Here is a 72,089-nt window from a genome sequence, read left to right as displayed (position 1 = left end):
AAAAAAGAAGTGTGAATTTGGCCCTTTTTCTCTCCCTCTCTGAGACCTAAAACGGACATCTATTCCCAGTGGACGCTGAATCAGATAAGCCATTTCCCACTGGCTCAATTTTCTCATGCCCTGGCCTTATCCGACCAAACTCACACAGCATTTCTTTACTGGAGAGGATGAGAAGCATGCTTCCACTCCAATCATTAAACTCACAAGAGAGCTACAGAATTTATCAGACTCATTTGTTTTTCACCAAGGACCCCTGAGACCAGCCAAACAGTAGCTTAACTTGAAGAATTAGGAGCTCAGTCCTGAAAGTAATAACTGGACTATAAATCAGGTCATAAAATATAGGTTCAAGATAAGACCTATATGGTTTTACACAGCAAAACAGATTGTTTTGATGGAAAAAAAATACATTCAGCACTTACCTGTGTGTGATGAAGAAAAGCCCAGAGATGTGCTTCACAAGAATAAAAGTGCATAATAAATGCTTTTGCTGTATGTCGTAAAAAGTGCATAATAAATGCTTTTGCTGTACGTCATATTCTAAGTCCCATTCTCAGACTAGAGTCAAAACGTACCTTAAATGTTTCAGAAGCCTTTTTTAGTAAAGACTTTTTAAAATTTATCACAGATGCAACTTGTTTTCCCCCCAAAAAACTATCTTACATTTTATGGAACTAGAATTTTATGAAGCATTTTGAGAAACGTTGCTGTAGATAATTAGAAGTGGAATGTAAGGCCATGCTTGAACTAGTTGAAAATCTCTATGAGAGCTTAAAATTTTCAGTTCCATACTGAATACGTTTCCCTTTTTCCAGATGTTCAGGACACGCTGAGAAATTTGGAGTTCAGGTATCTAGATACATTAATGCTGCTTTTTAAAACTCCACTGACATAATTCCCAAGTGCAGCTCTATTTTGTAGTTAAGACGTTTCCAAGATGAGAGACTGAATAGGTTTACAATTTTATTTATCTGCCAGAATTTCCTAAATGACTAAAATCATGTGCTATGTTTAAGGACCAATTTGGTTATTAAAGATTTTACATTTTTTTATTTTGCCAAGGATTCCCAGGAAAGTCAATAACCTCTATTTCAAGTATTCAGGAAACTGAAGATGAATTTATAATCACAATTGTAAATATAATCAAAATTGTAAAATTGCTGAGGGGAGATGTAGCTGGAAAAAAAAATGGATCACTAAGTCAAAAGAACCAAACAAACAGGATGTTAGGTCTATACTCTGGCGGGAGCTGCATAAGGGTACAGGGTTTTTCACTCAGGGCAATACATAACTAACATAGGTTGCATGTTTACATATATATGATATTTATGTCCATGCTTAGTATATCAAAATGATGGCAAGAAAACAAGCCCTGCAATTATTTCTGATATAAAACTAACCCTAACCTGGTCTTCCAATGGAATTTTTTATATCAACTAGGAATTAAACATCTGGTCTGCTCTCTTCTTTAACAAACAACAACAAACTTTTTAATCAAAATGTCTGTTCTTCTGTACCATTGAAGAAAAGGCTCTAGAGAAGCTATCCAGCTTTTATCCATGCACACTGAGTTTTCAAGTTATCAAAGTGGGTCCAGGATTGTGGTAAAGATGGGAGAATTAAAGCATATTGCATCATAACAAGGCAGACCTATTTGGTGCTGTAATAGCACTTATTTTAACTGGCAGTGCACTGTTGCAGATTTAATCAGAGATGAGGACATATATTCTTGAGCTCACACTCTATATATCTAACAAACAAGACTATAAACATGGAAATAAAGAGATAGAGCTTTGCAGAAATGAAGAATAAAGAACAAACTGTGAAAAATTCAGTTTATTGGAAAGAGGCTCATTGAGGGTAAGGCTTTGACCGGCAAGGTGTTGGGAGACATGTTTCTATGATATTTTCTTAGCATCTTTGCTTCTATTTTCTATGCTGAAAACTCCATCTCATCTTGCCTTACTTTACCCCATCTTCCTGCTTGAAAAACAGTCGCATTGGTGGTAAATGACTTAAGCTTGAGAACAAAGACCTAAAGGCATAAGTTATTCATAGCGTCAGCTGAATGAGGACATAATGCGTTGGTCTAGGCACACCGGACCTGTGCAGATAGGCACGCCATTTGCACAAGCATGATATGTCCTCTAAAGAATAAGAGGAGGATGAGCCTCATGGCCCCAAGGGGTTTATGAGAGGTTGTTAGCATGATATGCATTAGCAAGGAGAACCGAGGTGCAAACCTAGGCATGCTGGGTTGCTACAGGTAGGCATGCCATCTGCAGAAGCACAATGGTGATTCTCTAGATGCTAAGCATAGACAGCTGATGCCAGGCTTCCTCAATGCTAATGATTATTACATATCTAAAGGTCAGAATAAAAGCTTAACCGTCTACCAGCTCTGTGACTTTTAAAAAAAAGAACTTATAAAATACTAATAAAAAAAAAAACTATATCCCTCACCTATAGCCCTCTCCTCACTTCACATAATCCTAAAGAGCACAATAAAAGCAGTGTGGTTTCTTGAGGTGGTGCTCTTGCTCCCTGAGACCTTGAGTCCCTGGGTTCCCACCTTTAATTAAGATAAATGTCTCTGCGTCTTGTTTTATGTTAACTTTTTCCTTAAGTTTCACAGCACCCGTTCTTCAGCCCTCACCTGCTGAGCTGGTCTCAGCAGCAAGGTATTGTTTAAATCAACCCACTTCACCCTGAGCTGTGGTGTAGGCCGCAGACACAGCTCGGATCCTGCATTGCTGTGGCTCTGGCATAGGCTGGTGGCTACAGCTCCGATTTGACCCCGAGCCTGGGAACCTCCATATGCTGTAGGAAGCGGCCCTAGAAAAGGCAAAAAAGACAAAATAAATAAATAAACAAACCCACTTCATTCTCTGTACATTTTCTTAGTATTTTCTGTCTAATGTTTTTATTAACTTTATTGCTTATGATTTGATATGCTGTTGCTTCTTGGAAAAATTTCAAAAAGACTCTATGCTTTTGCTATATGTTTGAAAATCTCAAAAGGTAGATGTATTAGAGTCCCTAACACACCACAAATAAACAAACAAGCAAATACACAAACAAACTGACAATATTGGAGAGGATTTCCACCTTAAACTATATTTATTTTGATGGCATCAAATTTATTTTATTTTATCAGGTATGCTAGATTTCTCTTTAAAGAAATACCAATGTCAGAGTAGAACATTAAAATATAGGGGGGAAAAGCCATACATTGAAAGAGTAGCATTTGCATACATTATTTTCAGGATATCAAAAATAGATTTGACTTTGAGGTAAGCTGTGCACACATAGTTCACATAAAAAAAAAAAAAATCTCTCGTAGTGTTTATTTTCCCCCAAAACGTATTAAGCCATTTTTCTTAGAATACTAATTAGGAATCAGAGTTTTCTAAAGAATGTATTTGGTGATGAATTCTTATTACTGCATACTACCTGTTCAATGTACTGAACTGGTGATCACAATCATAAATTTTATGAGGTTACTATGATGTAATAGGAAAGAGCGCAGTCTCCAAAAATTATACCTGCCAGGGCATCTTTCTCACTAAGCATGTCTCTGCCAGAGATGTAACTTCCTTTCTGTCAGAAATGGGGCTGAATGGACCATGCCGTAAGAGTGATTTCTTTTTATTTAACCTAAAAAGTGATTTCTTTTTATTTAACCTAAAGTCTGTATTCTTCTCCCCACTAATGTAGCCTCGTTATATGAAAGGTTAGTAAACATCTCTGTGATATTCCCTTGGCTTTTTGTTTCACCATGTTTAAGTGTAACTTCTGATAATCAGAAAATGTCTTTCTCTCTGGTTAAGGGGACATCAGGCAGGAAGAGTTTGTGGAAGGTAAAGTGAAAGAGGAAGACAAATTTAATAGTTGACTCATTTTCATGGTATTAGGTTGTGATGACCTACAGTTGACCTACCTAAGTTTTCAAGGTGGTTTCTAATCCAGCCCAGCCAATGTAATGACTTTGTTAGATGGACTTCATTTGCCATCTAAGTGGTATGACTTACCAGGTCACAGTTTGCATCTCTCTTGTGACTTTCCTTAGACACATGAGGTTTTGCACCAGAGGATCCTTCCGTCTTTGGTAGCCCATCTCCTTTCTTTGGTCTTCCTTGTGTTCTCCTCTCCTTTACCAGACCTGCTCAGCATTGCACACATGTGCTGGTGTGACACTTCAGGCAATCCAGTTGACAAACAAGAAAAACAGCACAAAGCGAGAAGGAATTGAAATACATGCTTTGAGTTTGTAAAAAATTCAGATTATAATCAAATCAAAAGTTTTTCAAATCAAGTATTTCAAAACAAGGCTGATGCTCTCCCTGGTAGAATGTATATATCTGTGACTCATGATGCAGCTTGTGTTGATGCCTCAAAAGGGCAGAAGAATAAGAGCTATGTCACATCAGAGTTCCCAGCCCCCTCTGTGGAAATGGGTCCTCATAGCTACCTTACCCACCAATTTCTGAACTTGCTGACACTGAGCACCTGAAATGTGAATTCCTCCTGAGTCTCAGTTGGTCTCTTGTTCATGATGGGCAACGAGACACACTACAGTGGGATGCTAAAGTAGACACACAGGTGCTGTAGCTGAGGGCACTGCAGTGGAACAGGGAGTGTCTGATATTTCTCTCTCTGCTTGTGGATTGTGCAAACCACAGAGACTCTATCAGTTGTTGGTCTTCTCAGGCCAAGGACTCCTGGATAATGCAGCTCACAACAGGATCTGAACAAGCTCTAGAATCACCTCTGAGTTGAGAGGATGCAGTTGGGCAAGTATAAGATAAGCCTGATTTTTCCATTTTCATACTTTTCTTATCTATGAAGTTTAAAAAACTTAACAGAATGAGTTGCCAAATGTTTCAGTTATCTATTGCTGCATCCATGCAGATAAATAAACAAAAATCCCAAAGTTTTCTTGCTTAAAATAACAACAAAAAGAGGATTCCCACTTCTTGGAAGATAATGTAGATATAATTTTCCCTGTTCTTCCCACAAAATAAAACAAACATAAGCTTTTGGAAGGTTATAGAGAAAAAGGTAGAAAAATTAAGAATTTGGTGTCCAAATGAGAGACCCGGTGGCGAGTTTCTGAGGTTTCTGTTTTTACTTTTGGTTTTTTTTTTGGGGGGGGGGGGGCGCTGTGCTTGGGGTAGGCATGTGGAAGTTCCCCAGGCCAGGGATTGAACCTGCACCATAGCAGCAACCCAAGCCACAGCAGTGACAATGCCAGATCCTTAACCTGCTGTGCCATGTCCATAAATTTTTTGCTTTTCACTTCATATATCTGAGGCAGGGGCTGGCTGAAGAAGCTAGCAACATGGAAACAACCAATAAGCACAGACAAAAATGCCCCCAACAAAATCCTGCTTTCTGAAGCTAGAGGATCAGGAAAGGGGGAGCAAACCTCTAGCAGGACTGCCATAGAAAAGAGAGAAGAAAAAAAAAATTAACTAATATCAGGAATGAAAGAGAAAATACCACTTTAGACCTGTAGACATCAAAAGGATAGTAAGGGAATTCTACAAACAACTATTACACATATTTTACACGTTAAACAAAATGGATAATTTCCTTGAAAGTGCAAATTAACACACTCTCTTAACATGAAACTTTGAATAGTTTATTGAGGAAATTTTATTTACAATTTTAAAACCATTCCTCCTGAAAGAACTCTTCAGGGTCAAGTGATTCTGGAAGAAAATTATACCCACACATGTGAAAAATTAGCACCAAATCTACAAGCTTCACATTGATAAATCTCTTTTAAATGCCTGAAAATTGCTCAGACATTTTATCTCATTTATCTGGTTGCTTTTCAGTCACTATCTCAATTCTCTTTTCCAGCTTTATTCTTTTTTGTCTCTGTCCAAACTGAAGTTTATCTTGGTCCTGTCCTATTTTTTACTTACATGACTAAAATTTTAATTTCCAAATTTTCTTTTTCATTATTTTTATATCTACTCGTACTTATTCAAATTCTGCTTGCTATTTTCTTCTCTTTTATTTATTTATTTTTTTAAATTTCTGGCACGCGGTGGTTAAGAGGCCACTTTCTGAAGCCAGATAGCCTGGGTTTGAATTTGAGCTTCACCACTTACAAGCTAGTCGGGGCAAGTCACTTAAACTTCCCTCTCTTAGTTTATTCATTTGCAAAATGGAAATTATTCTCTTTAAGTTTTTTGGAAAAAAAATGTTGAGTCGTTAAATGTAAAGTTTTTCAAAAGATGCCTGGGGAGTAATGGTCTCCACCTGAATGTTGGCAATATTATCTTTTTGTGTTGTTAATTAATGTCACTTTTTTTTTTTTTTTTTTTTTTTTTTTAATGGTTGTGCCTAAGGCATGTGGAAGTGCCTGGGCTGGGAATCAAACTCACACCACAGCAGCAGCAAACCAAGCTGCTGCAGTGACAACGCCATATCCTTAATCCACTGCAACACAGGAGTACTCCATTAGTGTCATTTCTTAATTTGTCTCTACCAAAACCCAAAAGAAATCTTTCAAATATTCCTCGTTTTAACTTCAGCCAGACCAAAAAACCATACTCTGTATATAAATTTCTCGTTGATGTTGTTATTACCAAAACTTTTTTCACTTATATGATTTGGAATTTCCATTGGGAAGCTCATTTTGAATAAAAATCTTGTATTCCTTCCCCTCTTTTTCCTTCCATTTCCTAAATCTCATGTTCATCACTGTCCTGCAATTAGGTCCTATTCTAGAGCTTTTTCTACATTGTAAATAGCTCACACACAAAAAGTAAAGTGACATTTTGATAAAGCGTGGTTCCTTCATTCCCCATCTTAGCTGCATCTTTAAAATTGAAAAATTCAGTTCCACTGATCATACCTTCCTCCCAAATCAGCCCCTTTCCACCTCATTCCCAAAGCCAAACATTCTCATCTCCTAGGAGGAAAATCTTGGTTACAGTTTCAGCTATCGAGTCCATTATTCTGTGCTTCTCTCAGAGGCTCAGAAAGAAATTTAGTATATCTTGTTTTACCTGCGTTTGGTTCTTGAAAGAACACCTGAAAAGGCTTATTTTCCCTCTAATTATAAAAGTAATGTGAGAGTAGAAGAGCCACAGAGGAACTCATCATCTTAAGCAGAGAACGTGGTATTTTGTCCCCAATCCCAAGTACCTCAGTGAACAGCTTCCCTAAATATGTCAGAACCTGGACAGAAAACCAAAGACCAAAAAAATGAGGGACAGAAAAACAGGGTAAGGAAAAGACATATTTTGTTTGTTTGTTTGCTATAAAAGCAAACATATTTTCTTTAGAATTACTCCATGAAAGTTAAACTATAGTAAAATGATTATTTACTGTATCAATATAGTTATAGTGTTCATTCAAATGAAATATATCCTTTCATTATTATTCCTACAGTATTATTTTCAACTCCTTTAAAAATCCATTTATTATGTCCCTGGTGTGGAATATAGGACATTATTACTCAATAATAGAAGCCTCACTGTCTGAATTTTGGTCTAATTAATATTGGCATTGGGACAATATTTTCCTCTTGAAATTAAGCAAAACATTTCCTTAGCCATTTTGTAAATATGTCTTGTAGTCATGAGTAAAATATGCATCATTAAAAAGGAAATTATTTTGATTGGTTTATATCTTGTATACTTAAATCTAGAACTGTTTTAGATGAGCGAAAGATTTTTAACTCTAATTAAAAAGAACAAAATTTGATTTTATAATCATAGCCACTAAAAAGCAACATAATTTCCCATCAAGACACAGGAAGGGCTTGAACAATTCCTTGTTAGATGTTCTTCATCTCCAATTCTCAATAACTCTGAACATTAGCCTTATATTATATTGGCTTTTAGTGCTTCTGGTCAGGCAGGCCCTGCTGACTGAAATCTGAAAGTGCTCTATTTTACAGATCATTTGGAAAGTGTTATGATCTTGTTGCTTTTTCCTGAACACAAGCTGAAGTGGCTCCCTTCCTCTGCAATCACTGCTTTGCCTGGAGAAAGTCTTCTGTGAAAACACTGCAGGAAAGAGGCTAACTTCAGAGCCATGGCTCCTGTAAATTCTGAAAAAGACCTATGTGGGCCTCAATTGCTCTGCCACATACTCTTATTATATATTCTGAGTATCTTAGAAATGTGATGTCTAAGGCTACAATATTCAGCGTAATGCCTTCTTTCCAGAGAAATGGCTTGAGGTGAATGAACACAGCCTCTTATTAGTGCAAGGAAATAATGAGATTTACAGTCCTCTCTATTGATTTCTGCTAGAAAGGAACATGATATATTTCTCAGTCATTCTCTAAAGATTAAATATCTAACCCTAACACTATGTTGAAATCAGTGGAAGTGATTTTTTTTTTTTAAAGACCTAAATCTGAAGATGTTTATAGATCTGACTTAGTTCCTTCTCAGGATCATAAGTCAGTAGCAGGAATTTAGAGATACAGACAATTTTCTTAAAACAACATGATTGTCTTACAGGCATTTTCCCTCCCATCCATGGGGGGAAAGAAAAAGAACAAGGATGAGACCAGCTCACTCAATTTCCTCCAAATGGGCAAAGAGGCTTGGGCTACACACAGTAGTTCTATCACTGGAATGTGAACGCCATGAAAGTAGGACATATTTTCGTTCATTTACTGCTGAATCCCCATTGCTCATAATGATGCCTAATGCAAAGTAGATGTTCAATAAATATTTACTGAATAAACAAAGAAATTTATCTGTCTATTCATTTTTTTATGATTTTTATTTTTTCCATTATAGTTGATTTACAGTGTTCTTTCAATTTCTACCATTCAGCAAAGTGACCCAGTTATACACACACACACACACACACACACACACACACACACACACACACATATTCTTTTTCTCAACGTTATCCTCCATCATGTTCCATCACAAGTGACTAAATATACTTCCCTGTGCTATTGAGCAGGATCTCATTGCTTATCCATTCCAAATGCAATGATTTGCATCAATTAACCCCAAATTCCCAGTCCATCCCATCACCTCCCCCTCCTCCTTGGCAACCACAAGTCTCTTCTTCCAGTCCATGAGTTTCTTTTCTGTGGAAAGGTTCATTTGTGCCATATATCAAATTCTAGATATAAGTGAAATCATATGGTATTTGACTTTCTCTTTCCAACTTACTTCACTTAGTATGAGAGTCTCTAGTTCCATCAATGTTGCTGCAAATGGCATTTTTAAAGGCTGAGTAGTATTCCATTGTATGTATGTACCACATAGTCTTAATCCATTCATCTATCAATGGACATGAAGGTTGTTTCCAAGTCTTGGCTAATGTGAATAGTGCTGCAATGAACATACGGAGGAGGGGGGTATGTATATTTTTCAAGGAAAGTTTTGTCCAGATAAATGCCTAGGAGTGGGATTGCTGGGTCATATGATAGTTCTATATTTAGTTTGCTGAGGTACCTCTATAATGTTTTCCATAGTGGTTGTACCAATTTGCATTCCCCCAAAAGTGTGGGAGGGTTCCTTTTTTCTCCATACCCTCTCCAGCATTTGTTATTTGTGGACTTATTAATGATGGCCATTCTGGCTGGTGTGAGGTTGGCACCTCATAGTAGTTTTGACTTGCATTTCTCTAATAATTAGTGGTGTCGAGCATTTTCTCATGTGCCTGTTGGCCACCTGTATATCTTCCTTGGAGAAATGTCTATTCAGGTCTTTTGCCCCTTTTTCAATTTGATTGTTGGTTTTTTTGCTGTTGAGTTGTATAAGTTGTTTGTATGTTTTAGAGATTAAGCCCTTGTCAGTTGCATCATTTGAAACTATTTTCTCCCATTCTGTAGGTTGTCTTTTGTTTTTTATGGTTTCCTTTGCTGTGCAAAAGCTTGTTAGTTTGATTAGGTCCCATTGGTTTATTTCTGCTTTTACATCAGTTGGGAGACTGACCTAAGAAAACTTTTGTAAGGTTGATGTCAGAGAATGTTCTGCCTATGTTCTCTTCTAGGAGTTTGATGGTGTCTTGTTTTACGTTTAAGTCTTTAAGCCACTTTGAGTTTATTTTTGTGCATTGTACTGTGTGTGTTCCAATTTCGTTGATTTACATGTGGCTGTTCAGTTTTACCAGCACCCCTTGCTAAAAAGAATCTTTTTCCCATTTTTCTCTTTTTCCCTCCTTTGTTGAAGAATAGTTAATTGACTATAGGTATTTGGGTTTATTTCTGTGTTCTCTACTTTGTTGCATTGGTCCCTATGTCTGTTTTGGTACCACTACCTCACTGTCTTGATGACTGTGGCTTTGTAATATTGCCTGAAGTCTGGGAGAGTTATGCCTCCTGCTTGGCTTTTGTTCCTCTGATTTGCTTTGGCAATTCTGGGTCTTTTGTGGTTCCATATAAATTTTTGGATTATTTGTTCTAGTTCTGTGAAAAATGTCCTGGGTAATTTGATATGGATTGCATTGTATGTGTAGATTGCTTAGGATAGTATGACCATTTTTACAATATTATTTCTTCCAACCCAGGAGCATGGAATATCTTTCCATTTCTTTGAATCTTCTTTAATTTCCTTGATGAATGTTTCACAGTTCTCAGCATATAAGTATTTCACCTCCTTGAATAGGTTTATTCCCAGGTATTTCATTTTTTGGGGGTGTAATTTTAAAAGTTACTGTATTTTTATGTTCTTTTTCTACTATTTCATTGCTAGTATGCAGAAATGCAAGCTATTTCTGAATGTTCATTCATTTTTAATTCATCAAATCTCATTGGATATTGACAGATATTCAGTGATGTAAATAGTGTAATTACTCTGGTTTCATAAATGAATTTCACAGAGAAATGTCTTACTCTGGATGACAGAGAAAGCATATCCTAAAATGGAAGCTCATTTGATAATACCTGAATGGAAAGAGCTGTTCTGGGAGGGAAGGGCGAGGGGAAAAGTAAATAGGAGGGCACTCTTACTGAGCAGGTTACATCTTGATAACAAGTGCATTTGGTTTCTCAGAGTCAGGAGATATCTTCCCAATATATGCTGGGGGAAAAGGGGAAATATTTGTGTCCACTGACCTCCTTTCCTCTGTCCCTCATTAGTCCAAGTTAAATCTTCCTCACTTTCTGATGGAGTTACCGGACCTCTCCAAAGAGTTGCTTGAGATGCAATATTCCTGAAGACCTGATCCAACCAGTGTACAGGGGTAGTGACTACTCTTTGCCAGTGGACACTACATGGGTAACGTCAGTGGTTTCCAGGCTCCAGATATTAGGTGATACACAGACTATCTCTCAAACCTCTCCATCCAGAAAACTGGGCAAGTGTGCATGTCCACATTGAGCATAAACTGAGTTTGCTGCATTAATAGTAATCCAAAGCTCAGTTCAAGTATTCTGCAAGGTGGTAGTAGCTGAACTGGGACTTGAACCTAGATGTCTTGATTACATATCTACCTTGTTATACATGAAGTTTTCTCTTCATCTATTTCTAGTTTTAGGTATATAAGTTTAAGTCAACAGGGAACTATGCAAAAAAGATAGAGAGAGAGAGAGTAGACTGAAGTCCTACACACACACTAATATAGAGAGAGCAGTGTTTTTTTTATCTCTTTCTCTCAGAAGTTCTTCTCATTCATCAGTAATGTATCTTCAGACAAACAATTAAAATTTCATCTGAGGAAATGTATTCATTTGCTTTTATCTGTTTGATATACTGCCATGCTTTCTTTTTAGACATATTTCACTGCCAAAAAAAAAAAAAAAAAAGAGTTTGGGGAAAAATAGAATGAAGACGTCATCAACTGTTAAGTCTATTATTTACTAACTGCTATGGTGTCTGTAGATAATTGGCACTTTGGAATAAATATAAAACTTCTCTGTTCATTAAACTCTAGGGGGTTCTGAGGAATCAGAAGACACCCAGAGTTTATGGCTAATTTATTCTCCTTCAACTTCTGATTACAGCAATTATGTACCAATAGGATCTAATCTGAGAATGAATCATTATGTACCTGGGGGCAGTTTTGGAAACATTCAGAGCTCTTTGCCTCTAGTGGATGAGGTAGAAAGTAGTTATTACAGGTACCCCAGGACACTGCCAAGATAAGAATCAGTTAAGATTTTAAAAAGTACTGATTAAGACTCAATTTATATTAGCTATTTCTGAGCTCTTCCTAAAGACCAAAATGTGTTGAGGAAGTGATGCTTACTCATTTACATAATAGGAGCTCATCTTATCAGACTAGTAACTAACTCTCCGAGGTCTAGGGTCTCTTTACGTGGCATAGAACAGCATACGGCTACCAGGAGAAAATGCTTGACTTCTACTCTGTTGGAGCCCCCCTGGGAGCTGCTGTTTTATTTCTAATAGTGATGAGACCAGACTAGTGTCTATATGTTTTAATAGGTAGAAAATCTGAGAGGAAAAGTCTACTCCCTTTTCATAATAACATTTAATAATCAATTGAAATATTTAGCCTGTAGTAGCAACCTTGGACAATCACAGTTAAATTATGTTATGTAAAAGTATATTTATTATGGAGCATGTCCCTCCAAAACTAATTATCACATTTTTCCTTTTTTTTTCATTCTATATATCTTACAATTTTGTTTGTCAATTATGCCTAAATAAAGCTGGAAAAATTAACAATAGTACTCCCAAAATATCATCATGAACTACTTCTAATTCCCCAGAAAATTGTAATGACTAAACATGCATTTCACAGTTGAATTTAAGACATTTCAATATTTCTCCAAATGTGCTTTAGATCTGCTTTAAAAGTAAATAAACCCCTATATATACACTTGAAACCTGCACTTGCACCTCCCCCATTGCATTTACTCCTTCTTCAGTGAAGCTAAGGGAGGGTCTTCCATGCACCAACAACATCGATCTTGTGTTTTTAAAATTAATGTTTATAGGATCATATCTTATCCATCCTTCAGCAACTTGCCTTCTTCATGCAACATTATGTTTTCAATATTTATTTGTGTGAGTAGGTCTGGAGATCTAGTTCCAGTTTATGCATTTTATCTGCTATATAACATCCCATTTTTTGGGTACACCACAATGCTCAGGTAAAAGCAAGGCAAACAGATCAAGGTAAACAGGTAGCAATCTGCTTTACATCATCCAATTCCTGTATCCTGATTTTTGCTCTAGAATGAACAGTGGTAGAGTGTGGGAGATTAAAAAGTGGCTCCCAAAGATATCCAGGTCCTAATCCTTGGAACCCCTACATGGCAAAAAAGACTTTACAGAGGTGATTATACCAAGGTTCTTGAGATGGTCCTTGTAAGGAGGCATTAAAAGGAAATCTGATAATGGACCAGGAGAATACAGAAGCAGAGATTGCAGTGATGTGCTTTGAAGATGGAGGAAGGGGCCATGAGCCCTAGGGATACAGGTGGCCACTAGAAGCTGCCAACACGGCATCATCAAGAACTTCTACCCATTTACAAGAGTTGTCTCAAGTTTCCATTTCTTGATACAACAGTGCATTAAGGCATGTGATTTTTAATTTTTCATTCTAAGAACAGAGTACTTATATATATTATACCCTTAAAAATTTATGTCTTAGGCCACTTTGTAAGGTTCTTTAATCATCCCATAGTGCAGTTTATAAAGATTAAACTGCAAAAAGATTAAAACTATGTAAATAGTTTTTCTGGAAATGATCAGTCATAGTATTTTACCAGGGTGAAATAATGGCATCTTTGCTTATAGGAGAATATTGGAAATAACCTGGATTTCCAAAAAGAGTCCAAAAATACTGTAATGGGGCTTCCTTCTCTGGACAAATCACAACATAGAAGCTATTTTCATCATTGTATTCTCATTACTGATGGGCCAAACATTAAACAAATTGAATAGAATCAACATCTCTCTAAATAGGATGTTAAATGTAACAACTTCTCTATGCAACAGGGAAAAGAATAGTAAGTTATTTTTTCCTCATCTCTATTCCTCACACTTACGCCTGATCATTAATTACCTTGGTTATTAAAAGCCTTTGGGTCTTTAAGAACATTGTAGGATAAAAGTGGCACAAGGCACAGAATATAACAGAAATTGAGGGGCATGATTCCCTTAGGTATGAAGCTTAACAGTTGTTATAATCATCTACAGAAGCAGAAAATCTGCAAAATCAGAAGTCTGGACTGTAAGATTCATGGGGCTCTGCTTTCTTTATTGTAAATCCAAATCTAGTTTTTAGATTACGTGGTATTTGGATTCTGTTCTTGAATGTCCCGGTGTCATTTTCCAGTGAAGTGTATATAGTATGAAATTGTCGCCTATGAATTTAGTCAATTAAATCAAATGTACAATCCAATATGGCAAGTAATAACTTCACTTCTTCTTCTAAGTTTCCATTTCTACCACTGATCTTCACCCAAATCATAAAAGTAACACAATTTCAATTGAGTTTACTGTTATAAACAGTACTCTCACTATGGTTCCTATAGATCTAACAAGTTTTATTAGCTGAGATTTCATTTCCAGCTCTTTGCAATATCTTCCCATTCCCTGGTCTACTCCCTGGCCAGTGTTCTTGAAGACAGGCTCCCCATGCAGCACAATGATTGCATTGATAACCAGAAGGGCAACCTGCAGTAGCTAGTGCAGGAAATGCAGGCACAGCCTCCTGGAACTGCCCTCAGGCCCAGCTGCTCCTTCTCCTTTTCAAAGCCATAGATCACTATCAGAGACGCGGGCTCCTCCACTCTCCCATCGTCATGATCACTCTGTCCTTATAGCTCTCAGCTTGAAAGCCACAGATTAGGGCATGTGGACATGGTCCATGGTGCATGTGATATGGTCCATGGTTCTTATAACATGGTGAAGACAACATATGTCATAGACATTCATTCATACCTTTCCCAGACTATCTTCTGTATTATTGTAAACTGAACAGAAGTTTAAATGCCTAAAAAACCCACTGCAGTTGACACTGTATGACACTGTATTACTTACATGCAGGTTTACATATGTTTCTTTTTTTGTGTGTCAAGTCAAATTTCTGTCCAATGGTACGATCTCTTTTGAGAAAGATGAATCCCATCTCCCAGAGATCACTGTGCTTTGTTGCCTGATGTCCAGAGTCTTGAAACCATTGTCACGCAACACACACACACACACACACACACACACACACACACGAAATGTTAGTTTTGTGGTTGTTTCAGGCAGTAGAATAACTGGTCTCTATTACACCCTCTTGGCCAAACATGGAAGTCTATGCAGTGAGATTTTGTTTTCAAAGTGAAATAATAGAATAACAATACACTGAAAGTTAAAAGAGTGATTTGGTAAAATATTTTGTTGCTCAGCAGGTTCTGAGAACTTTAAGCCTGTCCCATTATGCAAAGACATTGCTTGGCAGTTGCTCACCCAAAATACTAATGATGAGAATACGCACAGCTTCAGAACAGAAACAAATGGCATATCCAACAGTGCACATGATGGAGAGACATTGAAAGAACCCCTGCTGGAGGGAACGAAATTGACTTAGAGGTTCAAAGGATGGCTTTATGCTAATTTGCCCCTGCAACACTAGGAAAAGAAAGAGGACAGAAGTATATGCTACATTTGGAATATTATTTCATTATTTTATTAAACAATGATTTTTCACATACTGATTTAAATTATTAAAAATAAAACTCTTTATAGAAAACATTTTAATATGTAAGCTATGAAGAAAAGGATAAAAATACTTTTCCAAATTCTCACAAACAACAAAATCTGTCAACATTTTGTTTATTTCTTTTCCAATTTTTTCTATGAATAGGTAGTTTCTTTTAGTTTCAAGTGGTTGGGCTCACAAATTACATTCAAGTTTGCATGCTACTTTTTTTTCAGTTAACTCTGTAACAAAAACAAAGTTGAGGAGTTCCCATCGTGGCTCAGTGAAAACAAGAATCTGACTAGCATCCATGAGGATGCTGGTTTGGATCCCTGGCCTTGCTCCATGGGTTAAGGACCTGCCATTGCAGTGAGCTGTGGTGTAGGCTGCAGACATGGCTTGGATCTGGCACTGCTGTGACTGTGGCGTAGGCCAGTGGCTACAGCTCTGATTAGAACCCTAGCCTGGGAAACTCCATATGCCAAGGGTGTGGCTCTAAACAGACAAACAAACAAAAACAAAGTTCACATGCTATTATAAATTTTTAGACTCACAATTTTTCATGGCCACATACTACTGTACTGGATGAATATAGTCTCCTTTACCAATTATTTTTTTTAGAACTCTAAATCTCTTTACATATTTTCCTCTTTAAAAAGTCCCATGTTTCCTTAGGCTAAGTTATTAGAAGTAAAATCACTGTGTCAAAGAATATAAGTCCTTTAAAGGCTTTTGACATATTTTGACAAAATGCTTTCCAAAGAGAAACCTATCTTTTGGAAATAAAATATATTTTATTATAACAGATTATACTTTGTCCTGCCTACATTATTATAATGTAAGTAATTTTGATTACTTTGTGGCCTACTTTAACAAAATTTCACTTATTTAAAATTATTAGTTTGTTAATGATTCCAACCATAATGTGTTCAGTGCTTGAAATTTCCCAGTCATCTTTCCCCAGTGAAGAAGCTAATTTTATTCAATGTAAATACATTCATATTGTTTTCCCCTAATCTTTGTTCATAAGATTTTTGTGATGCAATTATAAATTATCATAAAATGACTAAACAAAATATTTTAAATAAGTAACATCGTTTTGCCCAAGAGCATATCAATAACTCTACAAAGACATAATTTATATTTCTTGAAGTTTTTAAACTACTGTAAAAAGGAGAAAACACTCTTTAAATTGTAAAGTTAGAAAATAAAAGTATTTATACTAAAATATTTGGTCTTCAAGTGTTTTATTTTTTTGTTCTTATCTGAAATATATTGTCTTATAGCAATTACCCTTACTTATTGTGCTTCTTGTGATACATAGCAAAAGAGTAAAATTCAGAAGCATAATTAGAATTTCAAATTAAGACCATAATTTATTAGCAATTTAAAAGCTGAATTCTTCATCCTTTAGAGCAGATACAATTAATCACATCACATAAAAATTTAAAAAATGCTTGTTTATGCCAACGAAAGTGTAATACCTTTTGAGATATTTTATAAGAACTCAGTGTGAGGTTAGGTTTACTGCAGCTTATGCATAATCTTCAAAGACTGATTGTGATGATCATTAAAATACAAAAGTGAAAATCTTTCATTATTTAGTAATGAAATCAATTAAATTTCTAGTTATTTGTGCTAGGAAGGATAACACTGAAAAGTAAATTTTTACTCACTAAGTACAATTTTCTACCAATCCATTCCTTCCTCTCAAAAAAGGATCAGCAGGTACACAGAAAATTTCTATTCAGAGTTAATTTCTACATGGTGAAGGGTGTTCTCCGCCCTACCAAAAAAAAAAAAAATCAATGAATTATCAAGTAACAATCACAACACCTAGACCCTATGCGTATATCACGATATACTTTCCAAGAAATCTAACTGCTAAGAATTTTAAAATGACTTTATAATACTATGTATAACTTCACAAGTAACTTTTTGAACATTTGGAACCTAATACATGGTAGATAATGGTAACTACACTGACATTTAGACAGGGGATCATGACTCTAGTTTATAGCTGATCATCAATAATCTGTGATCTTTTGAGCAACTCAATCTCTCTAGTTCTAAGTTTCCGCTAGAAGACCTATAACAGACCCTATATCTTATTAACTCTATAGTTCTAAATTTTCATATTCTGATAAAATCATCAGCTACCTAATCTATGGAATGTTAATTGCATCTCTAAAGCAAAAGAAAAAAGATCCACCAGGAATAACAGAGGTCAATCAAAACGCAGGCAATCAAATAGGCCAAGAAAAAAATCATGTTTCTGACCACCCACTTGGTTTAATGTTTATATAAGCAAATACACACACACACACACACACACACACACACACACACACTAACTGCAACCTAAAGGTAATACCACAAATGCTCAAATGCCTGGTTAAGGGACTGTTCTGCTTCCAACTCTGTTTTAATCATGTCTCTGATGTGATGTAATACAGAATGTATTTTATATAGAATGAGATGGTGACCAAAAAATACATGAAAATATTTTTTTAAATTTTCCCTGGGATTTTACACGCATAAAAATAACATCTGGCTGCAGGAATTATAATATATCTGAATAATTTTTTGTTTTAAACTCGAATTTTTATTGTCTTTGTTTAAAATAACATGATAAAACTACATTTTTTAGTTCATTAGTGATATAATCAGAAATTTTTCCTTATAGACAAAGTTTTAGCAGGTTTACTACTATCATATTTTCATGTAAAAAAATCTGTAAAAATTGTTTTCTCTTTTAATATTTTTATTCAGCTTCACATTTTATGTTTCATAATATTCACATTTTCAAAATTAGATACTTCATTTGTTTATTCTGTTGTGAGAAATCAGCATGGTGTACAGCTGATTCTCTCTCAAAGTGAGAATTTCATGCTGCTTTCTATGACTGGAGTGCTTTTTACCGCCTTCTTTATCTATCTCAGTTTTACCCACCCTTACTCGAGACTAGGTAATTCTTTCTCCAGAAAGTCATCCCTGACCCACAGGGCAAATTTAGATTCCTTATCAGTGGTTCTATAACATATGGTGAGTACCTCTGTTGTTAGACTTACACAACACACTGGGATGGGTCTACATCCTTTACTAGACCCTAGGTTCTACCACATAAAGATTGGAAATTCATTTTTTCCATTGTCTACTACTACGTCAAATACACTGTAGGTGTATAATAAATATCATTGAACTTTTAAAGGGATACTGAAGGGACAATGTTAGAGTAGATAATCATTCAGGTCTCTTCCAGCTCAAAATTTTATGAATCCAACTGTGAAAAGAAAAACCTGCAAAATTCCTTATAAGGAATCTTTCCTTTATTAGGCGACCTCACATCTTCCATATCATTAGTGTTCTTCATAGGATAACACGAGTCTCATGAGCCTTTCCTGACAAATAAGTTAGACTAGCCATGAAGAAAATGTCAAAAATGAACAGAGGCCAGAAAAATATAGACTTTGTTTGAAGTTTGGCACCGTTGGCTCTAAAATAAAGGGAATAATTTGAAGCCAGAAATACTTCCTCAGGGTTTTCTCAGAAAATTTCTTCAGATACTTCTTAGAATTTTTCCTCAGAAAAATTCCTCAGAAATGTTTCCTGAGCGTCTCTGCTGCCACTGGTGACTCAGAGTCCTGGTTATGACGATGGAAGATAAGATTGGAAGAAACCAGGGTCTTTTTTGCCATTTCTTGGGCCGCTCCCGTGGCATATGGAGGTTCCCAGGCTAGGGGTCGAATCAGAGCGGTAGCCCCGGCCTACGCCAGAGTGACACAGCAACGTGGGATCCAAGCCGCTTCTGCAACCTACACCACACCTCACGGCAATGCCAGATCCTTAACCCACTGAGCAAGGGCAGGGATCGAACCCGCAACCTCATGGTTCCTAGTTGGATTCGCTAACCATTGAGACACGACGGGAACTCCCCAAGGGTCTTAAAAAGATAGAGAATTCGGTTGGGCACCTTCTTGTTCTTATAAGGACAGATCACGCAAATAATAATCCCCTTAATGCCCTAGTGTGTGAACTACCCCTTGGCAAGTGTCAGACAGGCCTGTCTCAGCCATGGCTCTCTGTAGAGTACTGTGTGTATGTGTGTGGGTGGGTATCAGGAGCAGAGGAATAGAGAAAAAATGTTCCTGATATTTCTAGCCACATGTCCATGTGTGATCCAAGTTTCATTGAAAGTATACCAAAGAGATTATTCTTTCCTAGCACCTTGTAAAAATGAATGCAAAAGGTATCTGGAGGAATGTACTTTAAACCCAAGCTTCTTAAGCTCTCAATAAAAAGTCACCAAACACACAAGGATGTCATAGCAGCTAAATAGATACAGATATTGTTTAACAAGAATGTAAAATATATTGAAAAATAAGAGTTAGAAGAAAAATATTAGTTCAAGAGACTGGAATTTCACAAAAGGCTTTGAGAAAGTGAGAAATATAATAATGAAATTGATTTAATAGAGAACTGAAATAGCACATCAGCCACAGGTGAAGTAAGAATTAGCAAACTGGAATAGGTATGAAGAAATTACCAAAATTACAACTGAAAAACAAAGAGATAGACAGTAATGAGGAGACAGCAGAACATGAAGTGTGAAAAGTTACCACATTAACCTTCTAGAGCCTCAAAAGGAGAAACGAGAGAGAGATGGAGAAGAACACATTTTCAAAGACATAGTAGCTGAGAAATTTCCGGTACTGACTAGGCAGGTATCCTAAAACTATGAAAACCCAATGAAACCAAAAGACCCAGTATGTGACTGCAGAATTTCAAAGTGAAAGAGACATAGCAAAGGCAGCCAGAAAGAAAAGACCAATCACCAACAAGTTTGTGAACCGATTCACCAATAATAACAATGGAACCAGACTAAAATGGAATAAGAATAGTCCTCAAAGTAATACGAAAATAATTTTTCAACTACAAATTACATATTCATGTAAAGCATCTTTCAATATTTCAGATGAAAGCCATTTTCAGAAAAAAAAAACCCCTGAAAATCAGTACCAATAAATCTTTAGCTAAAAAAATTCTAACAGATATATTTTAGCAGTAAGGAAAATTATTCCACAGAAAGGTATAAGCCACAAGAAGCTTATATCTTATAGGCTGCATTTCTAAAAAATTCACACAATAACAATAATGCATTTTCCAAATGGAACCAAAATCTTGTGGGACAGTGGAATAAAACATGAGGGGAAGTGATAGAGTATTCCAAGTCACTTATTACCAGTTGTGACAAGAAAAACTATTCATTAATTACAAATGTTCATGATGAATATTAAATTTTATAGAATAACCACTAAATCAAAAGAAGTAAAATACTCATCTTTAAACTAGGGGGAAGGGGGAAGGAGAAGGGAGAACCAAAACAAAATTTAAAACCTAAAGCATCCAAAAGAGGGCATTAGAAACAAAAGGAGAAGGAAATATACATACAACAAAAGCTGAACAAATGGATAGCATGAAATATGACAGAAATTAAGTCAAAAAATTCGGAATCCCCGTTGTGGTTCAGCAGGTTAAGAACCCGACATGGTGTCTGTGAGGATGCAGGATCAATCCCTGATTTCCCTCAGTGGGTTAAGTATCCAGCATTGCCACAAATCCGAGGCTCGGATCCAGTGTTGCTGTGGCTGTGGTGTAGGCTGACAGCTGCAGCTCCAATTTGACCCCTAGGCTAAGAACGTCCATAAAAGAAAAGAAAACCAAAAAAAGTTCAATAAATTCAATAACAACAATTAATGGAATTTTACTAAACATTTCAGTAGTAGAAAAAGATAACCCAGCAATTTAATATCTATAAAATAGACACAAAATACAGAAAAACTGAGAGTAAAAATTTTTTTCTGTTCCCCCAAATCAAGTATCCACAACAAACCACACCTCTTTTCCCAAAGTGGTTGCACAATTTTATAGTCTCACCATCATGTATGAGAGTTCTAATTGTTCTAAACACTTGACGGCTTTGGAGTTTTCGATATTTTTTGTGTTTAATCATGGTGGGCATACAGTGATTTTTGATTGTGGTTTTAATTTACTTTTTAAATCAATAATACTATTCAAATGTTATGATGATGATAATAATACACCTTAGCTACTAAAACCCACTATCTTTCCTAAAGGAACTTGCTTTGGAGTTTACCTTCTCAATAAAGCCCTTTTTAAGGTTTGCATCCCTACCATCGAGACGCCTGCTCTCTTCAGTTAGATGTCCCCTATCCAACATGGACAGAATTCATCATGTTCACATTTTTATTTCTAGTATATTTTACATGTAACATTTCATATTTTTTACTGTCGCATATTTTTTTGGCATTGAATTATTGTCTATTTGTCTTTGTCCCATTCTTGGCTTTGAATTTTCTTAGGCAATCATTTTATTTTGTAGACCTTGCTGTTCATTCCTACTCTTGCACTCCAGGGCCTGAAATGCAAGTGTTTCAATAAAAAATTTTAAAAATATTTGGATATAATTACTTGGACTTGGCTTTAATATCACCAGTTATCAGAAGAAAACTCTGTTATTGAAATACTTACATTCAGCTGAAACATTTTAAATGATAACACATAATTTTTTTTTGTTTGTTTTTTTGCTATTTCTTGGGCCGCTCCCGCGGCATATGGAGGTTCCCAGGCTAGGGGTCCAATCGGAGCTATAGCCACCAGCCTACGCCGGAGCCACAGCAACTCGGGATCCGAGCCATGTCTGCAACCTACACCACAGCTCACGGCAACGTCGGATCGTTAACCCACTGAGCAAGGGCAGGGACCGAACCCGCAACCTCATGGTTCCTCGTCGGATTCGTTAACCACTGCGCCACGACGGGAACTCCGACACATAATGTTTTCTCAACGTGTGCCTCTCCATAAGAATAACGTGGATCATCTGATGAAATCAAGCTGCAACCTAAATGAAGAGAGTCAGAATTTCTGAAGGTGGAGAATGACAGTAACAAATTCTGGAATTACAAATTGAAAAGAAATATAAGGCTAGTCAACAGAAATGTTTCAATTCACTACTTCTGTCCTATTTACTTGAACATGCTCGTTTTGTTTCCTTTAGTGCAGATGTAGTCATTTTGCTGAAATAAATCTTTCAGGAACAAACACATTCTATTAATTACAGCCTTAAATATATTTTCCCCCAAAGAATATGGACAGTTAATCACAATGAAGTTTTGTCTGTGATAATTATAACTTACTAATTCATCTTTCAAAACAGTATTTCTATATTGTTTGACATATCTGTAAAGTGACATTAACATGATGGGTTACATAAAACAGGACATTTTTGTTTTGGGAACATTGAAATAAAATAATACAGACACGTAAGTACATGTATATAAAAATGTGAATATGGTATTGGCAGAGTACATGAAAATAATGGACAGATTTGACCAGCTCAGGATAGGTGGAGTCTTTTAAACTTAGCGACATCTTGTATTTTGTACAAGGGAGATAGAGAAGGCACATCAAAATGATGTATTATGGGGATCCTTCCTATGCAAATAGGAAGGTTTCACTAGAATCGTGTCCTCAGAAAAAATTCTAATTATTGTCAACCCAGTTTGAAAGGATTCTCTCGTCTCTGTAACTTTGGTGCATCTAGCCTTCACTACTTTATTCTAATGCCTTTAAAAATATTTCTGTAATTCACTCAGTTTATTTTTAATAGTTGCACTGGAAACTTTTGCGGGGAGCCGAGGAGATGCAGAGACTCGAAAAAAGGACCTTGCCTGATGGCAGAAAAACCTGAAGGCAGGTTCCTAACCAAGGAAGGGAGCTCACCTGAACGGTACATGCCGAAGGTGGGCTTCTGGTCAGGATAAAAGCCTGCCTGAATGGTACATGCCAAAGGTGGGCCTCCGGTCAGGACGAAAGCCTGCCTGTACGGTACAAGCCGAGGGCAGGCCTCAGGTTATACAGCTCTCATTTTGATGTTGATGGGGAAGAATTGGGGCTTTCCTGGGAAAACAATTTCCATGTTTGCACCAGAGAACATGGATTGTTTCTCGGGTGACCTAGTCTTTCCTGCTGTTTTGTTATTCAGTTTTCCTCTCTTTCCTGATTATTTACTTATTATTCTTATTTTCCATTCTTATTTTCCTGTGGTTATTTGTGATTTAACAAAGTTACAACAATAATATAATAAGAATTTCATCCTGAAGGACTTTCCCCTATTTATATCCAACTTAGTTAAAACATAGTGTTTATCTATTAACGAGTTATATAGTAAACTTTAGAGTTAGGATCTTAATGAGGTTCATAGAAGTTAGCCATATATTATCCAAAAAACCTAGCTGTGAGTTTTGTCTTGAATTTTAAAAGCTTTTAAGTGATAGCTAGTTTAGTTAAGTTGGTTTATATTTACTTACACTATCTCCCTGCCATAATGCTTTGAAGATAAGCACCAGTCTACTAACAAGGTGGTTGCCAAACTTGTGAATGCCAAATTCTTGTGTCTACGGCCTCTTCAAAGTACTCACTAAGTTTAGTTAAGATAGAGATCTTAAAACAGGATGTATTGTACCTGATTGCCCCTAAATTGTACCAAGTTTAGTTAAAACAAAGATCTTAAAACATGGTGTATAGCTGCTATACCATGTAACAGTTAACCAATGTACTTTTAACACTGGGATGTAATCTGTAGTGAAAAACTGTCTATATAATCAACCACTGTTGCCATTAAAGTTTGAGCAGTCCAGCGCCCTGCAAGAAGGGACAAAGAGGCTGTCTCCATATGTACATTCGCCAATACTGTGTCCCTCTCCGATTGGGAAAAAGTGTACACTCCCTGGCCGCCGGAGCTGGCCTCTGGCAAACTTTGGTCAGTCACCGTCTATGACACCCTACCTGGAACTAAAAAAATCTGGCCTGGTTAAAAAAAATGGAAACCAAATATAAAAAATTAAAAACAATGACCAAAGTGCATTATATTCCATATTGTTTTATTATTTAATACTCTATGTTTTATATAATAAAGATTTTGAGAATTTGGATTAGACAGTATCCATAATTTATAGGCTTTTTACAGAAAATGAGAAGTTATTATGTTCAAAAAAGTTAAATAACAATATCTAAACTGTTCTAAATTCTTTCTAAAGTAAACAATATCTAAGCATGGAAACCCCTTGGTACTGAAGACATCAAAGTTCTGTGGGAAGGTACTTCAATTATTTCAAAATTCAGGCTTTGAGTCTCGGTGATTACAGAATTTGGGTGAGAACATGTTTCTAAATATTTACTTCTGCCTGTCTTATGTGGCACTGGGTAAAAAAAAGTTTGTTGTATCAAATCTGTTCTATACATAGATAATATCACACACACATACTCTCTTTTAAAAAAACTAATGTATTATTACATTATTTTTGATATGGTTTCATTACTCCCCTACTCTAGGATTTATCACTCCATTCCTCTCTTTGATATTCTTACTACCCTGATAGAACAGAGTGCTAGGCTCTTCTCTTTGCTCTTACTCTCCTACTTTGTTACTTCAAACTTTCTGTGAACTGAGAATAGTAGGGAAACTAGTTGGAAAGCACTGTGTTTTTTGTGTGTTTTGTTTGTTTGTTTTTGTCTTTTCCAGGGCCAAACCCATGGCATGTGGAGGTTCCCGGGCTAGAGGTCCAAACAGAGCTATAGTGGCTGGCCTACACCACAGCCACAGCAATGTGGGATCTGAACCTTGTCTGCGACCTATACCACAGCTCGCAGCAATGCTGGATCCACAACCCACTGAGGGAGACCAGGGATTGAACTGGTGTCCTCATGGATGCTAGTTGGGTTCATTAACCACTGAGCCACAATGGGAACTCCGTAAGCACTGTGGTTTTTACTGAACTACTGCTGAACTATAATCACTGAGCTTTAATTGCTGAGCCATTAAGGACAAGGCCATTTCAGTAGCTACAAAAGCGTGGGAAGATCATTGAGAATACCCTATTACCTTCCTAGATTAATCATAGTACTGCATTTTTCATCATTTTAGAGATGAAAGCATTCTATGTGCTAATCAAGAAACATTCAACCACCTGGACCCATGGCTTTCTTTTTCTCTTTGACAATTTTCTTTAACAATTCCCTGATACTGGTTTGAGGTTCAACCCCACCTTGCTGACTCATGGCGGGGGGGGGGGGGGGGCGGGGGGGAAGGCAACTATTGCAAAGTGTAAAATTCCCAGTTAGTCCTACTGTTAATTTTTTCTTCCCTCATTTCATTGTCAACTCTTATTCGATTATCAGCTGTGCCAACTTCAGAACATTCTCTTCCAAGCTTTCCTTCTGAGAAGAATAGGAAGGTAGAGGACCTGGAGATGTAGGTGAGCTTTCTATACTATTATAGGCCTATCTCCACATCTCAAGAGGAGCTAGGGAAGCACTGTTTTCTATCTAGACTCAGTGTGTCTGTGGGTGGAGCCCAAACATCTTTCAGGATCACATAGCCAGATATCTCACTTCTCATCCTCTCCTTAATATTTTTCATTGAAATGCAGGTATTTTCTCCCTCCATGTAACACACTTGAATTTATAATGTCTTAAATCCAAACTGGATAAAACTAAGGAAGTGCCAAAATAATCAGGATGCAAAATTTTTGATGAATTTCAAATTTCCCAAAAGGCTATGATTCAACCTCATATTTAGAGGGTGCTAATTTGTATAATCATAGGTTAGTGGAACACTGCTATAGAAATTGTTGCTTAGAAACACGAATGCTGTGATGGGGCATTTTGAAGCACTTTATTGAACTACCATTGAACTACAGCCATGGAGCTTTAAATTGCTGAGCTGTTAAGAACAAGGCAATTTCCATTGGTGACTATAGCAGCGTGGGTAGGTCATTGAAAATGCAGTAATATCTGCCTTGATTATTCAGAGCATTCCATGACCATCCTTTAGCAATAAGAGCATTCTATGTACTAATTAAGAGCCATTTGGCCACTTGGACCCATGCTTTCCTACCTTTTCCCCTCTACCCTGTTGCTTTTTTGATTAATTTTCATATAACATTTACTCATGATACAAAAGAGCACATGCTACAGAACAATGACAACAGCTGCCTTGTGTTCATGCCAGAGCAGGGATGCCCTCTAGGAGTCCTTTATGTGTCACTCAGAAGCTACCCTGTCATCCAAACCACTATTCCAATTGCTCTTTAGACCAGGTGTCTCTTTATGCTAATATTCACCCTAGAAGAGTGTTATAATTTTTATTTCTGGCTTAAGTATATAATCTACATTTAAACTCACCAATCAGAGAAGCTATCTTGAGTTAATATATTGAAATATAGCAGTTGGTCAGAATGGAACAGTTTCGGTGGGAAAAGTACCCACCACTGATTCTCAAGGTGTCCTTCACTACTGCTTTCTGAGGAGTTGGGGCACTGGCCAGCAAGGATTAATGTGTGTTCTGGAAAAGTGACTTCTGTATGTTTTTCATCCTCTCCTTTTCAAATGGGGATTTCACACACTTACCTATATCTCCATCACCAACGTGTTGAAGGTATATAATTTGACTTTTAGTTAGAGCTTATAACTTGGCCTCTGCTGGAAATAAGCCCCCTGATAGCAGGTATCTCTTGTCCATATTTGTCTCTAATATATCCAGAGAACCTAGAATAGTTTTTGGCACACAACTGATGCTCAATAACCATTAGTTTGATGGATGAATGAATGATGAAAAAGACTAACTCATGGAGAAATTTATAACTTCAAGGTGGATGCAGCACCTGGGTGAGATTTTTGGAGTAGCCTCCCTAATAAAACATCAGTGTGTTGTGGTGCAGTTTCAGTCCCTGACCTGGAAACTTCCTTATGCCTCTGGCATGGCCAAAGGAAAAAAAAAAAAACAAAAACAAAAAACCCCAAAACCCAAAAAAACAAAAAACAGAAAAAAAAAAACCCAACTTTCCCAGCAACATCTAGACTGCGTTTGAGCAAATAACATCTGCATTTTAACCAATCCAATTTGGTTACTAAAAGTAACAATAGCAGCAGTGTTGCACACACTTTTTAAAAAAGAATGCTTGTACCCTAATACCCAAATCCTTGTCTCACAGTCCTCTTTCTGGAAGACTAAGACTAAGACAGATAACAAACACTTTATGTTGTATAGCTACAAGTGACTTCTGGGTTCCTGAAAATATTAAAGAAAAGTAGGAAGTCAATCAGAGTTAGATAGCTTTAGATTTATATTAATAAAATACATAAATGTTAATAATATATTAATAAATACATAAATATGAATAAAGATAGTTTCTGTGTAACTTTCCTATACAAGGAAAATTTTACTATGACGTCTTTGTTTTCTGGGTTTTTTTTTTGTCTTTTTTTTCCTACCCTCTCTCCCTTGTGACCTCATCCAGTCTCACAACTTTATTTTATTTATTTTTTATTTTATTTTATTTTATTTTGATTTTTAGGGCCACACCCTGCAGCATATGGAAGTTCCCAGGCTAGGGATCGAACCGGAGCTGCAGCTACTGGCCTATGCCACAGCCACAGCAACACAGGATCTGAACCACATCTGCAACCTACACTATAGCTCACAGCAATGCCAGATCGTTAACCCACTGAGAAAGGCCAGGGATCGAACCCACATCCTCATGGATACTAGTTAGGTTCATTACCACCTAGCTACAATAGGAACACCCAGTCTCACACTTTTTTTTTTTTTGTCTTTTTAGGGCTGCACCCATAGCACATGGAGGTTCCCAGATTAGAGGTGGAATGAGAGCTGTATCCTCTGGCCTACACCACAGCTCACAGCAACGCTGGATCTTTAACCCACTGAGCAAAGCCAGGGATTGAACCTGTGTTCTCATGGATACTAGTTAGATTCGTTTCCATTGAGCCACAACGGGAAGTCTGACATCTTTGAATTTTAACTCTTATTCTCAATTAAATTCAATATATCATTTCTCTGACTTTATTTACAATGGTTTCACATTTGAAAATAATACACTGTTGAAGAACAAACCATATTATTTACATTTCACTTTTTACAAAGATTTTTAAATTATACCACTGATAGTGACTATAAATGTAAAATCATAACCTCAAATATCTATCTCCAAAACTAAATCTGATACTTAGTACGAATAAATTTGTAAAAATAAAACTGGCTGGGCAAAATACCAAGAAAACCGTTCAGAGAGCAAAACAACAGAATACAAATGTTCCACATGAAAAACTGGGAAAAAATTAAGATTTAATATGCCCAGAGAGTTGAGTGATCTGAAGATTGTGGCACCGTCTGTTGAGATCTAATATTTCTATTCCACTACTGACCATTAATGCAGCCTTTGTCAGGTGATTGACGTGAAATTCATCATTGGTCATAATATTTTTTTCAAAGATGCAAAACTAAAATGAAAGGAATACTGCTCCCCTTTATAAATACAAATAATTGATTTAAGAAGCACAAAAGTCTGTGAGTCCAGCTAGAATTAAAATGAACAATTATTAAGAATGAGACTTGCCTCAATCTGTTATCTACCAATATATTCAGAAGGATTCCTTATGGCCACATCTATTGAACTGTTTAATCATTAACTGATTAACCATTTTTAAGTACTATACAATATTCTAACTTACATATTATAGTTGTTCTTACAGATGAAAGTTATGCAAAAGAATACTAACATTTATTTTCATAAAAGTGTATATAAATGGTAGCAAAATATAGCATGTTGAAGGAGGAAGATAAAATAAAAGTAGATACTACAGTTAAAATTTCAACTAGATGTATTTTCAAAAGAATGCTGAAATTTATTATTTCAATAAAATTCTAGTAATTAAACAAAATTGTATTTTCAATTTTAACAATTACTTATGTTACTCATTTTCTGATCTGACCATTACCATCAGCTACATATTTTTTGTCTCATAACCATTTGCTATAACTTGAAATTATGTTATAAGGAAAATTCTAAAATGAAGAGACTCAGCTATTATTATTATCAATTTTAATATGGTGACATTCCTTTGCTCTTTTCTTCCCATATAGATGCTTCCTATCTTTAAAGACCTCAGTTCAAGCCCCATCCTTGATGAAAATCCTTAAATGTTTCTTGCACACAGTACCTATTGTATATGTTATTAAGCATCCCTAGGCTCATGTCTAGTATAAAATATGCAATTCAACTATCCTAAATTTGTATTCCTTTTTATTTTTCCTATTTCTTAGAGGGTAAAAAATGTCATACTTAATACTAACATGTGCAAAAACATCTTATATATATATATTAAAAGTATCTTCTATAGAAATAAGTCCTATAATTTATATTATTGTCATTATTATTCATGTCCTATAAATCCCTACAAAAATCCCACTAAATGCTTGTTAATTGAGTAATCCCTTACCCTGTGTGCAAATACTGCTAGTGATACAATCAGATATCGTGTCCATGTTACACAAATCAAGCCTTTCCACTATTAATGGAAATTCTTTGCTATGACATGAAATGAAAACCCAGTGCCTTTTGTTCTTTAGGTACTCGGTCAACTTACCAAGATTTTGCTGAAGATATGGATGAGAAAGATGCATGCCAACAATCTCATAATCCAATGCTAAAACCTGTTTCCAATTGTGATGCTGTCATGCTGCTTCTTTTCCTTTTTTCCCTCTCCGTGACCAGTTTTCCACCTGTGTTCTCCCTTTTCTGTGCCTAGGAGGCTCTGCATGTGGGCTCCCTTGCTGGCTGGCTTTAGACTGGGTTCCACCAATGCACTGTACCTGTAGGTGAGTAGGAGAGGAAAGGGCTCCAGCCATTTCTTCATTCCCTGCCTTGTCTGGTGGACCATGTCTGGGCACATCTTCCTTCCTCTATTATTGCTCCTAAAGAATAGCTCCTCTTCCATGGTTCCTAATTTCCCCCTGAAAAATGGTAACTTTATTTCTTCCTCTTGGTGGTCTAGTTCCAAGGTTGTTAAAGAGGCCAAGGTTGTTAATTCCTGTATATCAACAACTTTTTATTTCTTTTTAAAAATTTTTTTTATTATTTTCCCAGTACAATTTTCTTTCCTACTGTATAGCGAGCCCCCTCCACTCAAGAAATCCCTTTATTAAACTCCTTCCATTTCAACAAACAACCTGATTCTTTTACCTTATGGGACCCTGACTGATAGTGAAATAAACCACCCTTCTTTTACGTCTTTTAGCAATATCTTACATATAGTTAATACCAATCTGTCCATGAATTTTATTTATTTGTTTATTTGTTTGTTTGTTTGTTTTTGCCTTTTATGGCCGCACCCCGCACATATGAAATTTGCCAGGCTAGGGATCAAATCGGAGCTGTAGCTGCCGGCCTACACCACAGCCATAGCAACACGGGATCCGAGCTGCATCTGCAACCTATAACCACAGCTCACCGCAATGCTGGATTGGAGACCCACTGAGTGAGGCCAGGGATGGAACCCACATCCTCATGGATATGAGTCGGATTCATTTCCACTGAATCTCAATGGGAATGCCTGCCCTTGAATTTTAAAAATGAACTTTCAAACACCCCTCCGGATCTTGTTTGGTAAAATGGAGATTTGGGGCAACTCTAGCATTGCTGTCAGATTTCTTGAGGTTTTATTTCTTATCACAGTGTCTTCCCCAAAGTGTATCAATTAGCTTTCAAGTAGTTCTCGCTGAGTGTTATAACATAGAAAGGCCAACAGGAGACAAAATTTCAACTTAATGTGTCTTTCCTAAGGTTAAATGGTTATTTTATATGGTTAATAGCATCTCTACTGTATAACAAAGCAATTTGTATTTTCACTTGTAATTCAATGAACACAATTTAAAAATTTTAGAATTGTCACTATTGTATTTTTTTGGTATGAAAACTGTAAATGGTCCTTTGTAGTTTAAGCATGAATGTACACTCAGATGACTAAAATTTTGTTCTTTAAGACTTCAGGAAAGAAGTTAGTAAATTACTAAATGTTATTTCCATGTGATATCATCAATTTAAGTCTTGCAATTTAACTAATTTTAAATTTTCTTCTAATTGAGGTATATGTTGTATTTATCTCTAAAATATATTTTCCATTCTATTTTTCAGACATATAAAGTCTTCCTTCAAATTTTTAAAAACTTAATTGTAAAATGAGTATAAAATTTTAAACTATTAGGAGTTCCCATCGTGGCTCAGTGGTTAACCAATCTGACTAGGAACCATGAGGTTGAGGGTTCGATCCCTGGCCTTTGCTCAGTGGGTTTAGGATCCGGCATTGCATGAGCTGTGGTGTAGGTCGCAGACACGGCTCAGATCTGGCGTTGCTGTGGCTCTGGTGTAGGCCGGCGGCTAGAGCTCCGATTAGACCCTCTAGCCTGGGAACCTCCATATGCCGTGAGAGTGGCCCTACAAAAGGCAAAAAGAAAAAAAAAAATTTAAACTGTTATATTGCTATATATAATATAATCTATTTTCTTTTTCTTATTTGCTGTTTTCCTGTTTTTACCTATTTCTTTTGTTGAATTCCCCCCTCATTTTTACTTCAAAGATATTTTCATAGTATTCCAGAACCTTCAGAAGAAAGCAAAAATCTTCTGTTAAGCACCTCACAAACTGTTAAATAGTTTAAATAAACTGCATTATTTGGAATGTATTTTTAATGATTTGACCACCATGTGTATTTTGCTTATTCTATTGAAATATTTTGCTGCTTAATGAGCCCATCCTTTCCCTATTGTGATGAATTCATAAAACCAAAAGCTTTGCTTCTTTACAGAAAAATTTTTGCTAGAAGTATATGAAAGCAAAAAATGCTCTTTCCCCAGGGAGATCTTAGAAGAAAATGATAAAAGCATGATATACATCTGTTCTGTCATGTGTAAGGTGAATGTAACTTTTTGGGAAACAACTATATGTATTTTTTCTATCTTAATTAGCAGAATATTATAATTAGATATTTTACAGAACATAATCTTGCATCTATGGGAAATTTTTATTTTTCTCATATAGCTACACTGAATGTACAACTTCACTAAAAAGTATATATGCTTTGATTAATATTTATAGAAAGCCTAGGATTTTGCTACTGGAGAGAAATCTGTAATACTTGAGATCTGACAAACTGTCAGGATAAATATATTTATTGTTCTAAAGGATTTTTTCATCGGTTCTTCAATAAATACTATTTCACTATAAAAGGAAATAAATGGCTCGTGAATTTAGACAATGCTATTCTTTTTATTTCAAATTCCAACTTTCCAGTGACAACTAGATAAAATCCCAAGAGAATAACTGAGAACATATATCCCTAGAAAGTACTGTGTGTATTACTTCTATTTGATAGGGCACTGGAGGTATTGAATTGTATTGAAACAGAAGTAACTTTTCCCTGAAAAAGTCTTCTTATTATGGGAAATATTATTTTAAATAAATGAAGATCTATCAACCACATGAGTCAAAAAAGTAAAATTACCAAGAGTTAAATAGTCAAGACCCTCATAATGACATAACCATACAAACTAGACTGTATTTTCAGTACCTAGAAATTACAAATATTACAATACAAATCTGCAAGAATCCTAAAACAATTTGATCCCCCTTTTCCTCAACTGCATACATTTTAATATATTCCAGTTGCTTATTAAATTTTGAATTTTCAATAAAAATGTGAGAATATTTGTCACATTTATACTCATGTTCTTTTTTTCAGTATAGCATATGTATAACAGTGTTGCAGTTGGAAGTTGAAGTCATATTTGTAAAGACTTTGAAATGCATAGAATAGTAAAAATCAGATAGCTTACATCATTTTATGTGCTGAAAAATCCATTCTGTCTATAAACAGCAAAATGCTATCACCTCTGATACAGGCTAATCATTAAGTTCAATTAATCTAACATATAATGATGTAGGGTAGTTTATATTAGAGCTCTAGTCAATCTTTAAGACCACAAATGTGTATTAGATCTATGAAATCAAATATATCTTAGTAATTGAATGAATTTTTTCCATTTTATTCTGAATTTCTGTTCTTACTATACAGATAATGATTGTCTCAGGCCTCTGGGATGTCATCTGGTGTTGAAAACAAAAGGCTACCAATGTATGCCTTAATAAATTGAAAGATATGATTTTTCAATGAAGGATATTGGCAAAGACTGATGGTGTGTATAGGAGCACATCGTAAGCAGAAATTTGGAGATGGTCTAAAATCATTCAGAAGAGTACAATCCATATTTATAGATATTAACAATGACCAAGGTACTGGGTTAGATAGCATGAGACACCAAAACTGCATGCTTTGCCATCAAATGGAACACAAATATAAAGGAATGATTCAGAGAAAGTTTTTCCTTTCATGTTATTCTACTTAGTTGCCTTTGTAGACTGGGGAAGAAGTAGCAAAACGATGACTAAAGCCTTGTTTAGTTCCCCCAAAATAAAATTACATATAATAAATCGGTTTCTGCTGATTAATTCATGCGATGACATAAAATTTTAAGGGCACTAAAACAAGGGTTGAAAAAAAAATTAACCTCCAATTACTTAGACTCCATCTAGTGAAAATCTTTTATTTACCTCCATATTTTGATTTATTTGGATTTATAAGAAATACATTAAAATAAGAGAAGATGTATTCATTTAGATTATAACTTTTCAAAAGCATATGCATTTTGACCAATCCTTCTGGGCATAACTGCTTGGTTTTCTTTGTAATGCATTTTTACAGTACCAGTACACATAAATAATCCCAGAATTTCAACCAATAGCCCATAATGCTATTCCTATTATTTGGCAAAAGTGCAATCATGGCTGAACAAAAATACTAAGAAAAGCTTAAAGCTATATGTTAATAATACAATGTAATCTTGACCTGTTGTTTGAATGTGTAGTACTTAAGTAGAGAATTCACTTAAATTCTTAGTAATTCATAAATACTTCATTATGCATTTTCAGATTATAAGGAATAGGACATGGTCAGATAAACAGTTTGGCATTTGTCATCTGAACACAAGAAATTGAGAAGAACAGGGAGTTCCTGTCGTGGCGCAGTGGTTAACGAATCCGACTAGGAACCATGAGGTTGCGGGTTCGGTCCCTGCCCTTGCTCAGTGGGTTAAAGATCCGGCGTTGCCGTAAGCTGTGGTGTAGGTTGCAGACGCGGCTCGGATCCCGCGTTGCTGTGGCTCTGACGTAGGCCGGTGGCTACAGCTCCCATTCGACTCCTAGCCTGGGAACCTCCATATGCCGTGGGAGCGGCCCAAGAAATAGCAACAACAACAACAACAACAGCAACAACAACAACAAAAAGACAAAAGACAAAAAAAAAAAAAAAAAAAGAAATTGAGAAGAACAGACACCTCTTTGGGCTTTGGAGATCCAAAACAACAGTTGAAATTCCAAATACTATCAATTCTCTTATGATATAAAAGGAATACTAGACATTTATATGTCATTCTTTAAAGACCAGATTTTGCTTCCTCCCACTCTATCGACTTCATGATAATTATAACCATGCTTCTTTACTGCTTTTACCTCTACTATATGTGTAACACAGTCCCTGATTCTACTCAACCCTCCTGAAATCAAAATGTTCCAAAAAAGAAGGTATGTATGAATAATATTAGTCACTGTGCCACATGGAGCATAAACCAGGTCACCTCAGAAACTGTGGGCTTTGGATACCTAACCTACGCAGAAAATGTCTGTTGGCTGAAGCACTGGGTTGTGTCCATGGAAACCAAAATGCATGACAAAATTCTTGGTGATTTATAAGAAGCTGCTTGTGGTCACATTATTGAGAAGGGAGTCCAGCCTCAGCAGTTCCTAGTGCCTCACAGACTTGTCTCCTGTGCAGTTATGCAAGATTATGCATTAGATAGATTATAGATGTAATAAAGGAAATCCTGTTCTTTAAGGTTTTCATCTCAACTCATTTTTTTTTTTTTTTTAGGTATGATCTTATTTAAACTGTCTTCATAGGGTTCTAGGTTATCCTTCTTTTGTGTGTTTATGGGTTCCCTCCCTAGATCATTCAGGGTTTGACCTTTATTGGGTCAGAAAAAGCACTTCAAAATGGGAAATCAACTTACTTCCTAAAATGGCATATACCACTTTACTGAGAAGAGTATATTTTATCTACCTATTTATCAAAATATTTATTACCTATCTATGTACATCTGTATATAAACATATATGCATTCAATACTACAGAATTCTAGATTGTGTGTTCATATGTAGGTAGGTAAATGGTGTAAAAATAATAATCAGGTTTTTGTAAAAGAGAATTCTTGAAGGTATGATTGAAGCATTTCCATAGCATATAAAAGCAGTTATTTAAGGAATTAAACCACTTTCCTTAATTTTTCAGAAGTATCATGTTCTTTATTTGATTATGTTAAACATTATTATTATACTGAAAATTCATGTTTTACATCTAAGAAATCAAAGATTTTTGTAAGCGACAGAATTCTTCAAATTAAAAAAATTCTTTTTTAAGGTCCAATAAATCATGGAATTATTTAAATTAGAAAAGTTTTCATGTTTCTAGATAAATAAACTTTCTTCATCAGCCTATAATGAGTACCACACCTCAACTGAGAAGCTAAACCATTATAAATTGTTGCTTTACATTTTAGGGTTGTGTTCATTGCCCACAATGAACTATAAGTTCCTTAAGACTATGAGTATATCTTTTATCTTTACGTCTCCAGTACCTGGAGTGCTTAATAAATACATGCTATATTCTGAACCTAACTGCTTTGAAAAATAAATGATGTCAGTTATAAGTAGAGTTCGTAGGTATTTAGATTATTAGACACAGTTGCTCTAAGTGAAAGATTGTTGATGACCTTAGCAAAAGCAATTGATGAAATCAGAATCCAGACTGCAGTGGGTGAAGTAAGGTTAGTAAAAGTACTTCAACTTTCACAAAGTTCTCTAATGAAGAGAAGTAAAAAAGAGAGAGCCGATCTAGAGCAAGAGTGAAGGAAAAGACAGAGGATAATGAAAGTGAAATCTGTGTATCCAGAGAGTTAAAACAGGAGAATTAGAAGTTGAGAAAAATAGGATCTACTCTTTTGAGAAAAAATAAATAAGCACAGCAGGAGGCAGAAGAGAAAAAAATTAAAACAAAGAGAACACAAGAAGTGACTTCCTTCTTTGGAATGGGATTAAAGATAATAAGGACATATCATGAACAAATGCATACAATTAGCTTATTGAATAAAATATTATACAAGTGCAATTTCTGAATTATGTTCTGTCTTGTTTCATTGGCTAACATGAAAAGTCAGAATGAAAATGAAAATATCATTTTGAAAACCCTTTATTTTCTTCCTGACAACCACCAAATTCTTGATTTCTTACATATATATATATATATATATGCATAAAATATGTGAACAAATACATGTTATGTATACACACATATTTATATATAAATTATTATATATTTCATGCATGTATATACATGATATATAAAACATATGTTTGTATATGTAAACATTTTCTTTGGAAAATATGTAAACAGTGAATTTCAATGTGTAATTTTAAAAATCAGTGAAAGTGACAGCTCATACAATTAAAATTAAACATTGTTTAAGTCTTTCTGTAAGATCACTTAAGCATGAAAGCTTCTGAGTCAGCAGCCTACTCATACTATTAAATAAGTGAATAAGCTCAAAAACAGAAATAGCTTCCTTTATACCCAATGTTAGCTTCCTTTTTTGCTTAATGAATCTTGGTTACGACAAGGCAAACAAACAAATAAAAAAAAGCATTTCTGCATGAATCATCTGGGAATATACTGATGAATATGCACATGTGTAATTACATGAACATGCATGTACAATTACATGAACACACATGTGTGCATTTGTGGGCATGTGTGCGCGCGCACACACACACTCACACACACACACAGCCATTACAGATAATTCTGAAGATTTTTTTCAAAAAATTGGACAGGCTTTGACACTAAGGAGATAAGCCATGGTTGATTCATTCTAGAGAAGCTCTGTATTCACTCAATGGTTTTCATTGCAAGCTAGTGCAGAAAGCTGTCACTGAAATATAATGAAAAGCACATGCTATACGAAAGAGAAATGGTAAACAAGACTATGTTCCTGTGGGAAGACAAGGCACTGCCACCAAAAGCAACATTCAACCTTTGATTAGCCTGGAACACTGAGCCTGTTCATTGTGGCTGCAGGGCTCAGATTCCTCAGAGATATTACATCTTGCTTCTTCATGTCATCTATGCTTGCATGCAACTCTAATGGCATAAAGAGATAGAGTGACCATGAGGTCTTCCTCCACAGTGAATCCATTAGTATTAGAATAGGCTTCATGCAATTTCTGCCTACCAAGCTTAAAGAGAAGCACAGAAAAGATGCAGCAGGGCCCCAATCTAACAGTGGTGGTGGCCGTTAAAAGTAGGATGTGAATAACAGAGTTACCAAGAGATAACGAAGTGTGCCCTTCTTTCAGTCCCACCTTCCAGATATTCTCGAGAAGGAGACCTTCAGCAGCACCCCGCTGTCGTCTTTTGGCACATGGGGCGATATTGCTGGAGGTGATGCTGACTTCGATTGTATGGGACAGGAAGCCAGTGGCAGCTAATAGAGGAGTCAAGTGGGCTGCCTCTAAATGGGGTTGTGTGTTGGAACAAGATGCCCCACACTCTTTGTGTTGAAAAACCTGAAGAGATTCACAACTATAGCCAATAACAAAAGAGCAGTCAGTTAGAGATGGACTCAATCTTGAACAACTTTGAGTATACAGACATACCCTCACAGTACTTTCATTAGTCTGTGAGACTAGTAGTTAAAGACTGTAACAAGTCCAGGTCTTTGCCTCAAATTTCTTAGCTCCCAGGAATGTTTTCTGCTCCAAAAGATTGCACTTCATGAAGGCCTAGAGGGTCATGACTACCTGAAGATCCATGACTTTGCATGTTGAACTTACTAAAACCTAGGAAACACATATCTGGCCATGTTACCATCAATTCTGCTTATGACACTTACTGCAAATTCCATTTGGAATGGAACTTATTTTCTTTAAATCCTTCTAGGGGAAAAATGAAAAAATAAAAGACTGGCTTTTATTTCTATAAAGAAACTTTTCATGAAATATTCAACATACACATTTAGCTATAATTAAATAGAATTATACAATTCCATCTAATTTAGTTCCAAATGCAGTTCATCCAATGTGTGATATAAATTATATGACTTTTTTCAAGATGGGACTAGAGAAGTTAAAGTTTAGGCAAACTTTATTAGTTGATTTGTTATATTTGATAATAATACATTTATTTAACCCAAGTACTTGATTATTTTGTAATATTTAGATACAGATATTATTGGCTGTCTTTGTGCGTAGTTATAAATTATAATAAATTTGAGGCCTCATTCCATTCACTTTTACTTGATAGTGTTGATGAAGTTGATGGTGGTGACTATAAGTTCTCCAGAGCAAGGTACAGTATTAATAGATGGAGTCCTTGAAAGGGTTTATGCAAAATATAAATGATACCAATTAAAAACAAGTGCTGTCTGTGGTACCTAAGAACATAAAGATTTAACCCAGAGTGTATTTCACTGTGTTCAATAGGCAGAAAGCCATTTGCCTAATTCTGTCAAGATGCAGAATGTGTAGCCTTAGGAACTGAGAAACAAAGCTAATTATGCCAGACAAGAACTTTTATATTTGCTTTCTCAAAATAAAATCATATGTGAAATTTGTGAATTTTTATGCAAAATAATCAACCAACAATGTGTGGTAGTCATTAAAATCACACATGAGTCTTTATAATAAAAAAATAATTTTTAAATTAAAACATCATTATTGTTTTGTATTTGCAAAAAGATAAATTAATCCCTTCATAGCCATAATGGAAATCACTAGAATTGTTCCCTCCAGAGTAAATAGATTTCTTTGAGCTTATGCTTTGATCCACTTCAATATCCTTCTTTTCACATAATAATATTTTATTCTTATATTTGAGACAGACCTGTCACTTGCTGAAATGCTGAAAGACATTAAGTACTATTTATAGAGTATCACCAAAAGAAGTAAAGGGATGTTTTAATGTTCTATGTCATGAAAATAGCTCATCTTAGAGGACATGGGATGCTCCTCTGGCCAGGGTAGACAAATAAGCTTTGAACCCACTTGTAATGGCAGGTTTGCTCACAAACAATGCAGGAAGCAAATAAAATGTACAGTGTGAGAAACAGACTTGATTGAAGAGAAGAGAAACTGCCAACTGAGTGGTGGGAGGAGGAAAATGTCACAAAAGTATTATCTAAAAGAGATCTTGAGGAATGATTTCGGAGTTCTGTTAGGAAATTGGAGTCCATGAGCCAAAGTTAAATCTCTTTAGTATGTGCTTTCAAAAATAACAAAGTTGACCTGCTATTAGTTGGACATGGGCTTTAAGTACATTTTCCAAGAATGGCAGTTATTTTTGCACCAACTTATTCATTCTTTTCATCCCTAGTGTAGTCTACAATTTCACACATGTAAGGTTTCTGTTTGTGGCATACAATATTGGGTAATAGTGGTAAAACTCTGTCTCTTTTATTCACAATTTTCCCCTTTCTCAGCCCACTGAGCCCCACCCAGCTCCACTGTGATTGAGTCCACACTGACAGGAAAAATATAAGGAGACCTCTTTCTAGATGGGTTCCTGGGACCCAGTTTTTGAGCCTGACCTAATGGTCTGCTTGTGGAGAATTCTGATACCAACTTCTCTAAATTTTCATTATTTATTTATTTGTTTATTTATTTATTTATCTTTTTAGGGTCACACCCACACCATATGGAAGTTTCCAGGCTAGGGGTCAAATCAGAGCTGTAGCTTCTGGCCTATGCCACAGCCATAGCAACGTGGGATCGTAGCTACATCTGTGACCCACACCACAGCTCACAGCAATGCCAATCCTTTTTTTTTTAAATTTTTTGTTATGATTGATTTACAATGTTCTGTCAATTTCTGTTGTGCAGCAAAGAGACCCAGTTATACATATATATATACACTCTTTTTCTCACATTATCCTCCATCATGTTCTATTACAAGTGATTAGATATATAGTTCCCTGTGCTATAAGGCAGGATCTCATTGTCCATTTACTCCAAATGCAAGTTTTCATCTACTAACCCCAGATTCCCAATCCATCCCACTCCCTCCCCCCAGCAAACACAAGTCTGTCCTACATGTCTATGACCTTTTCTGTTTTGTTGATAGATCATTTGTGCCATATTTTAGACTCCACATATAAGTGATATCATATAGTGTCTTTATTTCTCTTTCTGACTTACTTCACTCAGTAAGAGAGTCTCTAGTTCTATCCATGTTGCTGCAAATGGCATTATTTTGTCATTTTTATGTCTGAGTAGTATTCCATTGTATATATGTACCACATCTTCCTAATCCATTCATATGTCAATGGGCATTTAGTTTGATTCCATGTCTTGGCTGTTGTGAATAGTGCTGTGATGAACATATGGGTACATCTATCTTTTTCAATGAAATTTTCGTCTGGATATATGCCCAGGAGTGGGATTGTGTCTTCTCTGATTTCTTTCATCAGTGTCTTATAGTTTTAAGAGTATAAAACTTTTGTCTCTTTAGATAAGTTTATTCCTTAACCCACTGAGCGAGGCCAGGGATTGAATCCACATCCTCATGGATACTAGTCGGGTTCTTAATCCACTGAGCCACAACAGGAACTCCCCTTTTTGTAAAGTTTTTTAAAGATAATTTTAAATAGAGAATAATTAAAGACATAGACAGGAAACTCTTCTACACACTTGCATTAGTTTAATATTGTCTCTGTAAGAAATTACCAAAAATTCAGTGGCTCAGAACAACATAAACTTATTATTTACAACATCTTAGACTTTTGGAGGTCAGAAGTCTAAAATGGGTCAGTAGGCTTGTGGAGAGTTTGCAATTCTTGGCTTGTAACCCCTTCTTCTATCTTCAGAGCCAGAAGTGATAGTGTCTTCTCTTCACTCTGATGCCTGATTTTTTCCTTAATTCTTTTCTCTCTGACTGATCCTCCTGCTTCTCTTGTATAACAAAGTTTGTGATTGATGACATTGGGCCCATCAGATAATCCAGGACAGTCTACCTTTCCATCTAAAGATTCTTATCTAAATCATATCTGTAACATTCCCTTTGCTATGTACATTAACATACTAACAGGTTCTATTGATTAGAACATGCATATCTTTGAGAGAACCATTATTTTTTCCTATACTCAGATTCACCAATTTTCAATAATTTGCCATTTTTCTTTATAAATCTCTCCCTCCTCCTTCTCTCTCTCGGCATTTATATTACCACATAATAATTCAGGATACATTTCCTAAGAATAAGGATACATAACCATATGTTATGTAAATTAAAATATTCAGGAAGTTGAATGTTGATATATCTTATTATATATAGACTATAGCTCATATTCCAATTTTGTCAATTATCCTAATAAATGACTTGTTGTAGTACTCTTCTCCCTCTAGCACAAGAGCATATATTATATTTCATTGTCATGTGTCTTTAGTATCTTTTAATTTGAAATGGCTCATCAGTTGTTTCTTGCCTCTTACACTGTTGAAGAATAAAGAAGATTTATTTTATAGATCATGCATCAATCTGTGTTATTCTGGGTTTCCTCATGTTTAGATGCATGCTATGCATGCCCAGACAAAAAAAAATTGCAAACTGATTTGTCCTTCTCAAAGTGTCATATCCATAAAAAAGAAATATCCATCGGTTCTACATTCAATGTTTTATTTTTTCTTTTTTTATTACTCAATGAATTTATTACATTTATAGTTGTATAATGATCTTTACAATCCAGTTTTATAGTATTTCCATTCCACACCCCCAGCACATCCTCCCACCGCCCCCCCAAACTGTCTTCTTTGGAAACCCTAAGTTTTTCAAAGTCTGTGAGTCAGTATCTCTTCTTCAAAGAAGTTCAATCTGTCCTTTTTTCAGATTCCACATGTAGGTGGTAGCATTTGATGTTGGTGTCTTATTGTCAGGCTGACTTCACTTAGCATTATACTTTCTAGGTCCATCCATGTTGCTAAAAATCCATTATTTCATTCCTTTTAATTGCTAAGTAATATTCCATTGTATATATGTACCTCATCTTCTTGATCCACTCCTCTGTCAATGGACATTTAGGTTGTTTCCATGTCTTGGCTATTGCAAATAGTGCTGCAATGAACATTGGAGTACCTATGTCTTTTCGAGTCCTGGTTTTCTCTGGATAGATGCCAGGAGTGGGATTGCTGGATCAAATGGCAGTTCTACTTTTAGTTTTCTGAGGAATCTCCATACTGCTTTCCACAATGGTTGTACCAATTTACAATCCCACCAACAATGTAATAGGGTTCCTTTTTCTCCACACCCCCTCCAGCACTTATTGTTTGTGGACTTTTTGAAGATGGCCATTCTGGCTGGCGTAAGGTGGTACCTCATAGTGGTTTTGATTTGCATTTCTCTAATAATAAATGATGCTGAACATCTTTTCATGTGTTTTTTGGCCATCTGTATGTCTCCTTTGGTAAATTGTCTCTTTAGATCAACACAAATAGACGAAAAGACATTCTATGCTCTTGGATTGGAAGAGTCAATATTATCAAAAATGACTATACTACCCAAGGCAATCTACAGATTCAATGCAATCCCTATCAAATTACCAAGGACGTTTTTCACAGAACTTGAACAAAATATTTTAAAGTTTGTATGGGAGCGCAAAAGACCCAGAATAGCAAAAACCATCCTGATACAGAAAAATGAGTCTGGGGGAATCAGGCTTCCTGACTTCAAACTATACTAGAAAGCTACAGTCAGCAAAACTGTATGGTAATTGGCACAAAGACAGAAATATGGATCAGTGGAACAGGATAGAAAGCCTGGAATTAAACCCACACACCTACAGTCAATAATCTATGACAAAGGAGGCAAGAATATACAATAGAGAAAAGACAGTCCCTTCAATAAGTGGTGCTGGGAAAACTGGACAGCCACATGTAAAAGAATGAAATTAGAATACTCCTTAACACCATACACAAAAATAAACTCAAAATGGATTAAAGACCTAGATGTAAGACAAGATAGAGGTCTCACATAAAACTGCTATAGGAAAACATAGGCCAAACACCTCTGACATAAAAGACAGCAACATCTCAGATCTACCTCTTAGAAGAATGACAATAAAAACAAAAATAAACAAATGGGACTTAATTAAACTTAAAAGTTCCCTCATAGCAAAGGAAACCCTAAACAAAACAAAAAGACAGCCCATAGAATGGGAGAAAATATTTGCAAATGATTAATTGACAAGGAATTCATCTCCAAAATTTACAAATACTTTCTGCAGCTCAATAGCAGAAAAACAAACAACCCCATCAAAAAATGGGCAGAAGATCATTCATAGTTTTAAACCGTTACCAGGATTTTAGCATGTTATTTAGACACAATCATATTCACAACATATATATGTGAAATATGATGAGTTTTCACAATAGTACAAAACTACACAAACTGCTTCAGAACAAAATAATATATCTTCATCACCTTCCAAAATTGCTACATATTCCTTGAAAGGCAATTACCTCCCTCATTCCTTGACCCTGACAGTCACTGACTGAGTTTCTCACTGTAGTTTTGTTGTTTCTCAAATTTCATAAAAATGAATTCATACAGTATATGGCTTTGGTTCCTGGCTTCAGTTAGCATAATGTTCTGAGGTTTCATCTGTATTTCTGCTTCTTCCAGTAGAGCTTTTTTCTGCTCAAGATTCCATTATACTGATATGCTTCAATTTGCTTATCCTTTACCCAGTTAAACATTGGATTTCTTACATATTTTAGCTACTATGAGTAAAGCTCCTATAAACATTAAAACACAAATCTTTGTGTGGAAACATCAGTTCATTTCTATAAGATAGATATCTAAGAATGGGATTTCTGAGTTGTGTGGTAATTGAATATTTACCTTTATCTGAATATGTCAAACAGTTTGATAAACTGGATGTCATATTGTTCATCCCCACCAGCTAGCCATGAGTTTCTGAGTATGCCAACTGTTTCAATCCTCACCAGCAACTGATGCTGATATTGCCAATATTTTACATTTTAGCCAAGATAATGAGTGTATAATATCTCACTGTGATTTCATTTTCATTCTCTTATGACTAATAATGATGAGCATCTTTTCATGTGATTATTTGATATTTACTTATATATCTTATCTGGAGAAGTATGTGTTCAAATTTATTACATGTTATTTTAAATAGTGTTTGTCTTTTTAAAATTAAGTTGAAAGAACTTTTATTTAATCTGGATCCAACTCTTTATCAGACATATGTTTTGCAAATACATATTCTCTACTAGTCTGGAGTTTGTCTTTCAATTTTTTAACAATACGTTTTGATGTGTTAACTGTGATGAGGTCTAATTAACCAATTATTTTTACTAACGATTTTTGTATGTTTTTGTGTGCCCATCTGAGATGGTGGATATTGTGTGTCAGCTTGGCTGGGTCACAGAGTACCCAAATGTTTGGTTAAGGGGTGTCAGTAAGGGTGTTTCTGAATGAAATTAACATTTGAGTTGATAATCTGAGCAAAGAAAATTGCCCTCCCTCCCTGATGTAAGAAGGCCTCATTCAGTCAGCTGGAAACTTGTAGAGAACTGTGATGCTGAGTAAGATGGAATTTTCCTCTTGCCTGACTCCCTTGAGCTGGAACACCATTTTTTCCCACATTCGCTCTTGAAATGAAACACTGACTCTTCCTGGGTCTCTAGCCTGCCAGTATAGATCTTGGGACTTACTGACCTCTATAATTATGTAAGCCAGTTCCTTACCAATAGAACAGGGTGTGTGTGTGTGTGTGTGTGTGTGTGTGTGTGTGTAAGTGCATATGTTCTACTGGTAAATAGAATTGTCTTTATATTTTGATTTCCATATTTTCACTGCCTGTATAGAAGTATGATTTTTTAAAATTTTGACCTTGTATTTAATGACACTGCTAAATTCACTTATTATTAGCTGAATAACTTTAATAGACTATTCTTTTCTTCAGTTCTTTAAAGGATACTTGATGGTTGAAAGCAAAATGTGCAACATTTTTCTAATGGGTTTTAATGTATGTAAATATAATAAATAAGACAACTGAAGCTTAAAATTAGGGCAATACTTAAGAAAAACCAGAAGTTTTATCCTTATGATGAGAACAAGGCAAAGATGTCCAGTCTCACTGATTATACTCAGCATAGTACTAGAAATCTTAACAAGTGCAACATGGAAATAAATGGTAGAAAGGAAGACTAAAACTGCTCCTATTTACAGATGGCATATGATGGTCTATGTATAAAAGATGAAGGTATCTATAAAATATATATATAATATCCTAAAACTAATAAGCTAGTTTAGTAAGGTCACCAGACAGAAAGTCAACACACAACACACAAAAATAAATATATATAAATATACATTTCTATATACTAGCGATGTACAATTGGAAACTAAAAAAAAAAAAAAATGCCATTTGTAATAGCCTCAAAATGTAATACCTTAAATATAAATTTAAGAAAATTTGTACAGGAATATATGAGAAACCTACATAAAATTCTGATAAATCAAAGGAGGCTTAAACTTATGGAGGGTCAGGCAATGTTCATGGCCTAGGAAAACTCAACATAGTCAAGATATCGATTCTCTCCAAATTGATCTACAGATGGAATGCAGTACCTATCCAAAGTGCAGTATGATTAGTTATACATTTAGACAAATTTTGTCTAAAATTTATAAAGAAATGCAAAGGGTCAAGAATAGCTAACACAATGTTGTACCAGACAAAGTTGGTGGTATCAGACTACCTGAATTTAAAACTTCTACAAGCTATAGTAATCATTCTAGTGTAACAATGATGAAAGAATAAACACATAGAGCAATAAATAGGACAGAATAAGAAAACAGATATACATCTACAATTATATGATCAATTAATTTTGAACAACATTTCAGAGATAATTCAATGGAGAAACAACAGTCTTTTCAACAAATGGTGCTGGAACAATTGGATATAGTTATTAAGAAAGAAAAATAATCATTAACCAACATATCACATAAAAATTAACCCAAAATGAATCACAAACCTAAATGTAAAACCTATAACTAGAAAACTTCCAGAAGAAAATATAAAAGAAAATCATTCAGCATTGAATTAGCTAAAATTTTCTTAGATATGAAACAGAAAGCATTATCTTTTTTAAAAATGATAAATTATACTTCTCCAGGAAAAAAAAATCATTTGTTCCTCAAAAGCTACTGTTAGGAAAAATGAAAAAAATCCACAGATTGGAAAGCTGTAATTTCAAAACAGCTGTAATTTCAAAAAGATCTTAATATGGAACTGGTATCCAGAATATATACTCTTAAATCTCAATAATAAGACATGCAAACCAATCAGAAAAAAATGGGTAAAAGACAGGAAAGGAAACCATCAACAAAGTGAAAAGACAACCTATAGAATGGAAGAAAATATTTGCAAACTATATGACCAACAAGAGGTTAATGTCCAAAATATACAAACAGCTCATACAGTGTAATATTTTAAAAAATAAAACAATCAAATCAAAAAGTGAGCAGAAGACCTAAATGGACATTTCTCCAAAGAAGACATACAAATGGCCAAATGCCCAATGGCTCAGCATCGCTAATTATCACCTCACACTAGTCAGAATGACTATTATCAAAACAAATCTACCAATAGGAGTTCCCACTGTGGCTCAGTGGGTTAAGAGCCCAGCATAGGGTCTGTGAGGAGGCAGGTTTAATCCCTGGCCTTGCTCAGTGGGTTAAGGCTCTGGCACTGCCACAAGATACAGCATAGGTCATAGATGTGGCACAGATCCAGTGCTGCTGAGGCTGTGGCATAGGCCTGCAGCTGCAGCCCTGATTTAACCTGTAGCCCAGGAACTTCCATTCATAGGTGGAGCCCTAGAAAGAAAAAAAAAAATCTACCAATAAATGCTGGAGAGAACGTGGAGAAAAGGGAAGCCTCCCACATTCTTGATAGGAATTTAAATTGTGCAGCCACCTTGGGAAACAGTATACAGATTCCTTAAAAACTGAAAATAGAGCTAACATATGATCCAGCAATTCCAATCCTGGGCATATATCAAGAAAAAATGAAAATTCTAATTCGAAAAGATACGTCCTAAAAAATAATAATAATAAAAAAAAAGAAAAAAGAAAAGATGCATCCACCCCACTGTTCATAGCAGCACTTTGTAATAGCCAAGTCATAGACACAACCCAGGTTCCCATCAACAGACAATTGGTGTAAGAAGATGTAGTATGTGTATATATAAAACACACACACAGTGGAATATTACTCAGCTGTTAAAAAGATTGAAATATTGCCATTTGCAACAACATGAGTGGACATAAAGAATATCACACTAAGTGAAGTAAATCACAAAAATATTATATGATATCACTTGTATGTGGAATCTAAAAAATAATACAAATGCATCTATATTCAAAACAGAAACAGACTCAAAGACATGGAAAATGAATTTAGGATTACTGAAAGGGAAAGGGGAATGGGAAAGATAAATTAAGACCATGTGATTAACAGATACAAGCTATCATACATAAAATAGATAAGCAATAAGGATTTACTGTATAACACAGGGAACTATATTCAATATCTTATAATAACCCATGATGGAAAAAATCTGAATGTATCTATCTACAGATATAAAGATAACTGAATCACTTTGCAGTATAACTTGAAACTGACACACTATTGTAAGTCAACTATGCTTCAACTTTTAAAAATAGGCAAATAATTTTAACAGGTAGTTTACCAAGAAATATGTACAAATGGTAAATAAGCCCACAGAAAGATTCTGAACACAATTGGTCATTAGGGAAATGCAAATTAAAAGCACAATGCAATTCCACTTCTCATCTATTAGTAAGGCTGATCTGGGGAGGAAAAAAACAACAAAACTAAAGTACTGGTGAGGATGTTGAACAACTAGAATCTTTGTACATTGCTAATTGGATTGCAAAATGATACAGCCAATCTGGAAAATAATTTGGCAGTTTTTTATATATTTAAATACACGCTTACCACATGATCTAACATCACTACTAGATGTTTACTGAAGTTAAATCACACTACTAGATGTTTACCCTAGTTAAATGAAAACCTGTGTTTATAAGAAAATATGAATATGAATGACTATAAAAGCTTTATTAGTAATGACAAGAATGGCAAACCAGGGAAATCTTGCAATGATGGAAATAGCCTATATCTTTTTTTTTTTTCATCTTTTTTGTCTTTTATGGCCACACCTGTGGCATATGGAGGTTCCCAGTCTAGGTGTCCAATCAGAGCTGTAGCCACCGGCCTACACCACAGCACAGCAACACAGGATCTGAGCCGTGTCTGTGACCTACACCACAGTTCATGGCACCGCCGAATCCTTAACCCACTGAAAGAGGCCAGGGATCAAACCTGGATCCTCATGGATGCTAGTCATGTTCGTTAACCTCTGAGCCATGATGGGAACTCCTGAAAGAGGTTATGTCTTGATTGTGCTGATAGTTATTTGAACGGTAAATTTGTCAAAACATCAAAATGTGCATTTAAAATTGGTATATTTTCTTCTATGATAACCACGCCTCCATAAATTTTACTTAAAAATGTTCTAACCATTTTTTAAGATTGCTGTATAGAAGGAAATTTCAAGGGGAGCTGGAAAGGAGTAGCTTAGTAAAGAGAATAAAATTATTAAAAACCCACAAGTGCTTTGATTTCCTAATGTTCAGTTTAATGAGCAATGCCACTTTGATACAGGATTAAAAAGCATTAATATAACTTTGACTCTCATTTTTTCCTACACTAATTTCCAAAAGATGAAAAGTTCTGCTTCCTGGAGAGGTAAAGCAGAAAGCTAGCGAAAATAAGAATAATGCCTAACTCCACAGTGGGTTGAATCATGCCTTTCATTGAACAAGATATTTTTTTCAAGACATATATTTCTTTAAAAGTTTTATATGGAAAGTCATCACCTGTTGAAAGATTTTTGGTACAAAGTACTTTATCATCATGCAGTTTTTTGCTTTACTAAATCAAAAGTATTTATTTCTTCTGAACAAATCACTGGTTTTTGACTGAAGGACAAGAAAATCACAGTATTACAAAGCTTGGAAAGAACTGGTGCCTTTTAAAATCAACTAATTTTTAAGATCAGTAGCTGAAGAAGTCACTATAAATGATCTACTGAGCGCCTTTCACGTTTCATGTTTGTGCTTTTAAAAATTATTTTCAATTTTTATCATGTTCATAATCCAGACACAAAAAACATTGTCCTCTTCAAATACCATCATTTTTCAAGATGAAAAAATCATGGGAAATATATATTTGAGGAATAACATTTAAAAAAAAACCATTGGTGAAGATGTCAAAATAACCCATAAACACAAAAGCACTTATTTTCAACTCAAAATGTCTAACACAAGTATTTCCCACCCCCACCCCTAAGTTTTAGACAAAATCACATTGTTTCCAGGGTTTCTTCCATTAAGATCAAGAAGAAGAATTCTAAATAATTATTCCAATCTTTATTTAAATTGCATACTTATTGATTCTTTTTCTTAGAAACACATTAGAAATCAGAAGGAAATGGAAGGTGTACAGATTTGAAAAGCACAAGCAGTGTTTCAGAGTGCATCGCTAACAAACAAATTAGAACTAATAAACACCAGCATGTCTTGAGTTAGAAAATATTCTTCATTCAAAGGACTTCCCAGAAAAGAGGACATTATAATTCCTTACTCTCTAGTAACTATACCCAACAACAGAATTCTGCTGAAACTGTCTTCCATTTAGATAGATAGGCATAGATAGAGGTGACATAGATTAGCTATAGATGATGATGGATAGAGATATGATATAGATGCTAATACGTATGAAATTTTTAACCTGAAAATAAACTCTGACTTCACCAGTAAATTCTATGAATTTAAAGTGAGAGTTATGTTTATTAGGCTTCAGATTCAAATATAAACTTAGAACTGAAAAATGTATGTAATTACAATATGATTTTCTCCTTTCATTTGTATGGGAGGGAAAAAAATCTGACTGTAAATATTTAAAACTTGGAGCTCATATGTAAATGAAATTTTAAATTTTGTAGAAATTATCAAAAAGAAGTAAAGTAAGAGAACCTCGAGAAAATTTTAGAAATGTGTAGAAATTATCAAAAAGACATAGAATAAGAGAATCTCAAGAAAATTGCATTGCTTGGGAAGAGAAAACACAGCAGGAGTAATAAACGCAAATGCCTACAAGGGACAAGTGATTTAGGCGTGAATGAGGTGTAAAAACAATCACAAGGAGATGGAAACGATACAAACAGGAGCAGGAGTGTCTTTTCTCAAGAAGGCCCTAAGTCATCTAGTTTTGTAAATCTAGCCAATGTTTCTTGTAATACAGTTTTATTCTCAAAATTTTTGTTTTCATTAGAAACTAGAAATCCAGCTTCATGTGTGAAATCATCTAGCCCTCTATATGGCAGTGGTTATTGCATATCTGGAATTTACTTTCATTCTTCTAAGCAAAATAGGTTTAAGTCCACAAAGCACATAGGGTTCTTCTGGTTACAATGATTGGTCCATGCTTATGTATTTAACCTAAGGATGTTTAAAACATGTTTAAGCCACTTTATCAATAGACCTGAAATTTTCCCCTTCTTGTTGATTTTTTTCTGGTTTTAAAAAGATGTTTGAAAATTTGCAGCCCAAATCATCTCAAATTATGCAGTACCACGTGTCCAAAAAAAAATCTGGAAAATAAGAAAATAGTGTTTATATTGACTTTTTTCAAATTAAAAAAAAAAAATGATCCCATTGCTTTACACTTAGAGTTACTTGAAAAGCTCTTTGAACTTTTCAAATGTTTGAGTTTGAACAAAGCTATATTGAGTGTTCTGTTTGAAAATATAACTAATGTAGATTTTTTAGGCTCACAAGTCCGTTTCTAAGTAATCTTCACAAATTTACATAAACTATCAATGTCGATTGTTCTTTAAGCTCTATGTATAATCCTTCTCAGTTTTCATTATAATTAATGCATCAACTGAAATATATAATTTATTGAGTTAAATGAGATCACATTAGTGTACTTGATATCTTTGTGAGGGATTTTTTGGGGTGTGTAGAACAGGATTTGATGTTCTTGTTTTTTTTTTTTTAAGGGCTGCACCCACAGCATATGGAGGTTCCCAGGCTAGGGGTCTAATTGGAGCTACAGCTGCCAGCCTACACCGTAGCCACAGGAACACTGGATCTGAGCAGTGTCTGAAGCCTACACCATGATCCTTAACCCACTGAGCAAGGCCAGGGATTGAACCCAAAACCTCATAGTTCCCAGTCAGAGTTTTTTCCACTGAGCCACAATGGAAACTCTATAAACTACCAAGGACTTTCCTGTATATGTTCTTAATAACCAGTCTTCTGATAATAGGTTTGGAAAGTCCCTATCATATCAAGAAAATGTAGAAAAAAATTTTTTTAACTAAAGTACACTGGGTAATTTGTTCCGAAACTCACTTTGCATTGAGTAAAAAAGTTTTCTACTGTGTGCAATTGTTGAATTGAGAGATACTTTAAAAGTTTTTGCTATTATTTCAAATCCTGCTTGAATGAAAATCTGTTATCAGATGTCACTTGTAAATATTATCACTCAGTTTGTAGCTTATATTTTCATTCTTACAGTATCTTTTGAAGAGCAGAAGTTTTTTATTTTGATAAGTGCCAAATTATCAAATTTTATTTTATTGGTTGTTCTTTTGTTGTCATATCTAAGAAATAACCTTAGGACACCAAATTTTTCCTCCTATGTTTTCTTCTAGAAGTTTTATACTTTTACACTTTACATGTGATACTCTTATCCATTTTAAGTTAATTTTTGTATTAGATATAAACTGAAATTTGTGGTTCATTTTATAGAAGTTCAATAATTCTTGCATTATTTGCTGAAAGGACATCCTCTTGCCATTGAATTCCATTGTCCCATGCATTTTTACAGATTTTGTTTTGAATGAGATTTTTCTTTCTTACATTTTTATTTTTTATTTTTTTGTCTTTTGCCATTTTAGGGCCGCACCCACATCATATGGAGGTTCTCAGGCTAGGGGTCAAATAGGAGCTATAGCTGCCGGCCTTTGCCACAGCCATAACAACCCTGGACCTACACCACAGCTCACAGCAACACCAGATCTTTAACCCACTGAGGGAGGCCAGGGATCCAACCCGAAACCTCATGGCTCCTAGTTTGATTCATTTCCACTGCACCATGATGGGAATGCCCTCTTTCTTACATTTTTAAATTGGTTTTTATTAATAGAAATTTGCAGATTGTGCACGACTGTTTTAATGAGTTACCATTTCAAAGAGATGTTTTTACTTGTTTGTTTTGAATTGTCTAGGTAAATGCTTATACAGACGTTAAATTATCATAAACTTTTTGTTTTCAAAATTGATGTTTCATTTAATTTTATTTATCACATAGGCTAGGGCATCTAGCTAAATAGAAGTGGTGATTGTAGGAGGTACAAATTTATTCTTGAGTTTGATGAACTACTTCACAAAATTCACATTTATCTAGTTTTTCTCTTTTGTCAATATAGTAGGTAAGTAATAGTATCTTATTTTACTTCTCTTTACACAATTATTAGCACTATTGAGACTTTTTGTACCTTTCGTTATCTGTATCTCCTGAAGAGATCAGAGACACTCCATGCAATAGCTGTCTGTTCTTGTAGTAAAGGAAAAAAACAGCATACACTTTGAAAATTGTCAAGTTTGGTTTCAAATCCTGACACAGATTTTACCAAATGAAATTACTTTTTGTTTCCTATGAGGTTATGGGAGTAAAATTATGCTGGGAGGGAAAAAAAAGACACAAAGGAGTACATTCTGTGTAGTTCTATTTATATATGCATCAAATGTATAACCTTCAACTAATCGCATTAATTCACTGAGTCAAGTAGTTACTCTTTTTTGTGGTGAGAACATTTAAGTTCATTTCTCTTAGTAATGTTTGGTAGCTATCAATGTGTAAGTATTAAAAAATCTTCCATCAAATTTATAATTAAATATTTCATATTTACTAATGCTATTTTAATTGGTATTGTTGTTTTCATTTTTATTTCTGTCAGGGAGGAATACATTTACCTCTACCTTCTAAGTTCTTACATTAACAGGAGAAAATCAAACAAAAGTTTATTAATATGTACACATGGAGATACCCACGATAACTGAATAACTGGGCAAAGTGCCCTGACCAATGTGTTTACCTTAAATATCATCACAAGAGGAAGGTGGAAGTAGTGGTTTAGGACTTCCCAATAAGGAAGGCAATTGACATGGAGAAGGAAAATCAAATATTCAGTGAACAAATGTTTGCTGGACTGTACACCATGGCACTAAATGGCAACATTAAGGAAACAAGAATCTCTTCCTACGTCTCCATTCCATCAGCTGCCTCCTGGGAGCTAATTAGCTAAAACCACTTTCAGAAAGTCTATGACAATATACTTAGGAAAAAGGAGAAGAGAAGGTGGAGAGGGGAACAGGCAAAGAAAAAAAAAATGGTTTATGAATAATTGAACTGTGGTAATAGGATTTCTATACTCCACAGTTTCTAAGTGGAGCTTGATCACTATGAATTGATAGCCTCAATGCATAAAATCATGTCATACTTAGGGAAAATATTGGTGCTAGAATGAAAAAAAGCTCATCTGGGAGGGTGTGTGCAACACTGTTGATTATCTCTCCCTTTTCTGGACTCAGAGGTAAAGTTATCATTTTGATAACTGGTGCTGTCCTATTTAAAAAAAAATCAATAACAGGTGTCAATATGGTCCCACATCCTTGAGGGGAAAGGAAGAGTGATTGTGTGAACAGTACATCAACTTATGGGCACTGTAGAAATAATTTTCTTTAAAAGTGGAAAAGCTACTCGTAAAAGAATTTTCTTTGCAATATATAGGAGACTAAAATAAAACCTGGGCAGCTTGAGTTTGATTCATATATATCTGATGTTGCTGATTCAGTGGGTTAAAAAAAAAAGAAAAACACGGTTAGACAATATTGTATTTGTAGGGAGGGTTGAGGAGCTTGGAAAAATTCACCCATAAGGGAGGCAGTAACTGGCCCATAAAGAAGATTGACTTTATTTACCAGAGGGGAGAAGTTGTTATCAAAGCAGTGCCTGGCTTTGGTGCTAGGAATTGTTTCAGGTGACCTCAAGAAACTTAGATCTGGATCCTGTGGAGAGCAAAGACACTGTGAGTAAAAAAGGAAACAGACTTTCATTAGAAACTCTTAGGTGTTGTGCTGTTGGCAGCCATGTCAGAGTTATTCTATTGACAGAATGTGGAGAAACCCAGGCAAGAACCTGATGACCGACCAAGGAACTCAAAAAACCTGGTGATTGCAAGACACTCAGAAATGATTGGGACATGATTGGTAGGGGTGGGAGATTCTACACAGGTCAGCTCTGAGCAAGATCAGTTGAGTTGTTTAAATCAATCTATTGAAACGTGAGAGAAGGCAGGACCTCTATGTATACATGCAGGTGGCTGGGAGCTGTGACAGTGGGAATCTGCGGAAGCTGTCTGGCTTGCTTCCATTTCCCTGGGAAGACAGGAAAATAGATCATCATCAAAATAGATCACCAAGGGGATGGAAGTGCTGGAGAACTGAGAAGAGAGGAGAAGATATGAAATAGTTACTCATGGGAGAAGAATAAATAGATCAGGAAAACGTCATCTGATTCTTGGGTACCACTAAAGACCCACTTGTGGTTAGTGATCCTGAATGAAAAGTGAGCCTGCTGTCAGGTTGTAAATCTTGCCATCCACTCTGGGGTCCAAGGTGCCCCTGCTGGTAGGGGGAGTGGAAGTGAAGGGAAGGGAAGGTTCCCAGAAGCTCAGGGATCTCAGGACTTCTCTTCACACTTCGTGAGATCCCATTGTAGAGAATCCTGTTTGCAGGCACTGATGCAGCACTTCAAGGATATGATGGCCAAAGTCTCTGCAATTCTTTTGATTGGTCTGAACTCTTCAGTGCTATTAAGTACATTCATAATGTGCAACCACCACTGCCATCCATCTCCAGAATTCTTTCATCTAGTAAAACTAAAACTCTATTCCCATTAAGTGTTGACTCCCTCTTCTCTCCTCCCCCCAGCCCCTGGCAACCACCATTCTACTCTCTGTCTCTGCAATTTTGACTGCTCTGAGTACCTCAAGTAAGTAGACTCATACAATATTTGTCTTTCTGTGACTGACTTATTTCACTTAGGATAATGTCCAGAAGTTTCCTCCATGCCACGGCATATGTCAGCATTTTCTTCCTTTTTATGGCTGAAATTTGCTGCATTTTATTTATCCATTTATCTGTCAATATACATGTGGGTTGCTTCCACACTTTAGCTCTGGTGAGGAATGCTGCTGTGAACCTGGGCATAAAAATATGCCTTCAAGACTCAGCTATCTTCTTTGGAGTTTATGGAAGTTTTTATCGTATGGAAATTCTACTTTTAGTTTTTTTAAAAGAATTGTAGAACCATTTTCCACAGTAGCTACCCAATTTTACACTCCCAACAACAGTGTACAAGTTTTCCATTTACCTCACGTCTTCATCAATGTATGTTTTTTTTAAAGTGGCCGTCTTGATGGCTGGGAGGTGATGTTTATTGTAGTTTTTGATTTGCATTTCCCTAATCATTAGTGATGTTGAGCATCTTTTCATGTGCTTTTTGGCCATTTGTATATCTTCTTTGGAGAAATGTCTGTTCAAGTCCTTTGCCTATATTTTCCCTATTCCCTTTTGACTATGAAATGTGAGAGATTCTAAAACAAGTTTAAAGTAGTGGGAAACCCACTTAAATGTAAGTTGGGTGTAATTTGAGTAAGTTGCTTGACTTCTGTCAAGGGCACCTTCACTTTTCTTGGAAGCTTAGTTTTCTGACCTATAATTAGTATGCAGTTATACAAAGCTTTATAAACTCTAACACAATACATGTGACAGGCTTTATTTTCATTGTACACAGTTTCAAATTCAAGACTTCATTACAAAAGAAGATCTATGTCTCACTTTTGGCAGGTGTGGTTGTGGTTCTCATTCTATTTAACTGAGCATTGCTTCTCAAAGTAGTTTTTTGCTTAGATGACCTTTTCTTCTTCAGAGCAGAGACATTCAATAACATTTTTTAGCAGCTGCCTCCTCATTTCCAACATTGACCCCACAATTGTATTACTTTGCCCTATTCTGTGTGAATAATAAAATTCTGGAGTGTCCCCTTCTCTTGTACCTAATTGGAAATTGTGCAAACCTGCCACATCTATATTAAGTTGTTAATATTACCCCACAAAAAATAATTGCAGTAACAACAGAATTCTTTGTATATGAGATTAAGAACTCTTTGTCTCTTTTACCTTTTGCTCAACACTGACACTAAATAATATTATCCACAAATGACATAAAGACTTTCAGCCTCTTAAACAATGTTTCATGAATACTAATTATGTTTTTCTATTGTTATCATGGATACTGGTAGTTTACAGCAAATAAACAACTCATTCTTGCATAATAATTGCATTTTTATATATTTTGCATAAAAGAGTTAATCATGTTTTACAGAAATAGGTAAAGTTTTGTTATGCATAAGCTTGGCATGACTTAAAGAAGCCAACTCTGTCAACAACATTATGAGAAGTTTGGATACTGCAATTTACATAAAAATTCCAAAAAGGGACCTTATGTATCGGAGGGTCTAGAGCATATAGCAAAGAGAAATAAAGGCAATCTACATATATGCATATCTGGACTAATTTCTCTCATCGTAAAAAGGAATAACACTGATTACTTAGCATTACTAGTGCTTTCTATGCACCAGGCATGGTTCTTGGGTGGTTTACATGCGTTATTTCACCTTACCCTCTCAGCAACTAGTGAGGGTTCATTAACTTACCCAAGATTAGAGCTTCATCTCTTCCTGCTGCTTCCTCTGAGACGTGTAGCATCCTGTCTGACCTTGGAGTTCAGTTCACATAGGTCACACTTATTCACTCCATTTCTATTTAAAAACAAAACAAAAACCTGTTTTCATCAAGTTATTATCATTGCTATGTATATGCTCATGGGATCATTCAACTCCTGGCCCGGTAACACTGAGATGTCATGAGGGTATCTCAGTCCCATGTGCAGATAAGAATGGTTATATTGTTCATCTGAAAAGCAGTGTCAGGGGTTTTAATATACTTCAGAGGGAGAAGGGATTGCAACAGAATATCAGCAGAAGAAGTAGGTAGCCCAACATAGATGAATTGGTGTATAAAGAGATTATTATAGAATGATTAAGAAAGAAAGATTAATTATTATAGATAAAGATTCATGACCAACTAGAAGCAAAAGATAAAGTAAAAGAAAAATCAGAGCTAAGATACAGATATAGAGATATAGATATAAGTAGATATAGATATAGATAACATTGTCAATAGCAGAGTTTATCCACCCAAATTATCTCCTTTCTCCAAAATTACTTTTCCAGGACCCTAAACTCAAGAACTTGTACTTAGATTCTTATACTATATATATATATATATATATATACAGTATAAGAATACACACACACACACACGTAGGTTCGTATATATGTATATGAATGATATGGTCACTTTCCACAAACCACAATATTTTGTTAATCAAAATATCCCATTGTCCAACTATATTAAATAACAAACCAAAACAAACATGATTTTCTTTTCAGAGACAAATTCCTGATAGTGCCAGCTTTCTGATAAAATATGCATAATTCTCCTAAGATAGGAAATTATTTTGATTTTGTAAAATGTTCATAAGAAATAGAGGTGTGTATATGTATAAAATTAACCTTGCAGTAGTACAAGTCAGAAGAAATACTTCTACTTCAGGCAGAATTTTCCTTGGAGGATATGGGTACTAGAATAGATTAGACAATTTCTAATGAGTGATATTATGTAGAAAGACCCAGCTTGCTCTATTAAAGAAATAAAAAGAATAATTCAAATAAATTTTCCACTTGCTTCTGGATCAAAAGACAATCTGACAAATTAAATATAAGAATTTCTCCTAATTAAATGAAGATGACTAAAAGCATTTGTTCAGTTTGGCTTTTCTCAAAACTTCCAGAGTATATTGGCATATCAAGTTGGATTTCTTCTCCCTCCTGGCAAAACCAAACATAACAATTATGGACTAATTTAGAAAAATTTTAGCTAAGGCTGAATTATTGCACAAAAGTGATAATTTTCTTGAAGTCATTGATGCTTATTGATGGTCGGTCATTATGTTCTAGAAATGCATCCCCTTTTTAAGTTCAAAGTACAAAGACGAAATATTTATATATATGTGTAATGATTTTTTTTTCATTATATCTGGTTTACAGTGTTCTGTCAATTTTGTACTGTACAACAAGGTGACCCAGTCACACATACATGTATGCATTCTTTTTTCTCACATTATCATGCTCCATCATAAGTGACTAGATATAATTCCCAGTGCTACACAGCGGGATCTCATTGCTAATCCATTCCAAAGGCAATAGTCTGCATCTACTAACCCCAAGTTCCCAATCCATCCCACTTTCTCCCCCTCTTCCTTGGCAACCACAAGTTTATTCTCCAACTCCACGATGTTCTTTTCTGTGGAAAGGTTCATTTGGGCCCTGTACTAGATTGCAGATATAAGTGATATAATGCGGTGTTTTTCTTTCTCTTTCTGATTTGCTTCACTCAGTATGAGAGTCTCTAGTTCCATCCATGTTGCTGCAAATGGCATTATTTTGTTCCTTTTTATGGCTGAGTAGTAGTCCATTGTGTGTTTCTCAACACCTCTTCTTAATCCATTCATCTGCCAATGGACATTTAGGTAGTTTCCATGTCTTGGCTATTGTGAATAGCGCTGCAATGAACAGACAGGCACATGTGTCTTTTTCAAGGAAAGTTTTGTCCAGATACATGCCCAAGAGTGGGATTGCTGGGTCATAGGGTAGTTCTATGTATAGTTTTCTGAGGTCCCTCCATACTGTTCTCCATAGAGGTTGAACCAACTCACATTCCCACCAGCAGTGCAGGAGGGTTCCCTTTTCTCCACACCCCATCCAGCATTTGCTATTTGTGGGCTTATTAATGATGGCCATTCTGGCTGATGTGAGGTGGAATCTCGTGGTAGTTTTGATTTGCATTTCTCTAAGAATCAGGGATGTGGAGCATTGTTTCATGTGCTTGTTGGCCATCTGTACATCCTCCTTGGAAAAATGTCTATTCAGGTCTTTTGCCCATTTTTCCACTGGGTCGTTGGCTTTTTTGCTCTTGAGTTGTCTAAGTTGTTTGTACATTCTAGGGATTAAGCCTTTGTCAGTTGCATCATTTGAAACTATTTTCTCCCATTCTGTAAGTTGTCTTTTTGTTTTCTTTTTGGTTTCCTTTGCTGTGCAAAGCTTGTCAGTTTGATTAGGTCCCATTGGTTTGCTTTTGCTTTTATTTCTGTTGCTTTGGGAGACTGAGCTGAGAAAACATTTGTAAGGTTGATGTCAGAGAATGTTTTGCCTATGTTCTCTTCTAGGAGTTTGATGGTGTCTTGTCGTATGTTAAAGTCTTCCAACCATTTTGAGTTTATTTTTGTGCATGGTGTGAGGGTGTGTTCTAGTTCAGCTGATTTCCTGAAAAGACTGTCTTTTTCCCATTTTATGTTCTTGCCTCTTTTGTCAAAGATTAATTGAGCATAGGTGTCTGGGTTTATTTCTGGGTTCTCTGTTCTGTTCCATTGGTCTGTATGTCTGTTTTGGTACCAGTACCAACTGTCCTGATTACCATAGCTTTGTAAAATTGCCTGAATCTGGGGAGAGTTATGCCTCCTGCTTGGTTTTTGCTCCTCCAGATTGCTTTGGCAATTTTGGGTCTTTTGTGGTTCCATATAAATTTTTGAATTGTTTGCTCTAGTTCTGTGAAAAATGTCATGAGTAATTTGATAGGGATTGCCTTGAATCTGTAGATTGCTTTGGGTAGTATGGCCATTTTTACAATATTAATTCTTCCAACCTGGGAGCATGGAGTATCTTTCCATTTCCTTACATCTTCTTTAATTTCCTTGATGAATGTTTTATAGTTCTCAACGTATAAGTCTTTCACCTCCTTGGTCAGGTGTATTCCCAGGTATTTGACTTTTTGGGGTGCAATTTAAAAAGGTATTGCATTTTTGTATTCCTTTTCTAATATTTCATTGTTAATATACAGAAACACAACTGATTTCTGAATGTTAATCTTATATCCTGCTACTTTGCTGAATTTGTTGATCAGTTCAAGCAGTTTTTGGGTTGAGTCCTTAGGGTTTTCTATACATAGTATCATGTCTTCTGCCTACAGTGACGGTTTTACCTCTTCTCTTCCTATTTGGATGCCTTTTATTTCTTTGGTTTGTCTGATTGCTATGGCTAGGACTTCCAGTACTGTGTTGAATAACAGCGGTGAAGGCGGACATCCCTGTCTTGTTCCAGATTTTATTGGGAAGGCTTTCAGCTTTTCTCCATTGAGTATTACATTTGCTGTGGGTTTGTCATAAATGGCTGTTATTATGTTAAGGTATGTTCCCTTTATATCACTTTGGTAAGAGTTTTGATCATGAATGGATGTTGGTTTTTGTCAAATACTTTTTCTGCATCTATTGAGAAGATCATGTGGTTTTTGACTTTTCTTTTGTTAATGTGGTACATGACATTGATTTGCGTATGTTGAACCATCCTGTGAACCTGGGATAAATCCCTTCTGGTCGTGGTATAAGATACTTTTTATATGTTGTTGGATTGGGTTGGGTAAAATTTTATTGAGAATTTTTGTGTCTACGTTCATCAAAGCTATTGGCCTATAGTTTTCTTTTTTGGTGGTATCTTTGTCTGGTTTGGAATTAGGGTGATGGTGGCATCATAGAATGTCTTTGGGAGTGTTCCTTCTTCTTCAACCTTTTGAAAAAGTTTAAGGAGGGTGGGTATAAGTTCCTCTTTCTATGTTTTGTAGAATTCACCTGTGAACCCATCTGGTCCTGGACTCTTATTTGTAGGGAGTGTTCTTATGACATATTCAATTTCATTTCTAGTGATCCGTCTGTTCAGTTGATGTATTTCTTCTTGGTTCAGTTTTGGCAGGCTGTAAGTCTCTAGAAAGTTGTCCATTTCTTCCAGGTTGTCAAATTTGTTGGCATACAGTTGTTCATAGTATTATCTCATGGTTTTTTGTATGTCTGTATTATCCATTGTGACTTCTCATTTTTCATTTCTTATTTTGTCTATTAGGGTTTTCTTCTATCCTCTTCTTGGTGAGTCTAGCCAGATGTTTGTCAATTTTGTTTACCTTTTCGAAAAACCAGCTCTTGGTTTGATTTTTTCTATTTTTTTTAATCTGTATTTTACTGATTTCCTCTCTGATTTTTATGATTTCCTTCCTTCTGCTGACTTTAGGTTTTGTTTGTTCTTCTTTTCCTAATTCATTTAGGTGGTGGATTAAGTTGTTGATTTGAGATTTTTCTTCTTTTTTGAGGAAAGCCTGTATTGCTATGAACTTCCCTCTGAGCACTGCTTTTGCGGCATCCCATAGATTTTGAGTGGTTGTGTCTTCATTATCATTTGTCTTGAGGTATTTTTTTAATTTCATTCTTGATTTCCTCATTGACCCATTGGTTTTTCAGTAGCATTTTTTTTTTTTTTTTGGCTTTTGTCCTTTTAAGGCAGCACTTGCGGCATATGGAGGTTCCCAGACTAGGGGTCTAACCAGAGCTGTTGCTGCCAGCCTATGCCAGAGCCACAGCAATGACAGATCCAAGCTGCATCTTCAACCCACACCACAGCTCACAGCAATGCTGGATCCCTAACCCACTGAGTGAGGCCAAGGATAGAACCTGCAACCTCATGGTTTCCAGTCAGATTCATTTCCACTCCACCACTACGGGAACTCCTGTAGCATGTTGCTTAGTCTCCATGTAGTAAGTTTTTTTCTCATTTCTTTTCCTGTGGTTGATTTCTAGTTTCATGCCATTGTGGTCAGAGAAGATACTTGAAATAATTTCTATACTCTTAAATTTGTTGAGGTTAGCTTTGTGCCCCAATATGTGATCAATCCTTGAGAATGTTCTGTGTGCACTTGAGAAGAATGTGTACTCTGATTTTTTTGGATGTAATGTCCTGAATATGTCAATTAAGTCTAACTTTTCTATTGTGTCCTTTAGGATCTCTGTTGCCTTATTGATTTTCTGTCTAGAGGATCTGTCCATTGATGTGAGTGGGGTGTTAAAGTCTTCTACTATGATTGTATTCCCATCAATTTCTCCTTTTATGTCTGTTAGTATTTATAGTAGGTATCTGGGTGCTCCTATATCAAGGGCATATATATTGACAATTGTGATATCCTCTTCTTGAATGGATCCTTTTACCATTAAATAGTGACTTCTTTAAAAGATGAAATTTTTAATAAAAATATTTATCTATCTACCTATCTAAATAAACTCAACTTACCAACCACCCCCAAAACAAAGATTGTTCTTTTTCTATCTCTGTAAAGGAAGAAAGAAATAATGTGAAGAAATTATGCTAATCATTCTTCAGTGATTTTCAACATGGTATGAATTGGATTTGTCTGAGAACATATAAGCAGGGTCTTCTTGCCACAGGTTCTGAGTATAGTCAGTTTAACGAACCAATTATCAGTGACTTATCTATGTAAACTTATAAACATGGACTTTATTAGGATAGCAGAGGTAGTTTGTTTTCTAAAACTGAAAAAAATCAGAGACATGATGAGCAAATTCTTTAGAATAAGCCTTTCCAAAGCCCAGAGCTTTAAAATGAGTCATTTTCTGATACATGTTAGGCAATGACATTTTAAATTAAATTGTTGCCCTTTGTGCCTGCCTATCAGTGACAAAACCTCATCAGTTCCTAATGGATTTTCTGTGAGAGCAAAGCAATACCAGGAAGGTCCTCAGGAGTTTTCTCCAAACAACACATCAAATACCAAAACAAAATAGGATTGAGTATCTTCTGTAAGGGCTTGTGACTTTATTTGCTTTTATTAGATGGTAGTCTTTCTTTAAGGAAGTAAAATTCACATCATTTCTATTTTGTGACAGAGTTTCTGGAAAACAGATCATTGATTTGACACTATATTTCCTAGAATATGCCCTACATTTTAAACAATAAGATGGCTCAGTTTTGCAGATAGTATGTGACCTTTGGGGCCAGGAGCTGAGATTATGGTAAACAAAAGCAATTCTTCTTCTTGGCTCATGAAGATGCAATGATTACTGTTGCAGACAGAATAGAAGCTCCTAGGAACTGGGTAGTCTTACTTGGTTTTATTCTCTTATTCTTTTGAAAAGTACAAAAGTTCTCTTAAGGCATCCACCACATTTAACTTCTCTCAAATCCATGCAGATAAATCACCCCAGTGATCAGGGAAAACAGATAATATTTTGTGCAAATCACACTAAGAAATCTCTTAAACAAATTCTGGCAGCATTACATAGGTATAACGAAGAGTAGTCAAGAAACGGGGGAATCTAGAAATCTTTGCTCTGAAAATCATGCACCAGAGGGCAGGGCAACTCACATCAGCCTAAAAGGACAGAGGATTAGAGAGAGAAAGGGCAGTTGCAGAGATGGTGAGAGAAAGGCCTTGAAGCAGCATGTTCCAGGTCAGAGTGTTTAGCTCAGTTCATGGATCCACCTTGTGGCCAAAAGTACCCAGAAGGCATTAAACATAATTCAAAATCAGAAATGGCAAATGTTTTCCTCTCTGCATTATTTTATTTTCTGATATTTATCACTTATGTAGGAGGAATTAATAAAATGATTTCTATAATCTATGCAGAGAAAAATCAGTAAAATGATCTTTTCCCAGGCAAGGCATGAAATTGAGAAAAATTACCATAAGACAACCAGATCGTTGGAGTTAATTTTAGATGTGGAAGCTTGGTCAGAACCTAGGAGCCATACTGACAATTGAGAAGGCTGTATAGATCTTAGGGGAGAGAAAGCCAATATTGCAAGTCACTAATGTTTGAGGGAGTAAGTCACTGTATGCCTTTTACCTCACTGGTAGGTCAGAAAACGCATCATTTTCCACTATAGGAATTAAAAAGCAGCGTAACTAAAATTACTCTTTGGAAAAGTGGGTATAGAGGGAACATACCTTAACATAATAACAGCCATTTATGGCAAACCCACAGCAAATGTAATACTCAATGGAGAAAAGCTGAAAGCCTTCCCAATAAAATCTGGAACAAGACAGGGATGTCCGCCTTCACCGCTGTTATTCAACACAGTACTGGAAGTCCTAGCCATAGCAATCAGACAAACCAAAGAAATAAAAGGCATCCAAATAGGAAGAGAAGAGGTAAAACCGTCACTGTAGGCAGAAGACATGATACTATGTATAGAAAACCCTAAGGACTCAACCCAAAAACTGCTTGAACTGATCAACAAATTCAGCAAAGTAGCAGGATATAAGATTAACATTCAGAAATCAGTTGTGTTTCTGTATATTAACAATGAAATATTAGAAAAGGAATACAAAAATGCAATACCTTTTTAAATTGCACCCCAAAAAGTCAAATACCTGGGAATACACCTGACCAAGGAGGTGAAAGACTTATACGTTGAGAACTATAAAACATTCATCAAGGAAATTAAAGAAGATGTAAGGAAATGGAAAGATACTCCATGCTCCCAGGTTGGAAGAATTAATATTGTAAAAATGGCCATACTACCCAAAGCAATCTACAGATTCAAGGCAATCCCTATCAAATTACTCATGACATTTTTCACAGAACTAGAGCAAACAATTCAAAAATTTATATGGAACCACAAAAGACCCAAAATTGCCAAAGCAATCTGGAGGAGCAAAAACCAAGCAGGAGGCATAACTCTCCCCAGATTCAGGCAATTTTACAAAGCTATGGTAATCAGGACAGTTGGTACTGGTACCAAAACAGACATACAGACCAATGGAACAGAACAGAGAACCCAGAAATAAACCCAGACACCTATGCTCAATTAATCTTTGACAAAAGAGGCAAGAACATAAAATGGGAAAAAGACAGTCTTTTCAGGAAATCAGCTGAACTAGAACACACCCTCACACCATGCACAAAAATAAACTCAAAATGGTTGGAAGACTTTAACATACGACAAGACACCATCAAACTCCTAGAAGAGAACATAGGCAAAACATTCTCTGACATCAACCTTACAAATGTTTTCTCAGCTCAGTCTCCCAAAGCAACAGAAATAAAAGCAAAAGCAAACCAATGGGACCTAATCAAACTGACAAGCTTTGCACAGCAAAGGAAACCAAAAAGAAAACAAAAAGACAACTTACAGAATGGGAGAAAATAGTTTCAAATGATGCAACTGACAAAGGCTTAATCCCTAGAATGTACAAACAACTTAGACAACTCAAGAGCAAAAAAGCCAACGACCCAGTGGAAAAATGGGCAAAAGACCTGAATAGACATTTTTCCAAGGAGGATGTACAGATGGCCAACAAGCACATGAAACAATGCTCCACATCCCTGATTCTTAGAGAAATGCAAATCAAAACTACCACGAGATTCCACCTCACATCAGCCAGAATGGCCATCATTAATAAGCCCACAAATAGCAAATGCTGGATGGGGTGTGGAGAAAAGGGAACCCTCCTGCACTGCTGGTGGGAATGTGAGTTGGTTCAACCTCTATGGAGAACAGTATGGAGGGACCTCAGAAAACTATACATAGAACTACCCTATGACCCAGCAATCCCACTCTTGGGCATGTATCTGGACAAAACTTTCCTTGAAAAAGACACATGTGCCTGTCTGTTCATTGCAGCGCTATTCACAATAGCCAAGACATGGAAACTACCTAAATGTCCATTGGCAGATGAATGGATTAAGAAGAGGTGTTGAGAAACACACAATGGACTACTACTCAGCCATAAAAAGGAACAAAATAATGCCATTTGCAGCAACATGGATGGAACTAGAGACTCTCATACTGAGTGAAGCAAATCAGAAAGAGAAAGAAAAACACCGCATTATATCACTTATATCTGCAATCTAGTACAGGGCCCAAATGAACCTTTCCACAGAAAAGAACATCGTGGAGTTGGAGAATAAACTTGTGGTTGCCAAGGAAGAGGGGGAGAAAGTGGGATGGATTGGGAACTTGGGGTTAGTAGATGCAGACTATTGCCTTTGGAATGGATTAGCAATGAGATCCCGCTGTGTAGCACTGGGAATTATATCTAGTCACTTATGATGGAGCATGATAATGTGAGAAAAAAGAATGCATACATGTATGTGTGACTGGGTCACCTTGTTGTACAGTACAAAATTGACAGAACATTGTAAACCAGGTATAATGGAAAAAATTAAAATCATTACACAATTTTAAAAAGTTACCCTTTTAAGAATGCTATATTATAGCAGCGGATTCCAAACTGTTCCAAAGCAATTGCTAAATTTGGTGAAAATTTTCTAAGACTTCCTGCATGCACACACACAAATAGGGTTGCTGCAAATATATTTAATTTATATCAGTGCCCAAAACCTCTGAATATTGTCCTACCACATAGAAGTATCCATAAAACATTTTGGAGGGTTTCCAGCACTTCTAAAAAAAATTGGAAACTTTGTTTGATTATCAGGGCTTTTATCAAAAAAATTCGAGGTATTGTTCCTTATAAGATTGTCTTCACATTTCTCCAAAGAAGATATACAGATGGCCAACAAACACATGAAAAAATGCTCCACATCGCTGATTATAAGAGAAATGCAAATCAAAACTACCATGAGATACCACCTCACACCAGTCAGAATGGCTATCATTAATAAATCCACAAATAACAAGTGCTGGAGGGGCTGTGGAGAAAAGGGAACCCTCCTGCACTGTTGGTGGGAATGTAAACTGGTACAGCCACTATGGAGAACAGTTTGGAGATACCTTAGGAATCTATACATAGACCTTCCATATGACCCTGCAATCCCACTCCTGGGCATCTATCCGGACAAAGCTCTACTTAAAAGAGACACATGCACCCGCATGTTCATTGCAACACTATTCACAGTAGCCAGGACATGGAAACAATCCAAATGTCCATCGACAGAGGATTGGATTCGGAAGAGGTGGTATATATACACGATGGAATACTACTCAGCCATAAAAAAGGATGACATCATGCCATTTGCAGCAACATGGATGGAACTAGAGAATCTCATACTGAGTGAAATGAGCCAGAAAGACAAAGACAAATACCATATGATATCACTTATAACTGGAATCTAATATCCAGCACAAATGAACATCTCCTCAGAAAAGAAAATCATGGACTTGGAGAAGAGACTTGTGGTTGCCTGATGGGAGGGGGAGGGAGTGGGAGGGATCGGGAGCTTGGGCTTATCAGTCACAACCTAGAATAGATTTATAAGGAGATCCCGCTGAATAGCATTGAGAACTATGTCTAGATACTCATGTTGCAACAGAAGAAATGGTGGGGGAAAAACTGTAATTGTAATGTATACATGTAAGGATAACCTGACCCCCTTGCTGTACAGTGGGAAAATAAAAAAATAAAATTAAAAAAAAAAAAATAAAATGAAATGTTTGAATTCCAAAAAAAAAAAAAAAAAAAAAAAAAAAAAAAAAAAAAAAAGATTGTCTTCACTATAATTTTTAGGTCTTGGTGCAATTAGAGTGTCAGACTGGGGGAAAATGAGGGAGTGAATGAGAGAGAACAAGGGACAAATCTTGGTGGGTAAGATACAGAAGCATGTCTGACATTTTCATTTGATGAAATTCATCTCTTTTTTTCTTTTTCTGACTTTCCTTCCTTTAAATATTAAATTATAAAACAAAACCAAAAAATTTTCTCTCTTTCCTTGATTAACCTACCGAAGATAAAATTTGTTACCTTTTACCACCTCTTCTAGGGGACTACAAATTAAACTTTAAGTGGTTTGGAACAATCACTTCACCATTTGGAAAACAAATTAAATGCCTTCCTGATTTTTTTAAAAGTGCCTTTTGATCTGAGGAGAAAGATCTGTAAAATTTGAATCTGCCTATATATGATGACAAGTGAGTTTTAGGCGAAAGCATGAGTAAGCAGTGTTCTAAAATGCCTATGGGAAAAAAAAATAAATGCAGTAATAAAAATATACTCAGAATACTTTTCCTCCAAGCAGAGAACAGAGAAAAAATCACATTTATGGGAGTTCTGGTCATGGCTCAGTTGTTAACGAATCTGACTAAGAACCATGAGTTTGCGGGTTCAATCCCTGGCCTTGCTCAGTGGGTTAAATATCCGGCTTTGCTGTGAGCTGTGATGTAAGTCTCAGATTTGGCTCGGATCTGGCATTGCTGTGGCTGTGGCTGTGGCCGGCAGCTACAGCTCTGATTCAACTCCTAGCCTGGGAACCTCTATATGCCATGGGTGAGACCCTAAAACAGACAAAAGACCAAAAAAAAAAAAAATCACATTTATACATTTTGTTTTCCCTAACAGTTAATAGCAAAAAAAAAAAAAAAAAAAAAAAAAAAAAAAAAAAAAACAGCAAAAAAACCTAGTCAGAGGAGAGAAATTTAGAAATTTTTTATAAAGTGAAAATATGACAATAGCAGTGGTTACAGTAATATTGTTTTCACAAATAGATGATATATTAGCTTCTATGGCTACCACAAGATGCTACAAACTAAGTGGTTTAAACATAAAGTTATTTTCTCACAGTTCTTGAAACCAAAAGTCCAAGGTCAAGGTTTGGTTGACAGGGTTGGTTTGTTCCATGCCTCTCTGCTGGTCTCTGGTGTTTTCTGGTAATCTTCAGCATTCCTTAACTAGTAGACCCAACACTCCAATCTCTGTCTCTGACTTCACATGGTGTTTTCCCTATGTATGCATGTGCCTTTGTGTCCATTTTCCTCTTGAATATTGACATCAGTCGTGTTACATCAGAACTCACCATAATGACCTCATCTTAACCTGACCATCTGCAAAGACCCTAGTTCCAAATGAGGTAGTGAGGGTTAGGACTTCAACATCTCTTGAGAGAACATAACTCAACCAAGAAGATGTAGTATGGCTTATTTACAGTGAAACAATCCCTCTAAGAACCAACCAATTTGCTGATTTCGTTAATTTATCAATTAGTAATTAATCTTTTATCAAACTATCAGATGGTCAGCAAGAGAACTCTGAGTGACAACAAGGCTTTGGGATAGAAAACCTTCAACATTTGATTATCGAGAGAAATGAGTTTTTCTGTGCTTGCTTACACACCTGTAGGTTGATTCGTCTTTTCTTCAGGCAGTGGCCTCAAAGAGGATGGTGAAATCTTAGTGACCATAAGCCTCAATGCAGCAGCAGGCATCTTATGTAGCCTCAAGTGTTCAACACAGCACAGGGAGACCAATATAGCTTGGAAAATGATTGAGTCTTTAAATCATCTGCATTGCACAATAAAAACTGCTTCAAGTATACAAAAACATTTATTTAAGACGTATTTAGACAAGAAGAGAAAGAACTGAAATTTTCACTTTTAGTAAAAAGAGAAAATACTGAACATTTTACAAAATATGACTGGGTCAAAATCAGATTGTCTCTGAAGACTGTCAGTAGACCTCTGTGTTCTTGACATGGGGGTGGGCTTTATCACCATCCTCCAATGGGAAATTATCCTCAGGTTTTGTCTGTGGTAGTCCTTCTCAAAATATAGTCCCTGGACTAGCAGCATCAGCAGCACCTGGGAAGTGCAAATTTTGGGGCCCAACCCCAGAGTTAGTAAATCAAAAACTCTGGGAGTCGGGCTTGTTTTACCAAGCTTCCAGGAGATTCTCCCTCAAGCTTGAGAACAATTAGACTTCACTAAAGTGAATGTATTGCCAGTCAGTACAATTTAAACTATCAGATTTTCTGTCATAATCAGTATTTAAGGTTTATGTTTGGCTTTATTAGCTACTCTTGCTCTCCTGAAAGTTTATTTGTTAATAAAATATTAGAATTGTTTTCTGATTTAAAAAGCAATAAGCTGGAGTTACTGCTGTGGTGCGGCGAGTTAAGAATCCAACTGCAGTGGCTCAGATAGCTGCAGAGGCACAGGCTCAATCCCTGCACAGTGGGTTAAAAGATCTGGCTTTGAACTGCAGTGTAGGTCGCAGCTGGGTCTCAGATTCAACCCCTGGCCCAGGAAATTCCATATGCCATGGGTGTGGCCATGAAATGAAAAGTAAAAACAAAAAATAAAATAAAAAGCAATAAGCAATATTTTGTGTTGCATGTTCAAACGTTCTCTGGGGAGAACAGAACACTCTCAAATGCAGCTGTTGCTGAGAAAGATTTCAGACCCATCATTAGTCTTATTCATCTAATTCAGATTAGGATTGGCGAATTGATTTACTCTGTCTTGCTTAAATGTTTTGTTGTGCGTGTGTATGTGTGTTTTAAGTACAAATGCCATTCCATACCTTCTGAATCAGAATCTTTGTTGTTAGGGGCCTGGGCAGTGTATCATCAAAAATATCCTCAGATGATCTCAATGAACATGTTATGAACCATATAACAGACTCTGCAAATTCTATCCTTGACATCATTTGAAGAATGATTATTTTTAACATGAAGACATCTGGTCTACCATAACCACTTGAAAAGGTAATTAACCATTTTAAAATAAATATACCCTTTCTTTACTCCTCATGGTGACTACCACGTGGAGAAAGAGGAGTCCCAGCTGAAGGCACTGGGTAGGAGCCTAACTAATCTAGAGGAAAAGATGTAGCATCTGGAGGGTTTAGGCACATCTGGAAGGTAATAACTCCCATTGAGTACCTACCATATGCCAGAGGCTCAATCTACATTATTTTAGCAAACATTTTCTCTAATGCTTTCAAAAACCCTAAAAGATAATTACCAGGAGCCCCATTTTTAGACTAGGAAACTAAGACACTGAAAAGTGAGTGATTTGTCTGACAGTACAAAGCTAGTAAATGGAAGAGCTGAATTTGAAGTCAGATCTCTCTCAAGCTGGTCTAATCTTTGTGTACTGCTGCCATTCACAGAAGTGGGAAGCACTGGGCATTGGATACAGATTTGCAGTGTTTCAACAAGACAGTATAACAAAACATACCACAGGAAATCCAGAGGCAACCAAGTAACTGACATCAGTGACAAGCGGTCAGCACTAGTTGGATGCAACTAAAACACACAATAGAGGAACAATGAAAAATAAAAGTACATTAACATTTGTTGAGTTTTTACTGTGTGCCTGGCTCTATTAAGACAGTTCACCTGTTTGACTTTATTAAATCCTCATGACAAATCTATGCATTATTCTTCTCTCAG

This window comes from Sus scrofa, chromosome 15 (genome assembly GCF_054392235.1).
Source record: "Sus scrofa isolate SSC_HxYL_T2T_F1_AM1 chromosome 15, Sscrofa_HxYL_maternal_Yorkshire_Landrace_v2.0, whole genome shotgun sequence".
Lineage (NCBI taxonomy): Eukaryota > Metazoa > Chordata > Mammalia > Artiodactyla > Suidae > Sus > Sus scrofa.
The sequence above is the reverse complement of the archived record's forward strand: the minus strand, read 5'-3'. Positions refer to the sequence as shown.